The sequence below is a fragment of the Phodopus roborovskii genome, unplaced genomic scaffold (assembly GCF_943737965.1).
Source record: "Phodopus roborovskii unplaced genomic scaffold, PHOROB, whole genome shotgun sequence".
Lineage (NCBI taxonomy): Eukaryota > Metazoa > Chordata > Mammalia > Rodentia > Cricetidae > Phodopus > Phodopus roborovskii.
Window position 1 is genome coordinate 3,881,082 of NW_026125545.1, and position 72,089 is coordinate 3,953,170.

At 41.2% G+C, this 72,089-nt stretch overlaps 1 protein-coding gene across 1 annotated transcript; it reads right to left on the bottom strand.

Annotated features, from left to right (window-relative positions):
• Positions 1–6,944: 6,944 nt before the first annotated feature.
• Ccdc198 (coiled-coil domain containing 198) lies at positions 6,945–41,579 on the bottom strand. The gene is made up of 6 exons (XM_051177113.1): positions 41,168–41,579; positions 38,398–38,480; positions 30,892–30,978; positions 29,472–29,573; positions 27,343–27,502; positions 6,945–7,217 (listed from the first exon to the last, which is right to left on the bottom strand). The coding sequence occupies exons 1-6, from the start codon at positions 41,382–41,384 to the stop codon at positions 6,985–6,987; spliced, it is 882 nt and encodes a 293-aa protein (XP_051033070.1). The 5' UTR covers positions 41,385–41,579; the 3' UTR covers positions 6,945–6,984.
• Between the last annotated feature and the right edge of the window lie 30,510 nt (positions 41,580–72,089).

Here is a 72,089-nt window from a genome sequence, read left to right on the forward strand (position 1 = left end):
TTTTTATGGCAATACTAAGCTGTTTTCATTGCTATAGCTCTGTAGTAGAGCTTGAAGTCAAGGATGGTGATGCTCCCAGATGATGCTTTATTGTACAGTATAGTTTTAGTTATCCTGGATTTTTTGTTTTTCCATATGAAGTTGAGTATTGTTCTTTCATGGTCTGTGAAGAACTGTGTTGGGATTTTGATGGGAATTGCATTGAATCTGTAGATTACTTTTGGTAGGATTGTCATTTTTACTATGTTGATCCTACCTATCCAAGAGCTTGGGGGATCTTTCCATTTTCTGGTATCTTCTTTTATTTCTTTCTTTAAAGACTTAAAGTTCTTGTCAAACAGGTGTTTTGTTTGTTTGGTTAGAGTTACCCCAAGATATTTTATGTTATTCATGGCTATTGTGAAGGGCAATATTTCTCTGATTTCCTTCTCAGCCTGTTTGTCATTTGTATATAGGAGGGCTACTGATTTTTTTTTAGTTAATTTTGTACCCTGCCACTTTGCTGAAGGTGTTTACCAGCTGTAGGAGTTCTCTGATAGAATTTTTGGGGTCACTTATGTATACTATCATATCATCAGCAAATAGTGACAGTTTTACTTCTTCTTTTCCAATTTGTATCCCTTTGATCTCCTTTTATTCTTATTGATATAGCTAAAACTTGATTGATATAGTATGGTGTTAAATAGATATGGAGAGAGTGGAATCCTTGTCTTGTTATGGTTTCAGAGGGATCACTTTGAATTTCTCTCCATTTAGTTTGATGTTGGCTGTTGGTTTACTGTATATTACTTTTTATTATGTTTAGGTATGTTTCTTGTATCCCTAGTCTCTTCATCATGAAGGGGCATTGAATTTTGTCAAAGGCTTTTTCAGCACCTAGTGAGATGATCATGTTTTTTTCTTTGTTTTTTCTTTCAGTGTGTTTATATGGTGGATTACAGGAATACATGGACAGATTTTCATATGTTGAACCATCCTTGCATCTCTGGGATGAATCCTACTTGGTATGGTGGATGATTTTTCTGATGTGTTTTTGAATTTGGTTTGCCAGTATTTTATTGAGTATTTTTGCATCTATGTTCATGAGGGAAATCAGTATGTAATTCTCTTAGTTGTGTCTTTGTGTGGTTTGGGTATCAGTGTAAATGTAGCCTCATAAAAAGAGTTGGGCGGGGGCTGGAGAGATGGCTCAGAGGTTAAGAGCTTTGAATGTTCTTCCAGAGGCCCTGGGTTCAATTCCCAGCAACCACATGGTGGCTCACAACCATCTATAATCAGATCTGGTGCCCTATTCTGGCCTGCAGGGGATACATGTAGGCAGAATGTTGTATACACAATAAATACATAAATCTTAAAAAAAGAGTTTGGCAATATTCCTTGTGTTTCTATTGTGTGGAATAATTTGAAGAGTATTGGTATTAGCTCTTCTTTGAATTTCTGGTAGAATTCTGCACTGAAACCATCTGTGTCTAAGCTTTTTTTTGGTTGGGAGACTATTGATGATTGTTTCTATTTCCTTAGGGGTTATAGGTGTATTTAGGTTGCTTATCTGTTCTTGATTTAATTTTGGTATATGGTACTTATTTAGAAAATTGTCCATCTCCTTAAAGTTTTCCAATTTTTGAAGTATGACCTGATGATTCTTTGGATTTCCTCAGTGTCTGTTGTTTTCTCTCCCTTTTCATTTCTGATTGTGTTAATTTGGATATTCTCTCTCTGTCTTTTGGTTAGTTTGAATAAAGCTTTGTCTATTTTGTTGAATTTCTCAAAGAACCAACTCTTTGTCTCATTGACTCTTTGCATTGCTTTGTTTCTATTTTATAGATTTTAGCCCTCAATTTGACTGTTTCTTACCATCTACTCCTTGTGGGTGAGTTTGCTTCTTTTTGTTCTAGTGCTTTCAGTTGTTCTGTGAATTCACTAGTGTGGGATTTTTTTTTTTAATTTCTTTATTTCTTCCCTGACCCAGTGGTGGTTTAGTTGATCATTGTTCAATTTCCATGTGTTTGTGGGCTTTCTGAAATTAATGTTGCTGTTGAATTCTAACTTTAAGCTGTGCTGATCTGTTAGGGTACAGGGGTTTATTCCAATTTTTTTTCTGGTATCTGTTGAGGTTTGCTTTGTTACTGAGTATATGGTCTATTTTTGTGAAAGTTCCATGAGGCACTGAAAAAAAAAGAAAGTGTATTCTTTTGTGTTTGGGTGGAATGCTCTATAGATGTCTGTTAAGTCCATTTGAGTCATCATATTTGTTAGTTCCCTTCTTTCTCTGTTAAGCTCTGTCTGGCAGACCTGTCCAGTGGTGAGAGTGGGGTGTTGAAGTCTCCCACCATTAGTGTGTGGCGCTTGATTCATGATTTAAGCTTTAGTAATGCTATTTTACAAATGCTGGAGCTCCTGTGTTCGGGACATGATTTTCAGAATTGAGATTTCCTCTTGATGGATTTTTTTTTCCTGTGATGAATATGAAATGCCCTTCTTTATCTTTTTTGATTGATGTAGTTTGAAGTCTATTTTGTTAGATATTAGGATATCCATGCTAGCTTGTTTCTTAGGTTCATTTGATTGGAAAATTTTTTCCCAAACCCTTTACTTTGAGATAGTGTCTGTCTGTGGTTGAGGTGTGTTTCTTGCATGCAGCAGAAGGATGAATTCTGTTTTTATTAGCCTGTCTTTTTATAGGTGAATCGAGACCATTTATATTAATGGATATTAATTACCAGTGATTGCTAGTTCATGTTATTTTTGTTTTCAATGTTGGTGATGAAATTGTGTGTTCAATATACTTCTTTGGGATTTGCTACTTTAAGCTTATCTATTGCCTATGTTCTTGAGGATGTTGCTGACTTCTGTGGGTTGGCATTTTCCTTTTAGTACTTTCTGTAGGACTGGGTTTGTGGATAGGTATTGTTTAAATTTGGTTTTATCATGGAATATCTTGTTGAAAGGGAAGATGTTGCATGGAGTATATGCATTCTGACTTTGGCTAGTGCTATGATAATCTGGTACCCAGAGACCTGGATGTAGTAGACAGATGGTCTGTCTGTGACCTGCTCCCTCTCTTCTGTTTTCTGTTTCTTAGCTTTAAACACTGTGTTTGCAATAGACAATGTCCATTCACTTACAAGACTGCTTCATAGGTGATGAAAGAGTCATCTTTAGTAATCCTGGCCTGGCCTGTAGCTGAGTCACCATTAACACAAGTTGAGAAGACACACAATTGTGAGAAGCACATTCCCAAAACTATGCAAAAGAGACATCTCTTTTTCATGCAAAATTCAGAACAAGAATGAATATCTAAATATTCCATGTATGTATATATAGAGTACAATTGGTTATCAACAAGGCCTTTTTCTTTCCAAATCTGGATTTTTTTTCAGTTGTAGGAAACTGACAACTTTACTTCCAACTGGATGTTTCTGTTTTCAGCAGCGGTAATAGAAGCTATGTCTATAAAGGATGTAGGTTGGCCAGAACAAATTTAGGATGTGTTATAGGACTGATGCTCTCATGATATCAGTAACAAATGAGCATTTCTTCCACTGTTTGTAGAGCTCCAGGCCTCCTGTGTATGGCTTCAAAAAATCAGCCAGAGAAGTTGTTGCTTTAGCTAGATGTTAAATATTTATAGTTATAACTGTGATTTTATTTTCAATTCTAGTCATTCTATATTTTAAACATTGAATTCATCTGTATAACATCTAGAGGCCCAGTGAGATCAGCTGCTGATAGAGGAGGTCCTTGCCACTGAGCCTAACTACCTGGGCTCAGTCCTCAGAACACATCGGAGGAGAGAGCTAAACACTAAACATTGTCTAGGGACCTCAACATGTGTGCCATGGCCTACACACCACTCCCCACAAATGAATAAATAAATTAACATGATGATTGAACATATTTGAGAATTAAAATACTTATTAATAAGAAATAACTCATTACAACCCAGTACGTGAATACCGCCTCCAAAACAAAAAAAGGAGGGTCCCTGAGTCTTGATGGCTGTTTGCTTTTTGATCATGCAACAGGTGTTTCTAACCTGGGACCAGCACCCAGCACTGCTGTTCCCAATCATGGCTGTTATGTCTCACTTGAGACCAGGAGTTGGGTGGATAGTGCTTCCAGGCTTCCAGGCCTAATGATGACAGGAGAGTTTTTCTCCAGTCTGTAGGTGCTTTGAGACTTTACTGTGCTCACAGTCTGGCTATCTGGCCATTCTAACCTCCTTTAAAGGGGCAGGGACCCTTAAAGCACCTTTGCTTTCCAATGTGCTCCTATACTTTTAAAACAACACAAAATACCAAAACAAAATCAGGGAATAGAAAAAAGTATGGGAAACTGGTCATCATTTGAGTTCTTAGAAGTAAATTTGATAAAGAAGGGAAGGGCCCCTGGCTTCCAGCAAGAAGATTGCTTTAGGTAAACAATGGTCAACCCTGAAGGGAGGTTTGGGCTGGATGACTCTGGCACTTCACTGAGTCCCTCTTTGCTTCAGTGTCCTCGTTGTTAGAGGACACCTGTGAGGAACAATCACGTCTCACAGTTGAAGAGTCCCTGGCACACAAGTACAGTCATGCATACTAGCACATGTTACAGCCATTATTATCCTTTTAAGATCATCTATAGAAACTGGCTAAGGAGGAATTACAGGGCAAGCAAATCAGCTCTCACATGGAAGGCATGTGATCAATTCTCCTTGCAGCGAATACATTCTGCTGTGGTTTCAGGAAGAACTTTGAGCTCTGGGTCTTCATTAGCATATGGTGTATCTTCTGGAACTCACAGTGGTGTCTGTGGAGGTCATCCACTTAGATGCACACATTACAAGAACTTCTGAGAAGTCTTTTTACTATATAATGAACCTTGTGGATATAAGTCTTAAGATATAAAGTAAGTGTGAGCAACTGCAGAGCTGGGGAGATATGAGTGCCTCCAATTGACAAGGTGACCCAACACATAAATTGGGTAATTCACCAACATCTGAGAATGAACTCTGTGCCAGATGTAAGTCGGAGAGTTCAGGCACTAATAACACAAGGAGAGGGTCCGTGCTCTAGAGGAAGTCATGGCCCAGTGAGTTTGTAGAAGGAAGTTTTATCTACTTTTGTGTGACAGAGTAGAGACTGGACAACACATGCTGGTTGGTGCCACCTTTTTTTTTTTTAATTTTTTTTTTGTTTTCATTGTATATATGTATGGATGTTTTGCCCAAAAGTATGTCCATGTACCTACATGCATGCAGTGCCTTCAGAGGTCAGAAGAGGGCATGAGATGCCCAAAAACTGGAGTTGCAGATAGTTGTGAACTGCCCTGTGGGTGTTGGGAACCCAACCTGGGTCCTTTGCACGAGCAACAAGAGATCTTGGCTGCTGAGCCCTCTCTCCAGCCCCTGGTACCACTATCCTGAACACTGGGGGTTTCCCTTCCTATTTTAAGGTTTCTGAGCACACAATAAACATGTGAAGACATCAGAGGTATTTCAAATTTACACATCCTCTGATGGGTTTTAGGAGAAGGCCATTGGTGATACAACCTAGTATTAATAATTGGTACCCATTGGCTTCTTGTCAAAAGTATAGAACAGGAAGCACAGAAAGTACAGGATAGAATTACTGGAAGGACAGACACATAACCCTCTGTTCTGGGAGGATGTGAGCTCATCTTGATAGGCTTTTGGTCTTCTTAGTGATGGTTTGAAGACTGATGCCACATTTAGGTGGTGCTTTGCTCTAGTTTTTTCTTTTTGGAAATTTCCTACTGAAGGCTTTAAAAAGCCTTGTTTAAACGTTTTACTAAGTTGTTGGAAAGTTGAAATGCTTAAAACCATTTGTAGATCATGTGAAGTGGTCTTAATTTTGGAATTTATTTCAACAATTACATTTCACTCCTGATTTTATCTACCTCTTTCTTGAGCCCTTGCTATATGGGCAGCTTATTTAAAACATAGCCAAATTTTTCTTAGTGTCTCTTGCAGCATCACAGTGATGTTTCTTTAAAAACTCACTTTTTAATATACAATGTACTCTCATCTACTTTTATAGCACTTAATTTGCCTTTATTGATGATCAGTTGATTGAGACAGGCTTTTGTCATGTAGCACAGGCTGGTCTTGAATTCATGATTCTCCTTCAGCATCTTCATTGTTGGGATTATAGGCAGGTTGCCACCATGCTTCTTTAACTATCCCCCCCCCCCCATGATCTGGGTTTCTCTGGGTAGCCCGGGTTGTCCTGGAACTCCCTCTGTAGACCAGGCTGGCCTTGAACCCAGAGATTCACTTACCCCTGCCTCCTGAGTGCTGGGATTAAAGGCATGCACCATCACGCCTGACTACAACCATGCTTCTAATGGCAAAACCAGTTCCAAGCTTTGAATTGCATGGTGTTGAAAGTCTCCAGAATGGACACTCTTTGGTGCCTGTCCCCTTTTGTAGACTCTTTTTATTTGCTAGCATTTGACCTACGTCTTGCATTAACTGATAGGATATGGTGGAAGTGGCGTAGGATGGGTTCAATGACTGGATGCTTGCCAATTTGTCCTCCAGCTTCCTTCAGTTAGAATATTCGATTATTAGAAGCATTGAACTGGTTTAAAGGAAAGATTACTTCCTTGTTGCACAGACTGTGTAAAGAGATTCAGAATGTGTGGAAAGTGATCAAATTTCAGTTGTCTTATGTTCTAGCTCAGGCTCTATCTGATATCAAATTACATAAGTTATATGAAGAGACCAACAGAACAACCTCATTGAGCCCAGCCCAGCTACCCACAGAAAAGTAAGACAATCAAAAGGCCTTTGTTTTCAGCCCCTTAGTTTTAAGGCATAGACTTGTAGAATGCATGACAAACCTATTAACCACAAGACTCCAGATGACTTTCTTTGAACCAAGTAAGTTACTTCCCTTAGAGTGGTTCGTATGCAAATAGGATTGATTTTGATGAAAACAAATCATTCAGTGTCCTCACTGTCTGGGGTAGTGTGTAGATTTCTCATTCTCTGTCATAAAACGCATCATAAAGTGGGATCCTCTCTGTCCTGGTCCTCACCAGTGCTCGTGGTCTCTTCTGATCTCTAAGCTCGTCTGAGTCAGAGCTGGAGCTGTCCCAGAAAAGCTGTCCTTGGCCTTCTTGTTCACGGAGCCATGCTTCCATTTTACCAGTTTTCCGGACACAATAGTCATTCCCTGCGTGATATTCCAAGAATTCTTCATCCTGTGGATTTCCTGCAAATGAGCAAAAGTTCTTTTACTGTTTCCTTAAGATTGACTATTTAAAATGCTCTTATCATCATAGAATAACCCAGGTAAGGTTAATACTGGAAGAAAAATGAAATATTAGTCTTTTCTGTAAACACTATAAAAATGTTGTTTGCCACATGGAATGAAAATCTTTTTGTCTCCCCTAACTCTATTATGCACACACCTGGTAAAACTGTTGTTTATACAAAGATCCTTTTCTATTCTTGGATTTAAGTGACTTAAATGCCCTATCCTTTCTTAACTCCCCTTCATTCTCTTTGTATAATTCTTTCAAAATTAGCCAATTTCCAAAGATTGTGAAGTTGGATCCCAGCCAATGGTAAAAGACACAGTCACTACCTGTGTTAGACTAAAAACCATGAGCTCTTCTGTGCTTGGTGGCCCAGTTTGGATTATGGCACACCCTTTTTGCAAAAAGAATTGCCTTGCTCCTTTTGCTTTGTTCTGGCTTTTCTTTGTGCAACATTGAGATTATTCATTGTTTTTAACAACAACAACAACAACAACACACACACACACATTGACTATTATCTCTGTAAAAATTAATTTTTGGCTGTTATTTAATTTTTCTTTAATCATCTAAAAGTAACAAGTCTATTAAGACAAACCTAGATCCCCAACTCATCCACAACATTTTGCCACAATATTGCTTTCATCAGAATCATCTAAAAGTTAGGGGAAAGGGTTTAGCTCAGTTGATAGAGTGCTTGATTAGCATACACCACATAGACTGCACAAAAAATGGTCTGGTGGCAAATGCCTGTGATCCTAGAGGTCAAGAGGTAGAGACCTATGTCACTAATAGGGTGTCATGAACACAGTTGGGGGTACATAGCAGTGAATCTTGAGGACATCTGAGGTATGTTTTCGTGAGATGTTTGATGGTCTATGGTTTACATACTTGAAAACAATAAAAATAAAAACAAAATCATGACCTTTAGAAACCCAAATGGATTTGGGGTGAGTGGAGTTGATAGAGGCCAGTGTATATAAAGCTCCAGGATTAAGATTTTTTTTTTTTTAAAAAAACGTTTTTTAGGCAGAAGGCAATATATACTGGTCTGTGTGGAGGGAATGAGTGATTTAAATGGTACAGCAATCAGCATGAAGAATGGTTGACATGTGGTATATTTTATAGTACAGGGTTTAGAAAAATCTATCACTACTGTGTATAACTATAACATCACAGTGGTACAAAGACAAAACTATATAGTTTCAGCAACTAGTGATTTAGTAATTAAATAGTATAGGTGGATATTTAAGGTTATAAGTATGACGTTGACATTGAAATGACAAATTTCTGAAATATATGGTGGTTTTATTATAAGACATTGTGATTGGTAATGATAGCTGTTATCATGACTGGTTCTAAAAGCACTAGGAGACAAGCCTATAAGCAAGCCCAGTAGGGACTGTCCTCTAATTAAGATAGGAAGACCTACCTATCTGAGTGTGGTACCAGTAAGGATTCAGGCATTATTCTGGCCTGTCCCTGTCACTTGGCAGACTGCACTCAGGCAGTACGCTGGTCAGCCCAGGGTTCCATGAGTACTAGTCTGCACACAGGTGCAAAGGACTCCTTAAAAAAAAAAAGACCTCCACCCACTTATTCTCTCTTTCACTCTTTCTTTCCAGAATTCTCCTGGGGCAGACAGGACTTTTCTGTCCTCTGTCTCTGTGTCTCTTTACCTCTTTTCTCTTTCCTTCCCCCTTCCCTTTCTAAAAAAATTTCTCATTAAGTTTTTCTGCCTGGCATGTTTGTTCCATTGTCTCTGTCAACCTTGCCTGCTGTGGAATCTGTCAAGGTTCCCCTCTTGTATTATCTTGACATTTGGTGCCTGATTCAGATTCCCCATGAGCAAGCATTATTCCTAACAGTACCATCCCACAGACTGGGGTCTTGGACCAAATACAAGAGTTAAAAAGTGAGCTGACTATAAGCATTTATTGCCCTCTACTTCTCCTGACAGTGCACTTTCCCTGCTGGATGTCACTGAAACCATGAGTCAGAACAAACCCTCCTCCCTGAAGTTGCTTCTCTCAGGTGCGTTGTTGCTTCAGCAAGACAAGTAACTGATAGACATCAGTTCCAATTTTTCCTTCAGTTTTGTCCACATTCCTGTATATTTGTTTGACCTCACTGTGTGTGTGTGTGTGTGTGTGTGTGTGTGTGTGTGTGTGCGCGCGCGTGCACTGCACATGGAAGCCAGAGGTTTAGGACAAGTGTCACTTCAATTGCTCTCCACCCTATTTGGTGAAGACAGGGCCTCTTACTGACCCAGGGATCACTGAGTTGGCTAGCTTGGTTGTCTAGCAAGCCTCAAGGGTTCCCTCCCATCTTTGCCTCTCTAAAAATGGGATTACAGGTGCATACTGTCATGACTAAAGATCCAAACTCAGGTCCTCAAGCTCATGGGGCAAACACTTTCCCAATGCATCAGTCTCTCTGGTTCTTATATGTGCTTTTTTAAAAAAATACAAATGACATTAAATTTATATGAATCCTATATTGACTGGTACCATTTACTCTACAAATCTAGAAAGACAGGGTCACAGTAGTGAAGCAATAAATGTACTTATATTTTCTCTTTAAAAATAAAATGGTACAGAAAAATCTGGTTGAAAGGCCATGTTTGTCAGACCCTGCTCTAGGAATAGAAATATGTGCCTTCTTTCAGGAGTGAGAGCACTGTTGGGCTCACTGAAGAACTTTGATCTCAATTTCTGTGCCTCTCCTCCAACTGTATACAAATCATGCCTCTGGAAAGGGTAGGGGATACATGAACTTAGTAAAACTCATAGACTTGTACACAAGCAGTTTGCTGCCAGCCTGGTCCCAGAGCTTGTCAGTCCCAAAGTAACACATAGAGACTCTATTAGTTATAAAGCTATTGGCCAATGGTTAGAGCTTCTTATTGGCTAGCCCTGTCTTAAATATTAGCCCATAATTACTAGTATATGTATTTCTACATGGTCTTATCTTACCGAGACCTCCAGACTCACACATCCTTTCCTCCCGAGATCACATCGAGACCCCGTCCTATGTTTCCCAGAATCCTCCATCTCTCTTAGTCCCACATATCTTGCTTCCCTATTGGCCAACAGTGCTTTATTCATTAACCAATAAGAGAAACATTTTCAGAATGGCATCTCCCATCATCTCCTCTTTTTTGTCTGAATAAAAAGAAGGGTTTTAACTTTAACATAGTAAAATATATAACAAAACAGTTATCAAGTAATAGAATATTTAGTCTAATATTTAGCTAGATTTAAAGGAAATATTTTATCTATCTTTGTGAGTCTAAAGTCATATATAACTTATCTTTTATCATAACTAAGGACAACTATAACCATGACTATCTGTCTTCAACTCCATAAAAAAAACCACAGAAGAGATAATATATAAACTCTAGAATTGACAAAGACAATTTGCTCCCTGATCTATCACCCAAAGTTCTTCTGTAATGTTCTATCTTCAGCCCATAGACCATAGTGTGTCTGGCAGACTCCTCAGCAAAGCAGGAAAATTTAAATTGTTTGGCAGTTTGTCAGTCAGTTTTCTCTTTGTTCTGCAAAATGTCTGGCAGACTCTTCCATGAAGCAGGAACCTAGCAGCACTATCCATCTTGTTTCATCAGTCACTTTCCTATGGGGCCTAGATGTTTATATAATTTCTCTTTTTTTTTCTTTAGAAGGAGACTGACTGTAATCATTAACCATTTATAACCAACCCCATTTACATGAAAACAAATATTTATAAACAATATTTGGGAATTTGGGCATCATTCTTTCCAAACTGCTTTCTGTTGTTAGGGGGTGCTATCTTGGGGATCCTAAGAAGACCCAGAAACCCTGGCTGTAGTGATCTGCAAGGCTGTCTTGTCCCAGCTGTTTTGAATGTTGAATCACCTGGAACATTGCTTTAGGGGATTTTACTTCATTAAACCATATTAGTCTGGAAGGAATCCATAGCTTATTATTTTATGTGGAAACATAAATAAAATCACTTTTCCAAAGTAACATATCCTTATATTTAAATTTTGAAGTCAAGGCATTTTAAAAATATATAAATTGGATTAATCTAGCAGCATTTCTTTTAGCAGTTGTTGCTGTTTCCTCAGTAGTCAAATAATTCAAAGACAACACAATAGCATACAGTATCCAGAATATCTGTGTATTTTTCATCTTTACATGATTGTTTTTTATTACTTTTATTTTTTTTCTTTTTTGAGACAGGATTTCTCTGTATAACTTTGGCTGCCCTTGAACTCACTCTGTACACTAGGCTGGCCTTGAAATCACAGAGATCAATTTGCCTAGCCTCCAGCTATCCTATTTCTTTCTTTCTTTCTTTCTTCCTTTCTTCCTTCCTTCCTTCCTTTCTTTCTTTCTTATTTTTTTTAAACACTTTATCATGTTTCTTTTTCTCTTCCAAGCCTATGTATATTTTAAACATTTTGTAAAAGCCTTTTATGTTTTACTTCACCTGAATCTGTCTTTACTGTGTATCTCAATCTTTTCCTTTTTTTTTTTTGCCACTGGCTTTTCAATATGGCAGGGTACCTTTACTACCAGCACTGAGAGCTGTGCTCACCGCCTTGGTCTACACTGCCATCAAGCAGCATGCTGCTGGCTTGGAGATGTGGTTACTGCCATTGCCAGCTGCTCCTCCACACCATTCAATTGTTAGCAGGACCTCTTAAAAGTACCCTGCAGTTTTTTCTGCTTATGCTGAGTCAGGAAGACTCCCTTAAAGGAGCTGCTGAGTCTCTGTTTGTCTCTAGCAAAACAGAGCCCACCTGAGAAAAATGCTGCTACCAAGAAGCCTTGCTTGTCTCTGTTCTTTTGTTTCTAAAATCTCTTTTTAAGCTTTTGTCAAATTTTTAAAAAAAATTTTCTTATTTTACATATCAATCCCAGTCCCCCCTCCCTCTTTTCCTCCCTTCTTCCCTCCCTCCCTCCTACCTTTTTCCCTCCCTTCCCCCCCACCACACTCCCTTCCCATCCCCACTACTCCACATGTAGGGTGATGCCATCCAGTCGGAGTCATCGAAATCTGTCAAGTCATTTGGAGTAGGGACTAGGCCCTCCCTCTTGCCTCTAGGCAAATGGAGTATCCCTTCATGGGAAATGTGCTCCCAAAGTCCTTTTGTGCACCAGGGATACATCCTGGTTTCACTGTCAGAGGTCCCTTAGACAGCTCAGGCCTTGTGAGACCCATGTTCAGGCAGTCTGAGTAGATCCAATCCTGGATTTCCAGCTATCAGTCTGGGGGCCCAATAGTTCCTTCTTGTTCAGGTCAGCTGTCTCTGTGGGTTTCTGTAGCCTGGTCTTGTCCTCTCTCTCTGCATCTGGATTCCAGTTCGGCTCAGTGTTTAGTTGTGGGTGTCTGCTTCCTTTCCCATCAGCTACTAGATGAGGACTCTATGATAGTGGATAAGTTAGTCATCAATCTCATTATCAGGAAAGGGCATTTATGGTAGCCATTCCACTGTTTCTCAAATTGTTAGTTGGAGTCAGTCTTGTAGGTCTCTGGACATTTCTCTAGAGTCATTTTTCTCTTCAAACCTATAATGGCTGCCTCTTTTATACTCTCTCTCTCTCTCTCTCTCTCTCTTTCTCTCTCTCTCATCTATTCCAACCCTGACTCAATCTTCCTAGTCCTACGTGCTTTCCTCTACTCCCCTTTTCTTTCTCCTAGCTCCCTCTCCACTCACTGTCCCGCCCCCCCCCCTGCTCCCCACTCCTAATATGCTCAGGAAATCTTGTCCCTTTCCCTTTCTGTGAGGGGCCTTGATGAATATTAGATTCCTCCTTGTATTCTAGTTTCCCTGGCGGTGTGAATTATAGGCTGGTGATCCTTTGCTCATTGTTTGAAATACATATATGAGTGAGTACATACCATGTTCCTCTTTTTGTGGCTGGGTTACCTTATTCAGGATAGTTGCTTCAAGTTCCATCCATTTGCCTGCGAATTTCAAGATTCCATTGTTTTTTTTTCCCGCAGAGTAGTATTCCATTGTGTAAATGTGCCACATCTTCTTTATCCATTTTTCAGTTGAGGGGCATCTAGGTTACTTCCAGGTTCTTGCTATTACAAATAATGCTGCTACAAACATAGTTAACAGATGATTTGGGTGTATGGATTTGGATCATTTGGGTATATGCCTAAGAGTGGATTGCCTGGTCTTGTGGTAAACAGATTCCCATTTTCCTGAGGAACCGCCATACTGATCTCCAAAATGGCTGTACAAGTTTGCATTCCCACCAGCAATGGAGGAGTGTTCCTCTTTCTCCACATCCTCTCAAGCATAAGTTGTCATTGGTATTTCTAATTTTAGCCATTCTGGCAGGAGTAAGATGGTATCTCAGAGTTGTTTTGCTTTGCATTTCCTGATAGCTAAGGATGTTGTGCACTTTCTTAGGTATCTTTCAGCCTTTTTGATTTCCTCCATTGAGAATTCTCTCTTCAGTTCTGTACCCCATTTTAAAATAGGGTTATTTGGTGTTTTGGTGACTAGTTTCTTGTGTTCTTTGTATATTTTGGAGATCAGCCCTATGTCAGATGTGGTTTTGGTGAAGATCTTTTCCCACTCTGTGGGCTGCTGTTTTGTCTTGTCAACTGTGTCCTTTGCTTTACAGAAGCTTCTCAGTTTGAGGAGGTCCCATTTATTTATTGTTGATCTCAGTGTCTGTGGTACTGGGGTTATGTTCAGGAAGCAGTCTCCTATGCCAATTTGTTCAAGGGTACCTCCCACTTTCTCTTCTAAGAGGTTCATTGTGGCTGGATTTATGTTGAGTTATTTTATCCATTTGGACTTGAGTTTTGTGCATGGCGATAGACATGGGTCTATCTGCAGTCTTCTACACACCATCATCCAATTGTATCAGCACAATTTTTTAAAGATGCTTTCCTCCTCCCATTGTATACCTTTAGCTGTTTTGTCAAAAATCAGGTGTTCGTAGGTGTGTGGGTTAATATCACGATTTTTGATTAGATTCCATTGGTCTACCTGTCTATTTTTGTGCCAATACCAAGCTGTTTTCAGGACTATATCTCTATAGTAGAGCTTAAAATCAGGGGTGGTGATGCCTCCTGAAGTTCCTTTATTGTACAGGGTTGTTCTGTCTATCATGGGTCTTTTGCTTTTCCATATATAGTTGATTATTATCCTGTCAAGGTCAGTGAAGAATTGTGCTGGGATTTTAATGGGGATTGCATTGAATCTGTAGATTGCTTTGGGCAAGATTGCCATTTTTACTATGTTTATCCTACCTATCCAAGAGCATGGGGGAATCTTTCCATTTTCTGGTATCTTCTTTAATTTCTTTTTTTAAAAACACAAAGTTCTTGCTATATAGGTCTTTCACTTGTTTGGTAACCGTTACCTCAAGATAATTTTTTTTTGGTGGCTATTGTAAAGGGAGATGTTTCTCTGATTTCTTTCTCAGCCCCTTTGTCCTCTGAATAAAGTAGGGCTACTGATTATTTTTTGAGTTTATCTTGTATCCTGCTATTTTGTTGAAGTTGTTTATTAGCTGTAGGAGTTCCCTGGTAGAGTTTTTTTGGGTCGCTTATGTAAACTACCATATCATCTGCAAATAGTGACAGTATATGACTTCCTCCTTTCCAATTTGTATCCCCTTGATCTCCTTTTGTTGTCTTATAGCTCTACCTAGAACTTCAAGTACAATATTGAACAGATATGGAGAGAGAGAGCAGCCTTGTCTTGTTCCCAATTTTAGAGGAATCGCCTTAAGCTCCTCTCCATTCAGTTTGATGTTGGCTGTTGGTTTACTGTATATTGTTTTTATTATGTTTAGGTATGTTCCTGTTATCCCTGATCTCTCCAAGACCTTTATCATGAAAGGGTGTTGAATTTTGTTGAAGGCTTTTTCAGCATCTAGTGAGATGACCATGTGGTTTTTCTTTTTCATTTTGTTTATATGATAGATCACATTGATAGATTTTTGTATGTTGAACCATCCCTGCAACCCAGGGATGAAGCCTACTTGGTCATAGTACATGGTTTCTCTGATGTGTTCTTGGATTCGATTTGCCAGCATTTTATTGATTATTTTTGCATCAGTGTTCATGAGGGATATTGGTCTGTAGTTCTCTTTCTTAGTTGTGTCTTTGTGTGGCTTGAGTACCAAGGTAATTGTGGCTTCATAAAAAGAGTTTGGTAATGAACCTTCTGTTTCTATTGTGTGGAACAATTTGAGGAGTATTGCTATTAGCTCTTCCTTGAATTTCTGGTAGAATTCTGCAGTGAAGCCATCTGTCCCTGGGCTTTTTTTAGATGGGAGGCTTTTGATGACTACTTCTATTTCATTAGGGGTTATAGGTGTATTTAAGTTGGTTATCTGTTCTTGATTTAATTTTGGTAAGTAATAGTTATCCAGAAATTTTTTCATTTCCTTTGAATTTTCAAATTTTGTGGAGTATAGGTTTTCAAAGTATGACCTGAAAATTGTCTGTTTTTCCTCTGTGTCTGTTGTTATGTCCCCCTTTTCATTTCTGATTTTGTTAATTTGTATGGTCTCTCTCTCTCTGCTTTTTCGTTAGTTTGGATAAAGGTTTGTCTATCTTGTTGATTTTCTTGAAAAGACAACTCTTTGTTGCATTGATTTTTTTTTTGTATTGTTTTCCTGGTTTCTAGTTTATTGATTTCAGCCCTCAAATTGACTATTTCCTGGTGTCTCCTCCTCCCGGGTGAGTTTGTTTCTTTTTGTTCTAAGGCTTTCAGTTGTGGTTTTAATTCTCTAAAGTGACTATTCTTTGTTTTCTTCATATAGGCACTTAGTGCAATGAAATTCCCTCATAGCACTGCTTTCAAGGTGTCCCATAAATTAGGGTATGGTGTGCCTTCATTAGTTCAATTCTAAGAAGTCCTTAGTTTCTTTATTTCTTCTTTGACCTAGGTATGGTGCAGTTGCGCATTGTACAGTTTTCATGTGTTTGTAGTGTTTCTGAAATTTTTGTTATTGAATTCCAACTTTAAAACATGGTGGTGTGATAAGATACAGGGAACAATTCCAATTTTTTTGTATCTGTTAAGGTTTGTTATGTTGCCTAGTATGTGGTCGATTTTTACAGAAAGTTCCATGTGGAGCTGAGAAGAATGTATATTCTTTTGTGTTTGAATGGAATGTTCTATAGATGTCTGTTAAACCCAATTGACACATAACTTCTGTTAGTTCTTTTGTTTCTTTTTTAAGTTTCTGTCTGGTGGTCCTGTCTAGTGGTGAGAGTGGGGTGTTGAAGTCTCACACTATGAGTGTGTGAGGTTCTATGTGAGCTTTGAGTTTTAGTAGCGTTTCTTTTGCGAATGTGGGTGCCTTTGTATTTGGGGCATAGATGTTCAGAATTGAGACTTTGTGCTGACAGATTTCTCCTGTGATGAATAGGAAATGACCTTCTTCATCTCCTTTGATTGATTTTTGTTTGAAGTCTAACTTGTTAGATATTAGGATAGCTACACCTGATTGCTTTTTGGGTCCATTTGATTGGAAGATCTTTTCCCAACCCTTTACCCTGAGGTAATGTCTGTCTTTGAAGTTTAGATGTGTTTCTTGTATGCAGCAGAAGGATGGACTCTTTCTTTGTATTCATTCTGTTAGCCTGTGTCTTTTTTTATAGGTGAGTTAAGACCATTAATGTTGAGGCCAAGCAAGGACCATTGATTGTTAATGCTTGTTTGTTTTAGATTTGTTGTTGTTGGTGGTATTTTGAATATATTTACCCTGCTTTACCCTTGGGTTCTGGTGAAGTGGGCTTATCTATTGCCTATGTCTTTGTGAGTGTAGTTAATTTCCTTAGGTTGGAATTTTCCTTCCAGTACTTTCTGTAGGGTTGGTTTTGTAGATACATATTGTGAAAATCTGGCTTTGTAATTATCTATCTTATTTTCTCCATCTGGGATGGCATCCATGGACTCTTAATACTTGTAGAATATCTAACCAGTACCTTCTGTCCTTGATAGTTTCCATGGAAAAATCAGGTGTAATTTTGATAGGTCTGCCTTTATATGCTACCTGTCCTTTTTCCTTCCTGATCATAATATTTTTTTCTTTACTCTGTATGTTAGGTGTTTTGATTATTATGTTTTGTGGTGTCTTTTTCCTTTGGTCAAGTCTGATGGGAGATGTCATTCTGTAAATATGTTTCTCGTATGTTTCTCATATTGGTTAGTGAATAAAGCACTGTTGGCCAATAGGAAAGCAAGATAGGAGGGACTAGGAGACAAGGTGGATTGCAGAAGTTGTAGGGAGGAGTCAAGATGTAGTGTCTGGAGAGAATAGAGTTTTGGGCCCGGTACGATGAGACCATGTGGAATTACTTAGATTAATAGAAATGGGTTAATATTTAAGGCAGAGATAGCCAATAAGAAACACTAGTAATTGGCCAATAGCATTATATCAAATACCGCGGATCTGTGTATATTTGGGGCTGGTGCAACTCTGGGACAAGACCGGCAGGAAAAACAACTCTTAACAAAATGGTGTTAGCAACATGGCTAATAAGAACTTTCCCTTAAAACTTAACAAAAGCTTAAAAAAGGGGTTTTAGAAACAAAAGAACAGAGCTAACCAAGGTTCTTGGTAGCAGCATTTTTGTTGGTTGTACTCTGTTTTGCTAGAGAGAAGCAGAAATTTGCGCGACTCCTTTAAGGGAGATTTCCTGACTCAGCATAAGTGGCAAAAACCCGCAAGGCTTTTTAAAGAGCTCTGCTAACAACTTAATTGTGTGAATGAGAGCTGGCAATGGCAATGACCACATCTCCAAGCCGGCAACATGCTGCTGGATAGCAGCGTAGACCAAGGCAGTGAGCACAGCTCTCAGTACTGGTGGTAAAAGTACCCATTGCCATCTTCGATAGACCATGGCTAACACAGCTATAGTTTTCATTTGACCAAAGTTATTCACCAGATAAAAGACTCATGGCCAGAAAACAATAAAGACTTACAGTAAAGACAGATTCAGATGAAGAAAAACCTCTAAAGGTTTACAGTGTGCTTTAAAATATACATAGGTTTGGGAGACAAAAAGAAACAGTATTAAATGGTTTAAAAAAGAATAATAAAAAGACAGAGAGTAGCTGCGCATTGGTGGCACTCGCCTTTAATTCCAGCACTCGGAAGACAGAGGCAAGCAGATCTCTGTGATTTCAAAGTAAACCTGGTATACAGAGTTAATTCCAGGACAGATAAAAGTTACACAGAGAAACTCTGTCTCAAAAGCTGAAAAAATAAAAATAAAAGAGATAGAGTAATAAAAAAGCCACATAAAGATGGGAAGCACAAAAAGAGTGTGGATACTATATGCTGTTCTGTTATCTTTGTATTGTTTGATTGCTGAGGAAATAGCAACAACTGTTAAAATAAATGCTGCTGGATTAATCCAATTTATATATTTTACAAATGCTTTGACTTCAAAATTTAAGTGCAAGGACAGGTTACTGGGGAAAAGGATTTCTATTTTTGTTTCCACAGAACATAAAAAGCTGTGGATTCCCTCCAGACTAACATGGTTTGGTCAAGCTAGACCCACTGAAACAGCATCCCAGGTGATCCAACATTCAAAATAGCTTGGATAAAGCAGCCTTGCAGACCACTATAGACAGTATTTCTGCATCTTCTTAGGATCCCCATGACAGCGCCCCCTACCAGCATGAGGCAGTTTGGAAAGAATGATGCCCAAATTCCCAAAAATTGTCTATAAATGTTTGTTTTCATTTTATTAGGCTTGGTTATGAATGGTAAATGACCACAACCAATCTTTTTTTCAAAAGGTAAAAAGGGGATTATGGTATAGATATGAACACTTTGTTTTGGAATGGATTTTAAGGTCAATTTTGTGATATGTATATTTCTCCTCTTGTTTAGGTATTGTGTTTATATAGCTCACTAAAAATGTATAATTAAGTACAGATTATAGATAGTTACCTATAATAGTCAAAACAGTGTTAAGTTAGTTAGGTTTTCAAGATGTATTTGAGATGGATAGGCATTCTTCAAACCTTTCAAAGGCCTATAGAATATGGCATTTAAAATGGTTTAGGGTTTTTCTTAACAATGAGGCACAACTGCTCCTGGCAACACCACCTGCATCAGAAAGGAAGATGGACATTGAAGAAATGCATTATGGAGTTTGCTTTCAATACGGCAAGACTAGCTATTTGGGCAAATACTACTCTTGTCTGGACTGTTTGACTTTATGCTGTATAAACTGGACATGCAGGACCCACAGGAAAGTGACTGCTGATGCATGATGGACATTGCTCAGGGTTCCTGCTTCATGGGAGAGTCTGCCAGACAGTCTGCAGGACACAAAGAAAAGTGACTGACAAACTGCCAATACAGGTGGACAATTTAAAGTTTCCTGCTTTGCTGAGGAGTCTGCCAGAGACACTATGGCCTATGGGCTGAAGATGGAACATTACAGAAGAACTTCAGGTGACTGACCAGGTGATTTGTGTCTGCCATTTCTAGAGTTTATATATATTACCCTTCTGTGGTCTTTGATGGAGTTGGAGACAGATAGTTATGGTTATAGTTTTCCTTAGTTAGGATTAAAGATAAGTTACATATAAGACTTTAGACTCACAAAGATAGGATAGATGATAGAATATTTTCTTTAAATTTTGCTAAATGTTAATGAACTAAATATTGTTTTTTTATTTTTTTAATAACCAAGTCCATTTAAATGAAAATAAACATTTATAGACAATATTTGGTAATTTGTACGTCTGAACTAAATATTGTTAACTGTGGTTCTTATTTGATAACTGTTTTGTTACATATTATTCTCTGTTAAGGTTAAAACCCTTATTTCATTTAGACAGAAAAGAGGAAATGATGGGAGATGTCATTCTGTAAATGTTTTTTGTATCAGTTAATGAATAAAGCACTGTTGGCCAATAGGAAAGCAAGATAAGCAGGACTAGGAGACAAGGAGAGAGGAAGTAGTAGGGAGGAGATTCAAGATGGAGGACCTACAGGGTAGTACGCCAGGCTCTCTCTCTCCAATAAGATAAGACCACATGGAAATACTTAGATTAATAGAAATGGGATAATATTTTAGACAGAGCTAGCCAATAAGACACTAGTAACTGGCCAGCAGCTTTGTAACTAATACAGTGTCTCTGTGTGTTATTTGGGGATGTCACAGCAGTGGGGCCAGAGCAGTGGAAACACCTGCCGGTAACACCAGTCTATTTGGTGTTCAGTATGCTTCTTGTACTTTCATGGGCATGTCTTTCAGACTGGGAAAGTTTTCTTCAATGATTGTGTTGAATATGTTCTCTGCACCTTTGAGCTGGGCTTCCTCACCTTCCTCTATGCCTATTATTCTTAAATTTGCCCTTTTCGCAGTGTCCCAGATTTCCTGGATGTTTTGTGTTAAGGATTTGTTGCATTTAAGATTTTCTTTGGTCAATGAATCTATTTCCTCTAGTTTATCTTCAGTGCCTGAGATTCTCTCTTCAATCTCTTGTATTCTGTTGGTTATGCTTGTGTTTGTAGTTCCTGATCATTTGCCTAGAGTTTCTCTTTCCAGCATTGTCTTAGTTTGTGTTTTCTTCAAGCTTGAACTGTTTGAGTTGTTTTCTTCAACTGTTTGTTTTTTCTTGGGTTTCCTTAATTTCTTTAAGAGATTTGTTCATTTCTTGCATTTTTTTTGTGTTGTCTTTTCCTCTATTTCTTCCAATTTTTTGTTTGTTTTTTCTTCCATTTCTATAAGATATTTTCTCATATCGTCTTTGAGGGCCCCTATTATTTTTATGAAGATATTTTTTTTAAGTCTTTCTCTTCTGCTTCATCTGCTTTGGGGTGTTCAGGTCTAGTTCGTGTAGATTCCCTAGATTCTGGTGGTGTCATGCTTGTCTTTCTATTGTTAGGTGTTTTCTTGTATTGCTGTCTTCCCATTGCTTTTTCCAGTGGGTGCAGGTGGGTCTCTCTCTCTCCATGCTACTTGCCCAGTGGGCTTAGGTGGGTCAGGAGTTTGATGTCTGTAGCTCTGGGTGTTCAAGATATCTAGGAGTCTCTCCTCAGGCAGGGGCCCAGCGATGGGGGGCCGAAGATCAGGAAGGCTGGGATTCAGGGTAGTCCTCCAGCAGAGGCTGGGTGATAGCATCAAAGATCAGGCGGCATCGACTCAGGGTGGTCCTGCGTGGATAGGCCGGTCTAGTGTTCTGAGTGCAGATCCAGGAAGTTCCTTCTGGCAGAGGTCCAGAAATGGGGGTCAAAGATTAGGCAGGCGGGGGCTCGGGGTGGTCCCTTGTGGATATGCAGGTCTAGTATGTCAGAGCAGCTCCAGGAAGTTCCAGGAGGTGGCAGGATTGTTGGACCTGCCCTCTGGTCCAGTGATTAACCAGAGCAGTGGGGCAGTGGGCTAGGTAGGGCACAGGGTGGGGGGAGGACAGGCTTTGGGTGGGTGGGGTTGTGGATCAGAGCACCAGGCGCGCTCTGGATGGGGACTGGACACATGGGGAGTGAGATTGGCGGCCAACCCAGGGAGTTCCCAGGGAAAGGTGTGTCCAGGATTTGACTTGAACTGGTCCCAGACTCACCTCCAGCAGAGGCCCGGTGTCCAGCAGAGGCCCGGAAATGGGGGGGATTAGAGATCAGGCAGGTGGGGCCTCAGGGTGGTCCCTTGGGGACAAGCGGGTCCAGTGTGCTCTGAGCAGATCCAGGAATCTCCCCGGAGGCCACTTTTGTGAAGTTTTAAGTGGAAGTTCTTAGTACCCATGTTGCAGGCACCATTTTGTTACTAGCAATTTCCTACCAGCCTTGTCCCACAGCTGCATTAGCCCTAAATAACACACTGAGACACTATTAATTATGAAACTGTTGGCCGGTTACTAGCATTTCTTATTGAATAGCTCTGTCTAAATTATTAACCCATAATGACTAATATATGTATTTCTACATGGTCTCATCTTATGGAGAACACCAGACTCATAAGTCCTCTACTCCTGAAATCACATCAAGACCCCATCCTACATTTCCCAGAATCCTCGACCTCTCCTAGTTCACCTATCTTGCCTCCCTATTGGCTAACAGTGCTTTATTCATTAACCAACAAGAGAAACATATTTACAGAATGACATCTCCTATCAGTACACCAAAAAGAGTGATGCTTGCTGTATGTACGTAGTACTTAACCACATATTTTATATGATTATATGTGTGATTTATCATGTGAATATGTAAATAAAAAATTTAAAGATGGTTTTGTTTTAAAGAGGAAGCAGAATATAGAGCTTGAATTCTGTCTCACAAGAGGCTAAAATTCTCATCCTGTCTTCTGGAGGGAAGTAAGAAATGGTGGACATACCATTAAATCAGTGAAGGCTGTAACAGAGGTGCCTGAATTGCCAGAACAAGACTACCAGGGTGCGCAGGTCTGTCTCTGAGCTTGGCTGCATCCCACTTACAGGAGAAAGCAAAGTGAAATGTTTTTAGAAGACAGGAAAAACTATCAAAGAGGTTCTCTGTGATGAGCAAGAAGGAGCCTAAGCTAGGACCTACGGCAAGAGCAGTCAGGTGCGAAGCCTCTAGAGTGAGGCATCCTGGGAACACTGTCTGTGACCTTGTGGGTGAACCCGTCCTTTCAGGATCTGGCCCCCTTAAATGTGAGCCAGAGGTGAATAATCCTGAGCTCTTGTGATTCATACAGGAAGAACTCAATACTATGATTAAAATCGCATTCTAAACCTGAGAGCTGCACATTATTATCCATGGGAGTTTCTTCCTATGGAGCCGCACCACAAGAATGGTTGCAACAGGAGAACTGCAAAATTTAGGTGACCCTCTGTCTCTCCATCATCAAAGATATGTATGGCGAGACTTCACTGTAGTGAGATATTCACTTTGTCCTAACCTGTGGCACTGACCACGCCCATTAGGGGTGGGGACAGGGGCTGACCTTACTTGGGGGAACTAGGTCTGAGGAAGGTGCCCCAGGAAGTTCTTTTGCTTACTGCATGGGGACAGAAGAGCATCTGGAAGCATCCTTGGTGTTTATCTGCTGGTGTTTATCTGTCTCTGTTGTAAGTTATTTTTCCCTGAATAAACATCTATTCGACCTATTTGTTTCTCCTGATCCTTATTAAACCACAATACTTCACTTCTTGTGACAATTTTCATTATCAACTAGATAGGATTTGGAATCACCTAGGAGACACACCTATGGGTGCATCTGCAAGTGTGTTTCCAGAGGGAAGAGGAGGGAAGACATACCCTAAATGTGGGGGTACCATCCCATAGGCTGGGGTTCAAGACTGGGTGGAAAGGACAGAGAAGAAAGCAAGCTATTGGGTCAGTATCCATCTTTACCTGCTTCCTGGCTGCATATACAATGTGACCAGCTTCTCACTCCTGCCACCATACCTTTCCTTCCAGAATGGACTATATCTTGGAATTGTGACCAAAACAAACTCTTCTGTTGTAGAATATTATTTTAAGATGTGTTACATTTGTTTACCCTGTGAAACATTTGTTTTAATGATGCAAAGATGTGTTGCATTCTTTTATGTTGCAATTGTTTCACTCTGAAATTGTGATTCTTTGCCTGTCTAAAAGAGCTGTTGGTGTAATAAAGAGCAGAACAGCTAACAGTGAGGCAGGAGAAAGGACAGGCGGGGCTGTCAGGCAGAGAGAATGAATAGAAGGAGAAATCCAGGAGAAGAAGAAGGAGCAAGATAGAAAAAGGAGAGGAGGACATCAGGGGCCAGCCACCTAGCTACTCAGAAAGGTATACAGAAACAGGAAAAGATAAAGACCAGAGCAAATGATAGATGGCATAATTTAAGATAAGAAAAGCTGGCTAGAAACAAACCAAGCCAAGGCCAGGTATTTGTAAGTAAGAATAAGCCTCCATGTCAGGATTTGGGACCTGGGTGTCAGCACCCCGCAAGAGTCAAAGAGCAACAATACACTAATAACAACACTGAGTTGATTATCCCACTAGCTCTCCCAAATCCTCACCATCAGGGTGAGCTCCCCAGCACTGCTCCAGCTAGTCCACACAATACAGCAGCCAGTGGAGGGTGGGGCCAGATTTCCCTCTCTCATACCCTCACTGCTGGCTCGTCTTCACCCATACCACCTCATGGCAGATGAGAGGTGGGACCAGCTCACCTGCTCTCACACCCTGGTGGGGGTGCAGCTCACCCACCAAAAGGATCAGCTCTATTGTGCTGTGTCTAGTGAGGCAGGAGCAGCTGCTCCACTCTCATGACCCCAGGGCCAGCTCTCCTGCCTGCTGCAGGTGGTGAGGCATGAGGGGTGAGGGGTGGGGGGAGGAGCATCTCTTCCTCACTTGCGATCTCATTTTAATGGTGAACAATTAGAATTTTTATCTCATTCTAGCAAGTTAGATTTTCTAGATGCATTTTGGCAGGCATATTCACATACAGACCAAGTCATTGCAAAGAAAAAGATTAAGTCCAGCAAAGGTCAGCTCATCTTCAGAGTCACGTGGAAAACTAAAATGTAGGGTTCACCTACCACCTCTATCTAGGATGAGGATGGGAGCTGGGAAAGTCCTCACTCCTCAGGAGATTCTGCTGCTGACCCAGGCTCTGTTTGTTGAGACTGCTCTCCCTCCTTGTATGGCCAGTAGGTGGCTCCAGCTGGGGTCCCTCTTTCTGCTCCCACCCTACAAAGGTCTGGGGTAGGAGAATGTGAAGGCCAGCAGCTGTGAGCTGCTTCAGTTTCGGTCTTGTCAAAAATGGGTGAGGGCTCACAGCTCTAGGCCTGCATACTTTCCACTCTTGTCCTAGACAAAGCTATGAACCCTTAACATCTGGTAGCAGGCAGGTCATGTGACCTTGAATTCCAGCTGTGTTACATTAGGGGTGAGTGTTAACTCCCACCTTCTAGGTGTGTGAGAATTAAATGAGAAAATGTGCATCAAGGACAGATCACAGCATCCCTGGTTTGTCTGTTCCTGAGATAGAGTCTCACTGTGGAGTCCAGGTTGGCCTGGCACTCAATTATGCACTCCAGGGAACACATGGTGATCAAGAGCTAGGATTCAATCTTTAGGAGAGAGATGGGGGGGGGGATGAGAAAGGGAGGGAGGGAGAAGGAGGGAGGGAGGAAGAGAGAGAGAGATAGAGAGAGATAGAGAGACATAGAGAGAGAGAGAGAGAGAGAGAGAGAGAGAGAGAGAGAGAGAGAGAGAGAGAGCACAATCAGCAAACCGCTGCTGGAACAGAGTGAAGCTTCTCTGAAAAGCCTCAGGGAAGCAATAGAAAACCCATCTTCAGTCCCTCCTGGGCCCCTCCAAAGCTTTTGCCAGTGTAATTGTGTTAGGCTTGTTTTCAGGTGATGATGTAGAGTGCTTAACTTTAGCTGAGCCCTTTTTTCTTAGTTGTTTTGTCAATATATTTTCCAGTTGCAGACGTTGTTTATTTGACAACAAAGTCTATCTCTGTTTGACACTGGGGCATAGGTTAAATGGGTGCCCCAAGCTGATTTTCAGCTATTCTGCCTTTTGTTTAGTTAATTTATTAAGACCCTTGTTCTTTGGAGTGCGGACAGCATCTCCTTCAGCAGGTGATTTTGCTTCTTCGAGCTCATTTGCCATTACTGCATCTCCATATAGTCAGCCCTACTGATGTGGGGCTGTGCTCCCAGCACAGCAACCTCTGTGTGTGAGCAATACAGGACACATGCAGCTTTCCCCTGGGGGAGCTCACACTGGGAAAACTTAATGGACACTCCAGTTGGTGGACAGCATAGCAGGTTATGGATGAGGATGTCTGTTTGAAAGCCCAGAACAATCCCAGGCTAGAGTGTAGAGCTGGCTGTGAGAGCAGCAGGAGATGAAATCAGAAAAATAGGCAGTGACTAGATCCTGAAAGGTCTGAGGCCTGCTGTTTAAGAGTTGAGTTTTTGTCCTCAGGTTGATAGAAATCTGACTGCATTTCTTAAATAAGATTTTTACTTAAGAGTATGCGTTTGTGTGCTTATATGGTGTGTGTGTGTGTGTGTGTGTGTGTGTGTGTGTGTGTGTATGTGTGTGCGTGCAGGTTTTAGAGGAGGCTAGAAGGCATACCAGATTCCCTGGAGCTGGAGTTACAGGCAGTTTTGGGCCACCCTACATGGGTGCTGGGAAGCAAACTTGGTTCTCTGGGAGAATGGCGAACACTTTGGACCACTGAGCCAGCTCTCCTGTCCTGGAAGATTTTCTAAGCAGGAGAGTGATAGGGCCAGATTGCTTTCTATGAGGTTACTCTATGTTAGCACAGTGCTTCTAGAACTTTATTTAGCATATGGGGTTGGGGATGTAGCTCTGGCCCAAATGACATGGGACACAAGGTCCTCCCCATAAAGATGATGGAGGAGGCAGGAACCATGTGGAGAGGGTATCATGCTAGATTCAGTGTAGGCATTATTGGGTATCCAAGAAAGCTGAACTATAATACAAAGGGTGCTTTGAGGGAAAAGGAGCTGACGTGTATGTGCCCTGCCAGCACAGGCAACTTCATGCGTCTGACATAAGATGATGCTGTGAGCCTGTCTTATGATTTCAGGAGTGTCTGTAAAGCACTTAAAATCTACAAGAAGAAAGAAGCTTTTATGCAGAGCTTAAGGTGTTTTGTTTCTTTCTCTGAGATGCAAAACACAATGCAGCATGCCATTCATTCTGAGACTTCACTTGTTCCCTGAGTGACAGCCATTTGCTGTCTCCTCACTCTCCTTCCCCTGCCCATCGTGGACATTTATGTGATGAAGTTTCAAATGTGTGTATAGTTCAGTGCTCAAGAAGCTGAGGCAGAAAAATCTTGAGTTCAAGTTTGAGTCTGTCTCAAAACCAAACTAAGGAGCTGGGGATGTAGCTGTGTTGGTGGAATGCTCGCCTGCCGTGTATAAAGCCCTGGGCTCCATATCTAGCATGGCATAAACAAACCAGGCATAGTGGTACAATACAGCACTCGGGAGAAGGAGGCAGGAGGGTCAGAGGTTCAAGATCATCTTTGACTACATAAAAGCCTGTCTTAAAACAACAACTAAACTTCCAAACTAAAGCAAAACAATATGTGAAATGTTTTACTAAAGAAAGGACAGTACTCACCTTGGTCTCTGTTCATGGTTTCATCAGGCAGTATGGTGACAATTTCATAGCCATTGCTCCGTGGCATGCTTTGGGTGATTTTATTACCATTATGGTCCTTCAGCTTTTGCATATCAAGTCTTGCTTTACTGTGAAGGATCTTCATCAACTCCATTTGGGCCTGAAACGATAAACTAGAAGTGGCTAATGATCTCCTAAACTGTCTTCCCCCAGAACAGATTCAGTAACACCAAAAGTGTGGACAGTTCACAGACCTGGACACCTTTGAACACTCTGGAATGGCTTTGTTCCCATCCCATTCTGTGGCAACTTTTTTCTCAGGCTTGTTAGGAGAAAGATGGTCATGTTCACTGGTTCGTAGAGAGGTGGATCAATGAAATGAGGATTCCTGTCAGCCTTTGTCTGTAGGTGAGTTTTTGGAATTGCAGAGGATAGAACTACAGGCTGGCTCTTTAGAGAGTGGAGTTTAGAGTTGCAGACCTTTGTTGAGAAAGTGTTCCAGTGTGTGCTTCAGAATTCATAGGTTGGAAAACTCCCCCCTCCCCAATTCTTATGCTACTTTGTAGGTGGGCCTTTAAGAGATGTTTAGGTGGTGAGGGCTTCACCCAAAGGACAGAGTAAAACTGGAAGAGGCCAGTTCACCCTGGGAAGTTACAAAGCTTGCCTTGGCTTGCTCTTGCTCCTGACCCCTCACTCTCATAAACATCGTCACTTACCATGTTCTCTGTTTTGTTGTGCCACCTTTTATCAACTACTAGTATCTCAGTCTCAGACTTCCTTTCCTCCAGAACAATGAGCAATATAATCATCTGTGTGGTTTTAAAGAAAATGGCCTCCAAGGGGAGTAGCACTATTAGGAGGTGTGGCTTTGTTGGAGTGGGTGGTCTTGTTAGAGGAAGTACATCACTGTGGAGTTGTGCTTTGAGGTCTCATACATGCTGAAGATACTGCCTGTTGCCTTCAAGTAAAGATGTAGGACACTGGGCTACTTCTCAAGCACCATGTCTGCCTGCATGCTGCCATGTCCCACCATGATGATAATGGACTGACCTTTGAACTGTAAGCAGCACCCAATTAAATGTTTTCCTGTACAAGAATTTCTGTGATCATGGTGTCTCTTCACAGCAATAGAAACCCTAAGTAGACCATCATTTTTATTAATCCCCATGTCTCTGGAATTCTCTTATAGAAGCAGAAATGAATCAAGACAAAGTCCTTGCGTGTCCCTTCTTTTTGAAACAGGGTTTCACTCCATAGCATGGCTGTCCTGAAACTTTCTGTGTAACCCAGACTGTCCTAGACCTTGTAGTAGTCCTTCCCTATAGCCTCTCAATCATGGGGGAGAGGCATGCCCAGCACAAGGTGCTTCTCCCTAGGAAATTCTATGGCATGGATTATAGGGAGAGGCCTGTGGATCAGAATAAAGGCTGGCTTCCTTCCCTCTCTTACTATACTAGGAAATTAATATTATTTGCCTTATTTTCTGGCTATAGTCAGAAGGTCAAAGAGCAGCTTTTTAAAAGAGACATAAGCTAGTCTTTTGTACACCTTTAATCCCAACATTCAAGAGGCAGGGGGCATCTTAGCCCACACAGTGAGTTCCAGACCAGCCAGGGCTATGTAATAAGACCTTTTCTTAAAAAACAAAACAAAGAAACAAATAAAAAGGAACACGGGACCAGTGAGATGACTCAATGATTAAGGGAGCTTGCTGCCAAGCCTGACAATCTGAGTTGGATAACCAGAACCCATAAGATGGAAGAAAAAAGCCTACTACCAAAAATTAGCCTCTGACCTCCAGACATGTACCACGGCACATGTGTGTGCTCTCTGTTCCTACAAAATAAAGAAATAAATGAAAAAGAAGAAGGAGGAGGAGAAGGAGGAGAAGGAGAAGAAGAAACATATGCTTGAAGCATAGATCTAATCTTGCAGAGAAGTGAAAAACAAAACAGAGCAAAACAAAAAACACAAGCCTCATCAAGGCTGGGAGCAAAAGGTCATCTTCCTGTTTTTCCGGGCTCAGGCAGTAGCAGCTTCAGCTCCGCTGCTGAGAACAGACTGGACTTGGCAGGACAGTGATGATGCTCTCCTTCCAAATTTGGTAATCATAACCCTCCTCTCTTTACCTCCTGTCTTTTATGGTTCATCTCCAGCATTTGCATCTTATGTAAATACTGTCTCTTCCCAGAAGTGTACACTGAGAGCTGCATTGTCTTCTCAAGTTCCTGCTATGAAAGACGACATGTTTATTAGTATGGGATAATTGTTACTGACTCCTGCAATTCACTGCTTTCAACCCTTCTTGGAACAGATCTTAATCCATCGTAATCCGTAACCGGTCTCCTGTCATGATAAAGGTACTGTGCTGTTGTGTCCCCGACAAGTCCTTTGTGTAGCTGTCAGAGAACAAAGTGGCAATCTGCTGTGTGTCTAATAGTGTTTTAAAGGTTCTTGCAGGGGTTTGCAAGCCTTGAATGCAAGGGTTTTGACAATTTCATTTTGATAATCTCACACTGACGACATACCATTTCCCCTGCCAACAGATGCTTCTAGTATCCCTCTAGGTAAGTGTCTTGGTTTGATGAGGCCTTTTTTTCTCTCCCTGTGTCTTCTACTGTTGACTGGCTGGCTGTGAAATGAGAGGAGATTCCCCCTGGGGGGGCTCAGTGGGACCTATTTCTCTACAGCATATGTTCATTTTCAAATGCAAACCCGAGAAAGCATGGCAGTTGAGGGAGAATTTGAAGTGACTACTTGTAAATCTGGTGGTCTCCTCTTAGTTTGTAATGAAATTCAGTGGCACAGTAAAGGTGGCTATGGAGGGCAAGCAGAGGTGATATAATTTTATTTGTCACTTGCTGTTGTCCAGAGGTTAAGGAGAGAGCTGATGATAGATAGCCCTTTCTGCTGCCCCCTTAACAATGTGTCGGATGGTGTAGAAATTTAGGGAGAGGCTGTCTCCACTGTCAGCACCTTAAGCATGCATTTGAGGACTTGTAGCGTTCAGATGTCCCTTACGCAGCCACACAGCAGTGTCTGGCTGGCTCCAGTGAGGACAGGCTATGAACGTGACCACTACTGACAGTGTTCATTTTTACTCAGCAGGACAAAGCTAACAGAAGACCTTCCCTGGGATTATATTTTGATGGAGGCTGTGGCACAGAATCCAGAACAGCTTCTAGATAAGCTCTTCCCTGGAGACAGAGTGGAGGGAGTTGAAAACTCAGGAGTGAAGGGAAGAGCCATTGGCTTTCCCCCACTGCAGATTTTAAAACTTCTAGAATCATCTGTTTCCATGTAAAATTCTCTTTCATGTGCATAGCTCTGTTTGTTCCACAAAGCAAACAGAGCCTGGCCTCATCCAAGAGTGAAGTGCACTTGCCAGTTGGAGGCAGGCTTGGACAAGCACTGAAGCTTCAAACACCCTACCTGCCAAGGACTGAACTGTCTGCTTTGGCTTTGAACTCCTGTGTGAAGGGGAAACATGAAAAGAGCGATTCCCCCAGGCTCCCCCACTTCCCCCAGTCAGCCACTGCCACAGCTCACCTTTGCTTTGTGTTTTGTTCTGGCTTCTTGCTGGCTCAGGAGTCGCTCAGAGGTAATTACTTGTGGCAGATCAATGGGTTCAAGCTTCTAGAAGTCCAATATTTAGAGTATTCAGCATCCCTCATGCCATGAGGCGACGAAACACACAAGCAGAGACATTAAACTACGTGAGAACTCTGTGCAAGCAGAACTTCTTCCTGGGCCGTGTGCAGAGAAGGTGACTCCCACAGTAGTGCAGCTGTTATCTGTGAGAAAGGCTTTTTGACCTCTGGGGTTCTTTATTGTTCTATCTTACCATTTCCAGTGAGTTATCAATAAAAATCTTGGTCAGAGAATTGATGCACTGAGGGACCATGTTCAAAGTTACCAAATAGCTGGGGTCTTAGACTAGAGGAGATGAAAGAGACACCAGAGACATACCTGATCTTCCCTTGACCACCCAGCTGAGCAGTCTCAGTGCTTAGGAAGTAACACATCTCTGGAGAAGCTCCCTCAGTAATCATGGGTGACAAGACACACTTAAAAGGAAATTGCTAACAGATGATAGGGTTATCTCTTTCTAGCTAGGGCTAGGCCTTATGGGAGACATTTTTTTTTTTTTATTTGAGCTTGAAAGGTTCACTAAAACTGAGTGGAAATATACCCATGGCTTAGTCTAACTTGTCTCTCTCTCAGTTGTATGTGTGGCTACTTCCATCCATATGTGTACATGCAGAGACTAAGGGTTGATGCCAGGTGTGCCAGTAGCCTTCAACCAAATATATATATATATATATATATATATATATATATATATATATATATATATATTTATGACAGGATCTCTCACTGAACTTGTAATTAATGGTTTCTATTTTCTACTATATGGCTGGCCAGTGAGCCCCTGGGAACCATCTGTATTTGCATATAACTCTTCCCATCCCAATCCTTACTGACTGTCATAACGGAATGCTTCCAGACCTGGAGTTTTAGCTTTTTTTGTGGGTGTTGTGTATCCAAAGTCTGGTGCTCATCCCCACACAGCAAGCACTTCCTGGCCTACGCCTAGCCTTCCTTCACCTCAGAAGACGTTGGGTTCTACAAGTTGAGCATAGGAGGTATAGTTGGTCCCCTCAAATTGACATGCAGTGTTGTGTATGTGTGTGTGTGTGTGTGTGTGTGTGTGTGTGTGTGTGTGTGTGTGTGTATGTGTGTGTGTGTTTAGGTCTGCAGAGAGACAGCTGAGTTCTTCACATCTAGGCAGACTATGTTTGAGGTAAGAACTGGCTCTCTATCCTAGTCTCACCAAAGAAGCTTTCTCAGACTCCTCAGTAGTAATCAATGGTGACTATGAGATCATTCCCATGAGGTCTGGCCTTACAACTAAATCCAGCAGAGAAGCAATGGGAGGTGACTAAGTACTAGGATAAGCTTGTTTGTTCCTTTTGCTCTCAGTTTTTCAGGGCGTGAAGATGCTGGCTTAGAAGGTAGCAGTTGCTTGTGCCAAGATGCTGGAGGGAGAGCCCAAGAAGAGGGAGCCCTCCTGACATGTTGGGAAGAAGAATCTATTACAGCTGGGAATGCAGTTTGGGTGAAGGAAAAAATGGAAGCTCTGTGTCTCTTCTGCATGGTGGGTCTCCAGTATTTGTGTATGTATGAATCTTTATGGCCATGTAGCCATTATTCCACACTATGTCCATGAGTAAGTGTACACGTTATTCTCAGGTAAACCCTGTGTATAATTTGTGAAGGTCCTTGTTTCAGAAAGGCCAATGGCTTGTCCAAGTTTGCCCAACTGGAAAGTGGCATCTCTAGGATTCATCTCCGATGTATACCTTGTCCCAAGACAGGTTCTTCACTTTATTGTTTGTCCTGCAGATGCTTGATCCTAAGAATGCCCCTGCACTGTGAAACTAAAGTCTTGCAGCACTTGGCTGAATCTACGAGTCCCCAGGTTTGGGGTATGTCTTGGGAGTAGTTTTCAAAACTCCCCCAGGGACACTGATGATTCCTTTGAAATTTTTCTGTTTGGGGACTGCATTGGTTACATGTTGTGACAGATGAACAACAACGACAACAACAACAACAAAAATGCATAGGGTCTAGACTGTAGAGGATTTTTTTGTGTGCAGCATGAGCACTGAGTCTGAAGAAGCCAAGATACTTGAGTCATTTAAAAAATAATCTTTGGAGCAGCTTTTTTATTTGATAGTATGAATGTCTAAGTCACAAGGGGCTCCTTTCCTTTACTCTCAGCCTTCGTGTTTCTGATAAAGGTTAAATGATAGACACTGTTAAGAACTTTCGGAAAAAAGAACACAACCACGCAGTCTCTTTACAAAGCCACTAGATGGCAGCAAGCGACACTGCAGGCAGCTTTCCACCAGCATAGCATTTAGCCTGAGAAGCTGTGCAGAAAAATGGTTGGGAAAATTGGCTTCATTTAAATATGCCAGTCAAGTGACATTACTTCAGACTCCCGGGTTCACATGCACATCCCTTGTCCTACAGGGGAAGGAAGATTCCTCGCTTCATCCCTTGCAAAGGAAACACGCTGGAAGGCATTGCTTAGAGAACTGGCAGGGTGGAACCTTTTCATTTTTAATATTCAGAAATATCTTATTTGTCTTAAGATTTCTGAATTACTTGGCTGTTCAACACATGATCAATATCATCAGTTGGACTATGTGCTAGGGCTTTGGGAATGGAGAATAAACCATCCATGCACCACACGTCTCTACACTTGCTGACAAACACTAACCTAAGAGGGGCTATTTTTGTGTATTGGTAAGAAAAGGAAGGTGGGTCAGAGCAACCCAAAGAAAATGTAGCATTTGTGGGGCACAGAGACTTACGGATGTGTCTTTTAAAACTCTGGGAAGTGGAGAATGTGTTCTATGACACCTTTAAGTAGGTGATCGTCAAGACAACTTATGGCCCAGAAAGAATTTCTGATCAAGTCCTTGCTATGCAGTTATATTTCAATGACATTCTTTGTCTGCAAAGGACAAAAACATAAAGCCAACGTGGCATGATTTGGCTTCGGTACAAGGCAAACATTTCCCTAGATCAGAAAACAAAAGAGAAACACAAATATTTGTGGGCAGCTGATCTGTAACACTTAGGGCAGGTGAATCTTGTGAGTTATTTATATTGAACAAAGGGGATTAGGAAATGCGCCATAGGAGATCCAGGCTCACAACTTGAAATTGGGGACAAGTTATCCACCATGGTGCTTATGAGAGAACTGGAGGGCTGGGTGGAACTGAGTAATAAAGCATGTTCTTTTAGCATGTATGAGGCTTTGGGTTCAATTCCCAGCACTGAAAACATGAAAACATGGGGAGATAGCTCAGTGGATAAAATGCTTACCGCACAAGTGGGAGACCTAATACTTGGGAGTTGGAAATTGGATTCTCAGGACAAACTGTCCGAACATGAATTGGTGAACTCCTGATTCAAAGAAAAACTCCTTTTCAAAAAATAAAGTGGAGGGTGATTAAAGAAGAAACCCAACATCAATCTGTAGCCAACACACATGCACACGCACGCATGCACGCACGCACGCACGCACGCACGCACGCGAGCGCTTCACACTGTAGGCTGGAAGATTCATTTCATAAGACAGAAAAAGGTTGAATGTGAAGAAGATAAGACTTCATAGCATTAAATTCAAAAGCTTTGTGTTAACTGGATAATTTCCAAGAAACAGTCAGCAAGAATTAAGATACCCAGAACTATGAAGAAATTAATCTAGTAGGAAAAATTATCACTTCCCTTAAAAAGTCCAAGAGTCTAAAAATAGTACTGAGGGTATGTTTTACTAAACATTAGGAGTATAGAGAATTCCTGTGTTACAGTAAATGTTTTTGAAAAAAGGGATGAGAAATTTCTTCATTTTACAAGACTAATTCAATTTTGCTGGCAAAGCTGGTGTACAAGTGCATTAGAAAAGTGTAGATCCATCTCACTCATTAAAGTAGATGCACAAAGCCTTAGGAAATCCAGCTCAGCAATGTATGTGCTTAGAGACTTATGACCAGGTCAGGGTTATGCCAGAAAAGCAAGCTTGGTTCAGCATTATAAAATCTATACCATTTCAACTAGGGAAAGAACACCCATGGGGATGTTTATTTTTTTGTGGGTGGACATATCTCTGTGTGTGGGTGTATGTGATTGTTTTAATAGATGAGGACAAAAATCAATAAAATGTAGCACTCAGCAGCAAGAAAGTCTTAGCATGAAGGAAATGCCTAAAATTGAATGCCACAGTGACAGGTATCATCCAATGGTCACTTCTTTGCCTGTACCCATGTAGCAGCTTCCTTGCCTCTGACTTCCTATTGGGTGTAGCCAATAAGAAGGGGACGATGATGAGGTCAGATATTTGGGTTTCTGACTCTTCACAAAGTGATATGGGGTGACTGTGTTCCTCAACAGAGGGTCACTCTTATTCACAATACAGCTTTATCTATCTGGTCTTTTCCTTTCAGCCTTGGTCTGGAGCTGGTTATCCATCAGCCACCTATAACAGTGACTGCAGTAGCTTTGGCTGTTTCTCTTAACAAAAATTCTATGCATGGATAGTTACAAAGAAAACTTTTCTGTATTGCTATGGTTTCAGTGTACTGCCTGTTTCCTTTGGGGACTTTGCCAGCACTTACAAAACCCTATTGCATATATTATATATACTGAGTACCCCTTACTTGAGATTCTTGGGACCAGCAGTGTTTCAAATTTTGGGTTTTATTTTGTATTTCCAAATATTCCTACATATATAACGAGATGTCTTGGGAATGGTACCCAAGTTCAACACAGTTTGTTTGAAATGTGTGCTAGGTGCACTAACGGAAGGTGATTTTACACAGTGTTTCTGCTGTTTGGGCAGCAAACCAGCACATGAGATCAGGTGTAGAATTTTTGTCTTTCTGGGGTAATGTCACTGTTCAGATAAAAGTAGATTTCGGAGTGCTTTGGATTTCACATGTTAAAATTAGGGCTTCTCAATAGCTTTAATGGGAAATATTGTGCAAGGGGAAGAGGATAGAGGGGGCTTAAGGGAATCAGGACTGCTGGTAAGGGCTTGCAGTGGTTAATAGGTTCACGGTGAATCTTATAGAGATGCTAAAATTTGCACAGATCTCTGGAACTCAGAATTATTCAGCTAGATTACCTGGGCCAATATTCTGTGTGTGTGTGGTAGTGATGGGGGATAGGGGTTAGCTGGAGGGCATTCCTATTAGGTTGTATGGTTGGAGGAGAAGGTGGGTAGGCTGGAGGGGGCGCTGCTGATCAACTCTTCTACATAGAGGGAGTGGCTGAAGGGGTGGGCTATTGATTAAGAGCTCTAGGTAGAGAGGCTCAGTTCTTGCCTCCAGGAAGAGGTGCTCTCTGCTTGAGGACTAGAGATGTTCAGGAAGTGAAGAGCGCCAAATACGCAATTCAAATTATTTAGGATGCAATTAGGTTTGGTTTAATAATTAAAAATAATTTTAGAATTTTCTTTGGCAGAGATCAGGCTATTAATTAGCATGTCATGGGAACCCAGCATTTATTATTCTCTCAAAAACCCATTTGTGGTAGAAAATGTGCTGAGCCTCATTTGTGAGGATAATTATAGATGGTATCTTTGCGAGTGTCTGCCAAGTTCCCAGTGACTTCCCTTTTCTCTGGGAGCTGACTACAGAACCTACAGGGTGACTCCTCTGCCCACATCTCTACAGCACAAGCGTGTCTTCCGCTCACTAGAGCTAGAGTCATTAGCAAAGCTGAGCCAATAGGCTCTTTCCTCCACAGGAATTTGGAATCCCAGCCATCCAGAGTCAGGCCACTCTCTGTCCATTTGATTGGATACATAAGATTCAAGTTTAGGATGGCCCTGAGGAACAGAGAAAGCTGATTTTGGGGGGGGGAAATGAAAGCGGGTGTACAGAGGAGACTCAGGTCATCTACAGAGTTCTGCCTTCTAGAACTTTGCTCATTCTAGTGTATGCCAGTTCTTAGGTTCAACAAAGCATCCCCATGTATCCTTGTAATTTAGCACACTGTTATCTGTACACTTGTTGTGCTTCCCCTGCATCAGGGATGAACCTTCTTCCATGCATTCACTCCTAGACTTTGTGCAGTACATGTCAGTGGCTGAAGACTTAAGATTGGGCAAGGCTGAGTCTTTGCAATCAGATAATGTGTCTTGATTATTCTTAAGGTGCTTTGCTGGTGTATGAGGGTATAGTGCCAGATTCTGAAATATCCAGGTCGTCTTTTTGAACTCAGGTAAATAAAACCCAACCTTAATTTACTTAAGATTAACAAAATTAAAATTATTCTGAGGACTAGAGAGAACAATATGAATATATTTCTCTAGTTATAGGGATTTCTTCTGTTTGAGCTAGCCAGAGGCAGGGCTTCACAGGGACATATATTAAATACTCCTTTGAAGGAACACATTTAGTTTAAGAATGAAGCCAACTTTAGGGCTGTTTGGCAAAAAGATATTACTCACAATTTTATATTAGACATTGACTTAGTACATTTACCCTTCACTTTTCTTGAGCTAAATACTATTTTTGCATTTTCTAATATTTTTTGGGAGAAATAAATGCTGTGTTGGAACTATAGGTAATAATAATTTTAAGTAGTGCTTTTGAGCTTCCAAAGAAGACAAGTAAGTAAGACCAGGTGGAAACAGAAACAGTCTTCAAGAAAGAGGTCCATTAGTCACAGAACTACTCTGGGCATCTAGGTGAATTGTAGAGCAGGTAGGGTGTGGCTGGTTCCTTTTCTCTCTCACAGAGAGCCAGCCCTATGCCTTCTGTTATCTGATTCTCATTTCTAAGAATCCATTCTGATCTCGTTCTCTTTCTAGAATGAGGTGTCTTATTAGAATTTATATTATGCATAAAAATTCTTGCTCTGATGTCCCTAATCTCCCCTGTTGCCTCTCTTTTAGACAGGGTCTCATGATGTAGGCCTGGTTGTCCTTGAACTCACAGAGATCTGCTTTTATCTGTCTCCTGGGTGCTAGGATTAAAGACATGTGCCACTATATCTAGGCCCTGTCTCCCCAACTTCAACCACTACTTGTAGCATCTAGGATGATTAAAGAACCGGGTGAAGGGGAGGTAGAGATAACTTCCACTGAGGGTTGGAAGTATCAGAGCCCTGGCTAACAACTTCAGTGTGTCTTTTGGCAAGTTTCTTCACTCTCTGAACCATGTATAGAAAACAAAGAAGACAGTTTCTTTCTTATATTGGGCTAAAGGGCTACACTCAACTAAGTGCTGGATTTGGGTCCTTTAAATCTATAGCTGAGTCCTTGTTAGCATACTTTTTTTTTTGAGCTTTGAGCCTCAAAAGTGACATCACTGCTAAAGGAAATTCTAACACTGTGGTCTTTGGAACTGTCAACATTCTTTCTAACAGCATTTTCATTAACAAGGTATTTAAGGTTCTTTCGTGACTGTAGATGGAAATAGATATTAGCATTAAAACAAAAACATTTCTTAAGAAGACTTAAATTAATCTTACTTGAATTCTTCGGGGTGGATGCCTTTTGATAATGCTTGATTCTTCATGTTTCAGTGGAATGTCAAGATGTATGGGCCTGGACACTTGAAGGATGAGGGGGGGCAATAATAAATCATTAAAATCAATTTATTGTCAATTTAGGCATCCAGGTTTATCACTGTTTAGTAGTAATCTATGCAATTTTGCATCTTCAATTATACATGCTTAACTCACTGGTTGAATGTTAAGATAAGACACATGTAGCAAGCTTTCTTGTTGGACTGTCTTTGGACTGCCAGTCTGCAAATAATGACCCAGAGACTTATTATTAATTATGAAAGCTTGGCCTTTAGCTTAGGCTTGTCTCAACTAGCTCTTATTACTTAAACAAACCCATATTTTTAAAATCTATGTTCTGCCACATGGTATTACCTCTATTTCATTGGCAACTCCATTTTCTTTCCAGAGTTCTCTTTCTACCTGGAAGTCCTGCCTATATCTCCTGCCTATCTATTGGCCGTTCAGCTTTTCATTACACCAATCACAGCAATATGTTTTTCACACAGTGTACAAATATGCCACAACAGACAACAAGGCAGGATTCTTACATGAATGCAAGTGAACATTTTAGTCTGCTTTCTTCTTTCCTCACCCCCTCCCACCCCCGAGCCACCTCTGTCCTGAAGGCGGATTAAAAAAAAGGCAGTTGCAAAATTAACTATGTGTTGACCATAGGTATTACTCAAACAGAATTTAACCTGGAAAATAGAAACTTACTGATTAGTCTTATGAGTACCCAATAGCCCCTCTACTGGAGAACAAACCCAGGATCTCATATTACTAGCCTAACCCTGTACCTTTGAGCTCTGTCTCCAGCCCACTAGTTTAATACCATGAACCCCCCCAATAAAGGAAATCAGAAAAAATACTCTAAGAAAGGAAAATACATTATCTTTTCAGAGTAAATAGAAAGCTAACAGGGGACAGTCCACAAGTTGCCATTAGGATACAACATGCCACTGTTCCTTATACAAGCCAAGGCTACAGAGTTGCTGTGCTGAGAATTAGATGATGACTCACTATACAGGATATATTTGGCTTGATTAACTGGGCCACTCAAGAGTGCTGCCATGGCCAAACTGCATGGAGTCCTCGGCTTTCTCTTTGATCAGAAAACATTCTTACACATAGGGGAGCCTATACTCATGCTTTGCACTTGAAATAAAATAAAGCAAAAACAAACAAGTAATTGTGGGTCCCTACCCTGAAAACTTCTGAATAGACTCTGTAGAGCTTGGCTGTCCCCAGCTTTGAAGAGATCTATGACTTTCTTTCCAATTATGCCATATATTGAACATGACAGAAACATTACCTCCACCACACTGGTTTTTAAAATCTAAATTGTTTAAAGCATTTCCCCCTAGACACCAGTACTCTTCACCGTTATATGATGTGAGTGATATTATCCTGTTTTTACTTGGACCACCCCATATGGCAAAAGCTGTCCTAGATACTCACTTCTACTCCTGACCACAGGTAAGCAAAACTGGTAAGTAACTTACATAAGGCTGTGTGATGTATTTAGTGGGGCTGGGGTTAGACCATGGGCCCTTAAAGCCAGGACTCAGAATCATTTTAGTACAGTCAATATTTATAGAGAATGTTCTTTATCCCTTGTTATTTATAACGAATGTGATTTTTGTCTTTTAAATATAATCTTTCAGGTGGGACTCCAAAGTACTTGAATCAGCTTTTGTTACCCAGTCACCAAAACCTTAGAACTCAGAAGAGGATAAAACTCTGTGCCTTTAATCCTAGCACTTGTGAGGCAAAGGCAGGCAGGACTCTGTGAGTTCAAAGCCAGTCTAGGCTACATAGAGAGTTTGAGGCCAGCCCACGGTTATATAGTGAGACACTAACAACAAATAGAAATCCAAAGCAACAAACAAACAAACAAATGAGGAATCAGTGTCATTAAATAATGAAAAACATTTAAGAAAGCCTTATAAGTCAACAGTACTGAATATTTTAGCTGTAGAGAAAGTAACCATGAAAACCACCCTGGGAAGATCTTGCAGTTCAGACAGAGTTCTATGTTTTGTAACTCAGGTAGAATGTGAAGGAGAGAAAATGTGATTTTTTTTTTCATCTTAAGTTAGCACATCTGTTTATCACCATGGTCATCAAAAATATTTTGCATGTCATAAAAAATACCCAAGAACAACTTGTAGCCACTTCAGGCTCATAGCCTTCCCACCCTAGTGGGAAACATTCCCTTAATTCTGTGACAATCATGAAGAACATGGGGCTGGGGCAGGTGACTCATCTACTCTCCCTCATGTAGTTAATTGATTCTGTTTGGGTTGGCTTCAAAATTCACATTGGAAAGGTTTACTCCTAAAGTGCTACTTTCTTTCAAAACCACAAAGCTGGATGCATCCAATCTCTTTGGAGACAATGAGTTACATTAAGAGCCCAACTGGAGCACTGTTGCCACCACCTATCACATCTGTGTCATTTCAGTGACCTGATAGAAATAGACATTGTATTGAAATCACTACAGACTAACCTGAGACCAGACTGTTTCCCTTCCTTTATCCAGAATCAACACAAGTGTTCGAATGTGCTTACTGGAAGACATTTAGCTGTCAAACATTCAGTTCTCACTGAAAAACATTCTCCTGCATCTCATTAATCTAGACTTTCAGAGATCACTGAGACTGTTAGGTAAATGTACCCACACCTCTCCTGAATCCCAGACATGCAAATCTCATGTTTGGCTGTGTTGTACCTGCAGGATGTCTTCCATACCAGGTTTCTCGAAGAGGTGGTAGCAGTCCTTCCAGAGCTTGATTTTGGTCCTGCAGTCTAGAGAATGGGTATGAGCTCTTTTCTTCCAGGTTCCGATTTAATGCATAGAACACAGGGCCTGCCGCGGGAATCTCTGCTTCTTGTAAAGGTGTGACTTTGATTACCCGGGGGTGAGGCTTGGAGCGGCCCAGGCCCATTTTCCTTGAAGATATTCAGAAGAAAATCATAATGAGGGGGGCTTGGGGGCCTTTATGGGGCTTGATTTAGTTCAGTATTTTCAGTTGTTTATCTTAGCTTACCAAAACAGGTGTTTCCTTCATGACATATTTCCAGTTCTGTCCCCCGACACTAACTTCTCTGGCCACTTCCTGGGAGGCTGGTTTCCATGGAGACCTCCCTTCAACTTCTACTTTGCCATTCCAGAACTAAAGAATGCAGTTAAACATTGACTTGGTTATTCTACTCTCTGAAAAACTCAGTGGCAAGGATGGAAGCTTCTATTGATAATTAAACAAATACCCAACCTCAGACTACTAACAGAGATGCAGAGCAGGGCTGTAGAAAAGTTCAAGAGCTGCCCTTTCATAGCAAACACTTTGGGAAGAATAGTGAGAAGAGCTAAGACATTGGGAATATGAGGATAGATGCTGATGAATTAGGGCTTTGTTAATCTATAGTTTTAATTAAAGACTATGTCTTCCAGTTAAGAAAAGAAATCATTTGATTTTTCTGTCAATCACTTGACTCCCTTTGAAGGACATGGGTACATTGCAGAAGAATGGAGAGACAATAGGATTCCTTCCCCACCTCCCTGCCAGGAATGAAGGAACAGATGTCTTAAATGAGTGGTCCAAATAAAAACTATCTTCGAACAGAGTCCATTTATTATTTTTTTTTAAGTAGAAAAGAAAACAGGGAAATACACCAAGTGTTGAACAGTGAATTTTGAGTGATGGGATTATGGCTAATTTTTATTTCAGTTCTTCACTCAGAGTGAGACTCACTTGCACATTGGAGCTGTTCATAACCACAAATTACAGGTGCTTTTAGCACTTTTTTCTCTTTGGGTTTTCAAGACAGGGTTTCTCTGTGTAGCCCTGGCTGTCTGGGAACTCACTCTGAACACTAGGCTGCCCTTGAATTCAGAGGTCCCCAGTCTCTGTCTCCTGATTGCTAGGATTAAAGGCATGTACCAGCATTTCCTTGCCTGGCACTTTTGGCATTTCTAATTCCACAGAAAAATTAAAAATGTTCGCCATGTTATGAAATCCATTGATTAAGGGCTAACATGGTGATTGGAAAGTTTTGATAGTCAATAAGAAGGATTTAGTTCTAGTTTTTTTTTGCCTTATTATTATTATTATTTAATTTTGAGAGGCTGTATCTGTGGAGAATATGAGCTTTGAGGAAGCTGGCCAGCTGTCGAAATGATTAAAGAGACAAAGGTGCTACATCCCACCTTTGCAACTGTTACAAATCATTTAGTGTCCTGACTTAGAAAGCAGGGTTACTAATAAGACTTTGTGAAGAAGAGATCAATTGGTTCCACCTGGTTCCATCAGCCTCTGTGCTCTTCCTCCAAGGCCAGTGTTGCTACTTGTCCACATATGTAGAATAGTTCTTGCTCACAGGCTAGACTCCATTAACACAGTCACTTTCCTGTCTATGGATAGAAAAAACACCAATGAGGATAAATGAGGGCAAATCCATTGATTTTATTGTCTAGAAAAATGATAGTATTTAAAAATTATTATTTAAGGCCAATCATGGTGGTGTCATGCCTTTAATTGCAGCACCCAGAAGGCAGAGGCAGGCATTCTCTGTAAAATTGAGGCTGTCTGGTCTATGTAGTAAACTCTAGGGCAGCTGGGGCTACAAAGTGTAACCCTATCTCAAAAAAGGCTATTTTAAAAACTTCATATGTATGATCTTATTAGATTAACAGCAGAAAATAATAATAGTATAAAATAAATATTGTCATTGAATTTCAGCTACAGAATTAAATATAAGATGTAATTTCTTAACCAAAAGAGTTGGGCTCTCATCTTCCAAAGCCTGACTGTCGCTAAACTATTTAGGACACTTTATAATGCTCTCTCCCCAGTTCCAGGATGGTTGTGAACATACATTATTATGAGTAAATATGATAAGATATATAATTACAGTAGAATTTACAAATAGGAAGTGATATTATAAATTTATAAATTTTTAAATTAAAGTTTTTTTTCTTGAGACTTTCATACATGAGTAATGTATTTAGATCATTTCCCCTTCCTTTCCCTCTACAAATCCTCCATGTACAAATCCATAACCTCTTCTTTAGTTATTGTTTTATACATCTATAAAACTATTTTATTTTTATCTATCTGTCTGTCTATCTATCCCATTGTGTGGTGATATATTCCTTATAATTTAATAAAGATTGCAAAGTATCAGAATGCAAAGTCAACCACACTCGTAATAGAAGCTAGGTGGTGGTGGTACACATCTTTAATCCCAGGATGCAGGAGATAGAAGTAGATAGATCTCTGTTAGTTCAAGGTCACACTGAGCTACATGAAATTGATTCAGTCTCCAAAAGAAACAGTTCACACAAAGGTGATCTCAGCACTTGGGATCACACATGTTTAATCCCACCTCTAGAGAGGTATATAAGATAGAAGTGGGAAATTCAGTAGTCAGTCTGAGAATTAGTCTCCACCTACATTGAGGAGAGCATAGCAGTCTTGAGATACAATCTGAGGTTCAGTGGATCAGGCCTTTGGTCTGAGGTAGAGGTAAGAGCTAGTGGCTGCCTGCTTTGCTTCTCTGATCTTCAGCTTGAAGCTTGAACCCCAATATCTGTCTCCCCATCTTTTATTGTTCGTGTTACACCATTGAGTCCATTTAATGTTGCTTGTATATACATGTGTGTAGATCTGTCCACTTGGGACTAGAAACACCAGGGACCCCATTCTTGAAGAAAACTGATTCACCCTCTCTAAGCAGCTGCCAGTTGTTAGGTGCAGGGCTCTGTGAAACATCCCTCACCCATTTTGGCATGCCATGTGGCGCTGTCCTTGTGCAAGTCTTGTCTAGGCCACATTGATGAGATTCATCCCCATCATGTTTAGTAGACACTATCAGCAACAGGTTTCCTGGTCCTCTGGATCCTACAATCTTTCACCCTCTCTTCTTCAATTTTCCCAGAGCCTTATGTGTAGGGGTTGCATTATAGACATATCAATGAGGGATGGGAAAAATGAGACTCAGAAAGGATGAATTTCTTCTAAAGCAACATCCAGAGAAAATGTTTACTGTTTTATTTGCTGCTATTTTCTTTTCTTGTGTGTGTGTGTGTGTGTGTGTGTGTGTGTGTGTTTATGATTGTATGTGCTGTGTGTGTTCATGTGGAGGCCAGAGGTCAGCCTTGAGTGTTGTTACTCAGGACATCTTCTACCTTGTTCTTTTTTGAGACAGGGTGTCTCTTTCACTGACCTATTTGGTTAGGGCTGACTGGCCAGCAAGCCCCAGGGATCTGCCTGCTTCTGCATCTCTGGCTCCGATATTACAAGTGTATATTGTCATTTGTGATTTTGTATATGGGTTGTGAGGATAAACTCAGGTCCTCAAGATGGTACAGTATGTACTTAACTGGCTGAGCTATCTGCACAGCCCTATTGTTTCATTTTTTGAGACAGGGTCTTGTTGTTAACCCAGAGAAATAGTTTATTATGTAGCCCATGCTGGTGTCAAGGACTTTCTTCTTCTCAAGTGCCAGGATTACAGATATGACCACTACACCTGACCAGAGTAACAATTATTAAGATGAAGGGCACAGAGAGAAGGGAGGGTGTGAAGGTCGTAGGGGAGACTAGAAGAAGCAGGAAGCAAGAGCCAAATGTACTATTGCTGAAGATGTACAGTCAAAACCCCTAGCCTGGCACAGCTTCCTAGGTACCGTGCCCTGGAGGTTCCCAAGAAAAGTACAGGGATTCAGAGCCTGGGTCCTGCCAGCCCTAACAACGTGGACTGGACCACTTATCTCCAATAAGCCAAAAGTGAAAAGCAGAAAAAGTTTTATCCAACGTGGCCACATTAAGAAGAGGAGCAAGGGAGTCTGATGACACTTCACCCCTTACCCTCCATGTCAATCTTACGTAGAAGGAAGGTAAGAGGTAACCAAACTGTGCCTTTAAAAGTATGTTCATTCCTGCCAGGAGGTTCAGAGTGTTGGGGCACTCTCCTGTAAAAACAGTGAACCTAGCTCAGGGTCAAAGCTATGACGTTAATGTTAGTTGTTTTTGTCAGAGAGAAATCTTAGCTTTGTTCTCAATTCACTTCAACTAGCCTTGGGGCAAGAGTGTTGAGGAATCTTGTTTAGTCATTTTAAGCTCCAGAGAGAGTCAGTACACACTTATTAGAAGATCTGTGGGTTTTTCTACTGTCTAAGAAGAGAAGTTTTACATTCAAATGTCAGAAACAAGATCCAAGATCCAGGGCTTTATGTGTAAGCTTGGTATCAGAGAAAGAGAGAGAGAGAGACAGAGAGAGACAGAGACAGAGAGAGATTCCTTAAGGAATTCCAACAATGTTTCTTGGGTGAAAATATGTAGCTCTGACCACAGGGTTGTGACTTGACCCCCTCGGCTTCATTTTGATGGACTTCCCCAAGTATCCCACTCTCTCAGCCCAACCTTTTGCCAAGAGAAGGGATATGCCCAGGATAAAGAAGGCTAGATTCATTTGCAGGTACTTTACAAATTACTATATGAATCAAACAGGAAACTGTTACCACAATAGCATGTAGGAAACCAGACAACCACTTACTGACGCTGTTTATTAATGAGAAGTAAATCCAAAATTTAAATCTAATATTGAGCAAATAAGGTTCTTTTTTTAAATGAGTCATAGCTAACTGCACTTGAATATTGAATGTAGTTGCCCCTTGGTATCTACTGGAGACTGGCTGGATGACCACAACTTGGGAACTCATAAATCCCTTATATAAAATTGCAAAATGGGCTGCTAAGATGACTCTAAGGATAAAGGGTACTTGTCAAGCCCTAAGATCCGAGTTCGATTCTGGGGAACCCCATGCTGGGAGGAGGACACCAAATCCTGAAAGTTGTCCTCTGTGGAGGAGTAGATGAGGGTCTAGGAGTGATTAGAAGTGGTGGGGCGGGAGAGGAAAGGAGGGAAGAAGGGAGGGGGAACTGTGATTGGGATGTACCATAAATAAAAACTTTTAATTAATCATAATAACAATAAAAAGAAAATTGTCCTTTGATCTTCCCATGCATGCATGCATGTCACACACTGTCTACACACACACACACACACACACACACACACACGTACATGATTAAATAAATGTAATAAAAACTGCAAAGTATTTACATCTAACCTGCAAATATCCCCCATATACTTAGATCATCTGCATACTTTAAATTACTTATAATGCCAAATACAATATCATGGTATATGAAGAGGAATTTTACTGTATTGTTTATGGGATGGCATGAAATACATCTGCACATGTTCATACTTTTGTTTAAACCACTCCTCCATTGATCTGGGGTTGGATCTGTAATGCAGAAGCTGATACAGAGAGTCAAGGATATGAAGCACATGATTCACACTCAGGTAATAGTCTGAGGATGGAGCGGTTGCCATCTCAAACCAGGCTAGTTAAACTGCCCTTTGCTCCTCTGGCATGTGATTTTCACAGAAGTCCTCAGAATTTAAGACAGTCTGCACATAAACACTCCTTGGGTTTGTATTTAATTTCATACACAGATTAATTATTGTACATTCAGTCAATAGAGTGTAAATCCCAAATGCTGGTAGGATTCCTAATTTATGCTCTAATAAACTTACAGCCTCTCCTGCAATTGATCTGTGATGGATAAGCAATCACAGGAGGCTGTACAGCAATGTGAATTATGCATTTGGTTGCCAGCTAAGCAGGGCTGATGTATGGTCCAAGCCTTAATGTTCCTGCTAGTGATGACTTCTCCATGTATTTATTTATATACTGGGTTCAAGGTGACAATGTAGCCAAGACCCACTTGGTTTGGAAAGTGCTCAACCAAAATAGCATGCTGAGACTTCTTGTAGAAGCTGCTAAATGAGTTCAGCTGAGTAAAATCGGCAACTTTGGCCTTTAAATTCTTCACTGAGTTCAATATTAAAATCAGGTTATCAAATGATGTGCAGCCAGTGAATAAATTCCTCAAACAGGATTGCTATAGGATTTACTCTGATGAAATAATTTTTGCATGTTTTTCTTCATTGAGAGTATTAACCTTTACTTATATGATACTTTTAAATATGTCTTTAGAAAGCCTCTTCCCTCCTTTCATTTTATTTCTTTCCCATTTTCCTCTCTTTCAATTTAAGTATGTTCCTAGCAGTGGGGATGTGAGTTTTTAGCTTCCAGGATAGACAATGGTGGAGTGGATGCAAGTGTGATGTATCAGATGTCTGGAGGTTCAGAGTGGGTTACATGGTCCAGAGAAAGGCCTCAGTTGTCATCATTGACTGTCACTCTGTTCAATTCTGGGAACAGGAATTCCATAAATTTCTACCTGTCTACCATGGATTAAACAAAGAAAGGAGGTCACCCAGCTCTATGAAAGCCTTTATTTTAAGTTTAAAACAAAACAAAACAAAACAAGGCTGCAGTAAAGTTTAGAAGACTTGCCTTAGAAGGATTCCCCTTCCTTTCTTTCCTTTTCTCTGCTTTGTTTTCATTAAATGTAATGCCTGGTAGTACCTATATGTAACCCTCCCAGGTCTGGTTCTCTGAATGGCAGTGGCGTTCTTTGTTCAGCCTCCTGCTGACCCGGGGCACTTGGCACTGCAGGAAGAACAGGGGTTTCCAATCTCTGTGGCAGAGCCGCTGCTAGCACAGTATTCTGACCGCTCTGATGCTATTTATTATTTTAGTTCTATGGAGTCCATCTGGCTATGTGCAGTGGGTAACCAAGGTCTCTAGAGTACCCCAGCTTCCTCACATGCCCTTCTTGGTGGAGAATGAGGTGAGAGGACTGCTATGGAGACAGGCAGCTGTGCTAGGCCCGTCTTGGGATGGTAAATACATCGTGGCTTTTCTGCTGAGCTGATTTGAAAGCTAGTCTGGAAAGAAGGGACCAACCACCTTAGCACTCAGGTGAGCCATCACTCAGGGAGAGCTTGCACAGCTTCTCACTGCCCTCTCAGTGTTGAGTCCAAACCCACTTAAGTGGTACAGGTTCCCTTAAACAAATACTTGAGTACAAGTGGTTTATTTGGGAGGCCATTCTAGAGAGCAGGTGGCAGGTGGAGGAGGAGACTTCGGAGAAGAGGAAAAGGAACAGAGAAGACATCCTGTAGCAGAGCACACTGTGAGATGAGGTTAACACCAAGTCCTGGAAAGCAGCATGGTGTGATGCTGCAGAGGCACTCACCACAGGGGTGAGGGAGCTCCTAGTCAGTCACTGGCAGGGGACTGATGAGTGCATGTTACTTCCCTAGACTTCTACAGGGCCACACACATGAGGTCAGAGTGAGCTCTAGCAAGTGGTCAAGATGCTGAGGAAGAGAGACAGATGTGAGTGCTGCTGGCTGTGCTGAATGGGAGCCTAGGAGACTAAACTGGCCCATCAACTTCTGTCAAATGTGGTTTTGCAGGTTCCCACTCTGGCCTCATCTCAGCATGAGGCTGAATGTGAGGGGAGCTACTTTTGGGTGTGGGGAGATAACACTCCCCATGGGTTATGTAGAGGGATGGATAAGGATTTCCACAGGCCAAGTGTAGTAAGCCCATGGATCTACCAAAGCCTGCTGGTTATGAACATGTAATCTGCACAGGTTCCATGTTAAAGAGTTCTTGGCATTCTCTTTCTTTCTTTCTTTCTTTCTTTCTTTCTTTCTTTCTTTCTTCCTTCCTTCCTTCCTTCCTTCCTTTTTTTCTTTTTTCTTTTTCTTTTTGGAGGAGGAAAGGGTTTATTTGGCTCACAGATTACAGTTCATCATAGAAGGAAGCCAAGACAGGGACTCAAGGCAAGAAACTGAAGGCAGGAGTTAAAGCAGCTACCACAGAGAAAGGTTTCTTCCTGGCTTGCTGCTCTAGCTTGCTCAGCTAGGCCCACCTGATGAAGGACAGCACCACTCTATCAGGCTGGGCCCTGATGTATCAATTAGAAACTAAGGTAATGCCTCACCGACATGCTCACAGGCCAGTTTAATGGAGTCAGTTCTTCAGACGAGAGTCCCTCTTCCCAGGCTCCTCTGGGTTGCATTGGGTTAGCAGCTGAAATAAATTGTGAACAAAGATATAAATTATTTATTCTTTGGTGTTACTTATTTTCCTTCTCTGTAGTGGGTTTTAAACATAGAGCCTTAAGTATACTACCACTGAGCTGCAACCCCAGTCCAGCATTAGCTTTTACAGATCTCTATAGACTCAGGAAGAACCTGACATTATCCATTGCCCACGAACACCTGGCAAAGAGCTCCTTCATTCTGTAAGCTCTCTCTTCACTCTGATGGTTGCTTCCTTCGATGTGAGAAGCTTTTCAGTTGAGGGCAGTCCTAGGGCTGTCTGTCAGTCTGAGGAGCAGCAGTGTAGGACTCAGGCCTGGCAGTGAGAGGAAGGTAATGATGCAGAGACTGCCCAAGGTTAGAGATAGGAGCTGCACCTGTCTTGGCGTTTTCTTTAGCTCATCTGCACATTGTCTCTGTGAGATAAGAGTGTCATTGTCCTCATATAGGTAAAGATGTAGGTGTAGAGAAGTTAGGAAACTAAGGTTACTTGCTTAGGACCCCGGGCCTTGTGCCTGCTTCGACAGCCTCACTGATTGCTAAAATGTTAAATCTTTTACTCTTGAGGAATTTTGACCTTCTTCCTGCCTCTCGTCTATTGAAGAGAGTTTGGAATCCATTGTCTCACGAATGTCTCATATTTGGGGTCTGGCTTGTGCCATTACCTACCTCTCCAGTTCTGTAAGACTGGGAGTGTAGCCAAAGGCTTCTTGACACATGTTTGCGCAATGAACATCATTTCCTGCTGTTGCTGCCCTTACATGGTTCTGATGCATGGTTTGCTGGTTGGTCAGCAGGCTGATCTTACCATTATGTAGTCTGTGAGGTGGTATTTGCACAGTGTGCTCTTAACCATACATGACCAAGTCTGTCGGGACTGGTCAGGACACTGAGTCTGAGCAAAGACTTCTGTTCCTTACAAAGAAACCAGATATGTCCCATCGGAAGCCATGGGAAGACTTCATGACCTCAGGTTCATGTGGAGGTAACAGCAAGACTCTTGCAGACTACAGAGTTTGGGTGGCTAGGAGACCAAGACACTGGCACAGAACTTCTCACCACGGATACTACCTTCCTTCACATAGTACCAACTAAAGAATGTACCCTCTCTGCCTGAGCTTGCCCAAGTTCTTTCCAGATGGAGCTAGCCCAGCCCCTGCCTTGTGTCTTAAGTCAGCCCCCTTTGGTCCAGAGAACCTGCCAGCTTCCACTCCCAGGCATGTCAGACGGGTGTGATCAGATCTGGTTGAAAATCCAGGGATAGATTCCACAGTACCAAGATGGTGACATTCCTTCCATCCAGATCTGGCTGGCTTGGTGAACTGTGACACTCAGGTGTGTCCCCAGATCTGGGACTGTGCAGGGACAGCTCAGGGCTGCAGGCTGTAGCTGCTTACCCAAGGGCCCTAAGGAAGGATGCTCTGCTTGGGCCCATCATCTCCCCTGCACCACTGCTGCATTTCCTTGTCATCTGAGTCCCTCTAGTCTGACATATAAGATGCAGGCAATGACAATGGCTGCCTAGATATGAAGTACCGGATTTGTAGCGTGCTGGGACAGCTACTTGCTCTCCTTTTTGACCCCCAGATATTGCTGGGTGAATGGAGAACACATGGAAGTCTATTCAAAAAGGAAAAGCAATTGTCCAGACTTCTGCTCCAATTTTTAGTCTGATTCGGTTCCTAAGTTCTGCACAAGAGGAGGAGTTTCACAGAAATATTGGGAGATGAACTGAGTTTTCAGTGTGAACAGTTGTCTTTGGCATATCACGTGTTGCTTGTTGGGTGATACATCCCTCAGCAGGAAGGCCATGCAGACCCGAATGGAGGGGGGCACCTGTTGAAAGCATGTGCAGGCCTAGGATAGATGGCTGGTAGACAGGGCTGGAGCACAGACAGCCCTGAGGAGAGAAAGGGCAAGCCTTCCTTTGGGAGAACTTTGGATCTGGCCCTTTCAGATGCCTTAAACGACTTTCAGTCTCACTGGAGGAGGCTGTCCCACTTCAAAGTATGTACATATTTGTAAACCCACCTTTCACCTTTAAAAATACCCATGACTGAAGTGATCCTCATCTGCTTTTGGTTATTGAAAATGATGACAACAACTGGTAACACCCAACATATAACGCTCCAGCGGTGTACTGGGTGTTCTATTTTTAGACACACAAGGTGCTAGCTTTTCACTTCTCTGCATGTGGGGTTAGCCTGGTCAGAGTTTCAGAGGCCTCAGTCCTTGGCAGCTGGAACCATTGCCAGGGGACTCACAGCAAGGGACAGGCATATTAAGGGGGACAGCTTTCACTTAGTGGAGAGATAAGGAGAAAGAGAGAGGGGGTACATTCTAACATTGTCTCAAAGGACATACCTCCAATGGCCGAACTATTGGGTTATGCCTCACCTTATAAAGTTTTCATTGCCTCCCAGCAGTGCCACTATCCACTGGCCAAAGCTTCAACATATGGCCTTTGGGGGACATTTAAGATCCAACATTAACAAATGATTTTGTTTAATTTTTACCATAGCGATGTGGTGGCAATCCTGTCATTATCCTCATTTTAACAATTGTAACATTTTAAATGAAATGTTTAAATGAAAACTGAGCAGGATTAAGTCACCCACTCTGAGTCACACAGTGTGTGCTTTCTGGGGTTGAATAGGAAAGGTGAGGGATCTAACAGCTCAGCTCCGTTTATATCTTATATAGACAACCTTAAATTCCCAAAGGTTAGTAATAATGAGCTCTCTTATTTTTATGTGGTCTCCTTTTCTTCCTCTCTCCATCCCTCCCTCCTTCCCTCCTTTTATCCCCCTACACTTAATCCAGAACCCAACTTCTAAAGTGCCCTCTTTTTTTTTTTTTTTTTTTTTTTTTTTTAAGAATTGGACACCTTATTCTCTCATCTGCCTCAGGCTCTTGGGAAAGAACTCTTGGTTTCTAATTAGTGCTAAATCTGTAGAGTAACAGAGAGAAAAAAATCTTTAAGTTCTCCTTAAGCCCTTAATGAGTTTTATTGCAGCACAAATGAAGAGCGGTGGCCATTTGGATTTGCAGCTATTGGTCTGCCATTTTCTCCATCATCACACACATTGTACAGTCTCACGTGAAGCCGTTGAATCATTCCTTTTGAAAACAATCTCCCTGGAAGCAGAACTTGGGTTATAAGAAGCCCAAATCCATGCCAACGAAATGTTCCAGGAAGAATATGGCATCTGCCTCCTCAGAAAATAGGTGGATGACTTCCCCTCCCGTAGTTTTCCTGTGTTCCCTCCTAGATGCTCACTACACATTTTATTCCCCCATTGTTTCATCTACTGAGCCTGCAGAATAGAACACATATTTTGAAACAGTGACCGCCTTGCTCAGAAGGTGAAAGGCTTTGTCAGTACATTCCACAGCCGTTACGTGACTTTTGGATATTCCTGTGTGGGACAGAGCAGCCTCCTGGGAAGTCAGCTTAGTCTAGCATTCTTGTGTCATGTTTCTGAACACTCAGGGTGAACTGCGGTCACAAAGACACATGCATCAACAGTACTGCAGCTAGGAAACTGGGCGAAATACTCTCTCACAACTAGAGTGACAACTAGCCCCAGACCCCTCATTCTTTCATGTAAAACAACATTTGATTTAGCCCAATTCTAATAGAATGAAAGAGCTCAGAACACGAGTTGGGATGGGCTTGATCTTTAGGCACCAAGGTCCTGCCCTCTGAAAAGTTTCTGAGTCAGTTCAGCTCTGATTTCCTTTGCCAAAGCAGTAGCTTTTTTTTTTTCTTTTCTTTTTTAACAGAGAAGTTACTAGCAGGTAACTAGTGCAGCATTGTGGGAAGGAACAAATGAACCCGGGCATCAGGAAGCCTGTGTTCTTGAGCTACTTCTTTCTCTGCTAGCACTAAATGCTACTCATTTTCTCACCTCTTACCCACAAGGCATTATATCATGCAAGGCATGTAACCCATGACCTGAGTTAGAGGCAGTAAGTGATGGAGAGCTTGGATTCAGGAGCAAAGCCAATCCAAGTCCCATTGCTTCTGCTGTGCAATTCTGCACTTCTGTGGTGGTGGTGGTGGTGGGGTCATACTGAAGACCAGTAACAACAGCACATCTCTTAGGGTTAATTATGAAGATTAAGTCAGTGTTTAAAGTTCACAGAGGAGAGATGACCACGGTGGCTGCGTACGAGTTCATTTATAATAGTCATAATATTAGGAACAAAGCCTTACAGATTTGTTGAGCTGTTACACCTGTTGTTAGGACAAGGCAGCAGTGATTCACAGCAGTTTCTAAGCCGCTCAAGATGAAATCTGGGTTTAATCAAGCTCTTACCTGTGGCTCCCCCTCCGGCTTTACTTTACACAGCTGTAAAAGAAGAAAAGGTAGCCTGTGAGATGTTTCAAGCTCTAACCATCTATACACCCACTGCTTTCTGTCTTGTTCTCTGCCTGACACCATCCGTTTTAAGTAAACTCAGATCTCGATTCATGTACAGTTTTCATTTCACCTGTGATGACTTTTCTCATCGCTCTGACCCAGCACATGGCATGAAAGCAACTCTCAGGAGGAAGTGCCTGTTTTGGTTCATGGTTTGAGGGGCCCTCATGACAGGGGACTCATGGCAGTGAGCATTGAAAGTGGTTGCCAGGATGGGCCCACAATTAGGAAGCAGAATGATACCCCGTTCAGTCCGCCTTTTTTTATCCCATTCAGGAGCCAGCCCATGGCGTGGGGCTCCCCACATTAATGGAGGTGGGTCTTCTGCCTCCCTCCATTAAATTTCTCTTTGGAAATGCGAGAGCCATGAAGACATGGCCCAAAGGTGTGTCTCCTAGATGATTCCAAGTCCTGTGAATTTGACATTGAAGATCCATACCTCCTATCCTTAAAAGGCCAGTTGTTGGTTAGAGAGAGCACACTCGCTCATCTCTTTCTCACCATCTCCCTCCCTCCATAATGCTTTTCTCACTGTTAGTGCTCAGCTAGTAGTTCTCTCATAAGGGTCAATGATGTCTTCCTTCTGCTTGCCCATTTTTGTTTCTCCCTGACATGGCATCTGCAGAATTCAACATGTCAAAGGGTAAGGATCTCTTGTCATCTGCCGGGTTTCCCTTCTCTAGAACCCTTATGTTTGGCAGACCTCCCCCTCAAACACAATCAGTTCCATGTGGCTGGTAATGGAGTGGCCTTCCTCTCACCCTTCCGTTCAATATTGTTCCTGGGGTTCTTTCCATGGCAGTCATTGCAAACTATCTCATTCTCTTTTATGAACTTGCATTGTTTCAGTATGTGCACATACTTGATTATTTCCTTCTAGAGGACATTAAGGTTGATTTTTCTTTCCTTTTTTTTTAAAACCCAAAGTTATATGCATGAACATCTTGCATATATATCTTTTATACACAGTGTGAATATTTTCTAGGCCATATACTGAGACTGACTTTATGAGCCATAGAGCATTCTGTTTAATACTTTACATTATCTTTATGTGAGCTGTCACCTTTTAGCTCAGATTTAGATGTGAGACATGAGCAGGAAGCTGTTGGGAGATCCTGCTGCAACAATGACTCTTCATAAGCCAACTTTTCCCAGTATCTATCCGTTGAAATCCCCCACTGATTTTTTGCTTCTCATCCCTTCCAGTACACTGATGACTACAGAGACTCATCAGTTTTTAAATTTTTAATTTCATGTGTATGGATGCTTTGTCTGAATGTATACCTGTGCAACACATGTGTGTGGTGCCTGAGATAATCAGATCCCCTAGGACTAGAGTTACGAACCATTGCAGGTCACCTTGTGGGTTCTGGGAATTGAACTTGGGTCTGCTGAAGAGCAACTAGTACTCTTAATGGCTAAGCCAGCTCTCCAGCTGCAGTGCAGTGGTTCTTGACCCCTGCTCCAACCTGGAATTGCTGGATTTGGCTTCCACTCATCCTTTCCCCCCCAGTATTCTGGTGTTGCAGATCTGATTATAGCCCACATCCCACAACTTCTAAGGCAACCCTTTATGGGCCTCTTGTCTTGGACACGGTCATTTGCTAGCCCAGTGGCTGCCCAAGCCTCCATATTGTTACTCTACATTTGAACACAGTATTAATCATTTCCCACGTTTAAGTACATCTGTTGTTTTTCCTTTGATATTATTCAATCCTAGCTCTTCATTCTGCTATGCTTTCTAAGCACTCAAACCTGCAATATTTATCTTCTCTAACTTAGCTTAATAGGCTCTAATAGAGTTTATTCCCACATCTACACACCCAGCCCTCACCTTCTCTGTGCTCCATTAATGCATTTCTAATTGTCCCTGTAACATCTCCATTTGGTTGTTACCCATCATTTCAGTTTCAATATGTCTAAATCCAACAGAACCATCTGTTAGTGATCCCATCCCATCTGTTCATTTCCCCATTTCCTTATTTCTGTAAATGACACCACATTTTCCTAATAACCCAACTAGAGATCTTGGCACTGTGTCTGATGTCTTTAATTATTTGCCATTTATAAACAATCTATCACTAAATCTGGATAATTTTTCTTCTTTACAAATATCATTGCATCCCTGGTATGAATTACATTTAGAAAATATTAATGATGAGAATTTTTGTCAGTTTTTATTTTTTTTGCCTAAAATAAGATTATGGCAGAAAAATGATAGGGAACCCCTGGTGGGAGATGCCATTCTGTAAATATGTTTCTCATACTGGTTAATAAATAAAGCACTGTTGGCCAGTAGGAAAGCAAGATAGGCAGGACTAGGACACAAGGAGGATTCGAGGAAGTAGTAGGGAGGAGTCAACATGGAGAGACTGGAGAGAACAGAACCACTGGCCCCCTCTCTCTGGTAAGATAAGACCACGTGGAAGTACTTAGGTTAATAGAAATGGGTTAATAATTAAGACAGAGCTAGCCAATAAAAAACTAGTAACTGGCCAACAGAGTCTCTATGTGTTAGTTGGGGTTGGCATGGCGGTGGGATCAGACTGGCAGGGGGAAAACCTTACTTGTAACAACCCCCCCCAACAAACACTGAGGGTGACTTCTGGTTGAAAAGTGAATTGCATGCATGTGTTTGTCACACTTCCTTTCTGAAATACTACAATGAAGGCTGAATATGTAAGTATATTTTATAAAGGCAAAACAGGGCAGTAAGAGATGACAGTAAAGAAAACACTAAAGAGAAAGATAATTTGAATCTTCTTGAAGTTGTCCTTCTTTAATTATGTCTAATCCAGAAAGAGATTAATGGTTTATTCTCTGTCACATGGTTGCAGGTGGGTCCCACCAAGTTCAGAGAAGCATCTGTATTTAGAGTCCTGAAGCCTTACTTCATTTCGCAGCCAAGCACCCAAAGCTCAAACTTCTCTGAGGCAGGAGACAAGGAGCCCTGTCTGAGTATTCTGGCCATCTTAAGAAAAAAGGTCTGAGACATTGATTTAGTCATTCCTGAGTGATATTACCCCACCTCATCATCTCCCAGGAAGACCATAGCCAACAAGACACATTCTACAAAAACAGACGAGCACCTCACTTCAAACAAGTTTATTACCTCACAGTTCTAGACATTGAACATGGAGTTGAGGTATTGGCAGGGTCATGCTTCCTTTGTGTTCATTCATCTTAAGAACAGGTAAGTAAGGAGCATGAGAATTTTTCAAAAAGCATTGACGATTGGAGACAGAAACAATTAAGACTCAAAGTTCATCCAGAGAGAAGGAAAAGGGGCGGTGGCAGGGAGCACTTTAACATTGTACTACTCTGAGAGAAAGAGAAAAGAATGCTTTCTATATGTGAAACAAAAATACAGAAACTACAGAGTGAGAACAAACACAGAGAACAGAAACAAAATTCAGAGAGCAAATTATAGGTGTCATGTGAGAAATAATAATAAAAAAAAAACTCAACAGAAATTCAAAAGAATTTTTATGAAGTGAAAGGCAGCCCAATGATGTACCTCAAGGTTCTAGCAAAACTTCCAAATCAGTAAATGACAAGAAAATTAGTGAGATAGAGACTGAAAGAAGTCATAAAATTAATAATAGAATTCGTTCTTTGAAAAACTAGATTAACAAACTCCTAGTCAATCAGGAAAAACAAAAGACCCAAAGTAATAAGAATAGAAATGAAAAATGGAAGGTCATCTATGGAAATACAGAGAATAATTAGGGGATAATTTGAAAATGTACAGTCCAAAACTGAGGAAGAATGTCTTTGCTAATGTCATCCTCTTTGGAACCAACAACAGCAGCTCCATTTCTGGCATGAGGTTCTTCTGAGGCCAAGAGCTTGCCTTTCCTCTGAGTCCAGACTCGCAGGTGGACTATGAGTCATATACGTGGCAGAAACTGGATCCTGGTAGCAAGGAGACCCAGACACTGGTTTGAGAGTACTTTTCCTGGGAGGGGGCCTTCTAGCATGTGGGCAAAGCCATCAATCAAGGCAAGATCTTTGAGTGAACATGTCTTGCCATCGCCTAGCTTCCTGCATCTACCCTTCAAGGGATATGGGGGTGGTTAAAGGAAACTGAACATTGAAAAAAAAAAAAAAGAGACTTTGGGAAATCCAGAAAGAATGGATGAACTCATAAAACACATGACTTACAAACATCAAATCAAGAAGATATAAACAACTAAAATAGATCTGCACTTAAAATTGAAGCAATAATAAAATCTTCCAACAAAATAAGGCACAGAACTGGATATATTCATTACCACGTTCTACCAAACTTTTAAAGAAGAGCTATGCCTGTGTTCCCTACCTACCCCATAGACTACACCAGTGCTCCTCTGCTGTGGGATCTTGTACGCTGTAAATATGTGTTGTTCTCATTGGTTGATAAATAAAGCTGCTTTGGCCTGTGCCAAATGCAAAACCCTGAACATGCTAGAGGATATAGTCATAGATAAGATGTTTCTGAAAAGGACTCCATTGTAAAGAAGGGAGTCAGGTGCCATGTCCTTCTCCCACTTTTTGGAATTTTCTATTAGTATCTCCCACTAGCCAAGATTCATCTGAAAGCCAGATAGCATGGAATCCAAGCTACTGCAGTCTCTGAGAATCAGGCTTTCAAGTCTTACCCTTAGTTCATAAGGAGCCATTCATTGGGCATGAGGCACCCAAACTGGCTGAAGGAAGGATTCCAGCTTCCAGTTCAATGGAATGGTTGACTGTGTGTTTGCTGGTGCATTGCAGAAATGTTAAATTCAAAGTTGCTATAACAATTTGAGAGTAAGAACACCTTATGCGGGGGATGTAGAGATGTCAGCAGCTCAGCAGTTATGAGTACTTGCTGTTCTGGCAGAGGACCCAGATTTTGGTTTCTAGCAGCTAGAGCTCCCAACTGCTTGTAACTTTTGTTCCAGAAGATCTGATGCCCTCTTCTGGACTCCATGGGTAATTGTATACATGTGGTGCACATACCCAGGGCACATACCCATACCAAAAAAAATCCTTATGTGGATTACTAAGTTTGTTAGTGAGAGTAGCCATTTCCAATTGCACTTTTTGATTCCTAACAAGTATATTAGAGCTATGAGGATATGGGAGTCTGCGTAGCTCTTGTATAAAGGCATTGGTTCAGAAATGTAGGAAGGCCTTGTCTACCGGATTTTTAACTGTGTCCCTGTGGATGTAGGAGATATAAAATGGTTCTTTCTGTACATCCATGTAAACCTGTAAAGCCCTCAACTCATAGTTTTATTTTTATTTTTTGTTTTAATTGTGTGTGTGTGTGTGTGTGTGTGTGTGTGTGTGTGTGTGTGACTGCAGGCACATCATGCATGCTATAACATGAGTGTAGAGATTAGGGAATAATCTTGGGTGTCTTTGCCTTCTATCTTGCTTGATATAGGGTCTGTTATTATTTGCCACTGCCACCATGTCTCTACCTCCCATCTTGGCAAGCATGAGTGCTAGGATTATAAATGTCTACTGTAGCCAACTATCTATGCCTGGCTCATCGACTTTCTTTCAAATAAGGTTTATGCAGAAAAGAAGACTCCCAGTGAGACTTACTATAGGTGTTAAGCCTTCTATAGTGATGTAGGGAAACATAAGTGGGCTTCTGGGAAAAATGTAGGGATCAGAGGAATCATGAACAGGCAATATGACCAGCCAAGCACTTTCAGCTGCCCTCATATTCAGAGCGTTTGTGGAGAGACATGGAAGAGGTAGTGGCCTCTGCTTAGCTAGCTCCTCTGCTGGCCCTTAGTCAAGCTCTTCGTAGTAGCTCTGAGATCTCTGTGGGTTGGGGAGTGGGCATCATATGGGAAGAAGAAAAACAAACAAAGGACCTTTACAGAGTAAAGATAATGATTTTATTTCTGCCTTTTGAATTTCACACACATCCTTTTGTTCAACTCTAAACTAAAACCATGTAGGGCAATTCACAAACCAACCAAGTTGACAGAACACAATTCACCTGTTGTGTGACTTTACCTGGGAAACATGAACATATTGTCTGTTTAACCCAGTTAAGGCACTGGCGAAAGACCAAAGAAATCTGAGATTTTGTTGCTAAAGTTGCCCAGTGTTATAAGACTGGGAGGTTCTGATATTATTTGCTTTTCTTCAGTGTCTTGATTGTTCTGACATTGGATTTTCAATTTTAGCATTGCTAATACTTTAGAAAATTCTTTGTTGTGGAAGATTATCTGGTGCGTTGTTAGATGCTAAGCAGTGTCTCCCTTTCAACTCTACATGGCACTCACACCTTCTCTCTAGTTACAAACACTAAAGTGCATCTCTGGGCATTGCCAAGTGTTTATTGGGGGTTGAAGCTTCTCTCTTCCCCCTCACTGAGAACCAGTGATCTTTAAGTTGAATAGAAATATAAGAACACAAAGAATATGGAAATATACTCGACTATGCCAGAATAAATCACTTGGAGCTGCTGTACTTAGCAAAAGTAAAGTCTGATAGGGAAAGAGAGTCATGTGGTTAACAGCTTTAGCAGATTTCCTTTGTATGTCTTGCATTACAGTTTCTGGCTGTATCTGATTTTGATGGCAACTAAACCAAATAGTCCTCCATGAACACGGACTTACCTTGCACTGGTGCTTACTTTCTTTAGCACACCATTCTGTCCCAGAGCCCCTGTCCTTCTCGGAGTGTCTGCAGGGTCATGACATTAAGTGTATTTCATAAGTGTTTTGTGTGCAGGTGTCAGGTGAGAGGAAGATGTTAACACTATTAGGGGTGGGTGGGCAGCTAAGAAGTTGAGCAGCCAGAGATGGGATTCTTTGTCTTCCCATTTCTTAGACAGACAGTCCTGGGAAACATTCAGAGTGCTTCTCTGAAGGGCCCTATGCCCTTGTACCAAATGCCTATGTCAATGACCTCAATGTTGCATCCTCATATTCGTTTTTTTTCCCTTTGTTTCATATTCCTCAGTCTCTCAAGTTCCATTAATCCAAGTGTTCAACTCTGTTCCAGGGAAGCTAAAGCCTTTGTAGTTTTTATAGCAAGTTAGATACTAACCTAGTTAGGGCTACTATTGCTGTGATGAAGCATCATGACTAAAAATAACTTGAGGACGAAAGAGTTTATTTGTCTTATACTTCTACAGCATTGTTCATCACTTAAGGAAGTTAGGGCAGGAACTCAAACAAGGCAGGGATATGGAGGTAAGAGGCCATGGAGGAGTGCTGCTTACTGGCTTGCTCCCCAGCCTCCTTTCTTATAGAACTCATGACTATTTAGCCCACCATGGATAGGACATCTACCATTAGTTATGAGCTAAGAAAATGCTTTCCAGGCTTTTCCAAATTTGATATTATGTAGCCCTTTTTTCAATTAAGTTTCCCTCCTGTTAGGTGACTATATCCACTGTCAAGCTGACATAAAACTAGCCATCACAGATCCATCATCTAAATACATTTGCATTCAAAATCCAGCCACCAGAAGAAATTTTATATTGTTACTTTTCAGTTGATTCCATAGTAATTAAGTCCCTTAAATTCCATGGATAAGATAAGAGAGTGCTGTGTTCCTTTCCCCTTCTAGCTTGCTATATGCTTCAGGTCTGTATCCAATATGTATTTTTTAGATATGGTCCAGAGTGGAGGACATATTCTTTGAAAGGAACCAGCAAAAAATCTATGCCTTTTATGGCGCTTACACTCCAGTAAGAGAACACTATATCCTATGCAACTCAGTTATAATAAGTTAGTTAGATGATGGAGGGAAGGGTCATTGTATGTGGCACTCATAGTATTAGAGACCAAATTCAAACTAGCTTCCTGATCAAATTGTCTTGCTCAACCTTGCATGACAGGCCTTGTTTTCCATGGCTCCCCAGTCCAATTTCATGTTCCTCTCAGATGAGTTTTTCCTCCTTGTTTTGCAGGACTTCAAAGCTGCTGAACCTTGAGCACACCCAACTGTATCAGCTTTGGTGCCTCCTGGTTTCTGATGCACCAGGTACTTCCCTGAGGCATCCCTCTTTGCTCATGGGGTATTGTCCAGCTAGGTTTTCAGCCTGGCATTCTATTCTCTCCGTGCTCCATCTTGAATCTCCTCCTTGCTTCTTCCTCTCTCCTGCTTGTCTCCTAGTCCCGTCTATCTTGCTTTCCTATTGGCCAACAGTGCTTTATTCATTAACCAATACAAGACACATATCTATAAGATGACATCTCGCATTATCTCCTTCTATCACCATGTATGCACCATGGTACATCCACTGCTTCTTCGATTAGAAAATTTACATATTTTTTCATGGGCTGACTTTCAGGCAGGGCAAGTGAAGTGAAGCAACACGATCTTGCTTTAACAAAAACTGTGCCAGGTTACTGGGCCCTGGGGAATGTGCACAGTTAGGAAATGTAAATAGGAATGGCTGCAAGAAAATAGGATGAGGCAGGGATGGGGCAGTGCTTTGCAAGTCAACCGCATCTATTTTTTCCCTAGAAGAAATCAGGTGCTCTCAGCACCCATCCCAATGAGGTTTTGATAGTAATTCAATCTTGGGAACAAAGAATGGTTTTTAAAAAAATATCAAGTGGGCTGGAGAGATGTTTCAATTGTTAATGGCTAGGCTCACAACCAAAAAACAAAAGCAAAGCAAAACAAAACAAAACAAAAAAAACCCCAAAACCAAAAACCAAAACCCAACAACAACAACAAAAAACCCCATCAAGTATCCTTCTCTCCCCAACAGGAGCAATTGGGGTTTCCTAGGACAGGATAAGGCTCATCCATAGTATTGGATGTAGGTCTTGGAATCCACTTCTCTTTTCTTGGGCTTGTAGAGGTGACAGGTACCCTATGTTCACTTAGAAGATCTGGAGTCAGCACATGGCCTGAAGCTTTGGCAATTGCTTCCTTGCAGCCTTGACTCTAGGTCATATTTACTTCTATTATATAAAATGATTGGGTGTCCACAAGACTTGTGAGCACACCATATTGGAGCTGCATGTGGAGTCCACTTAGGCCTCACCAACTGCCCATGTCCCAGCTTGTGGTTGTAACACTTGCTCTGGGAGTCTAGTGGGAGGTTCCTAGGCAAAGAAACCTAGCTGAAGCTGTCTTCTGAATATTCTCTAGTCTGACTATCACAGTGTAGGCAAATTTCAATGCCAATATCAACTCAGAGAATTCTTCTGGGAGTCTCAGAAAGCAGTGGAAAGTCATAAATATGGGCCCTGTTCCTATTAGTAGCTCTGGAGTACTTTTAGCAGCGATAAGGAACTTTTGTAATTGAGCCTTGGGAGATCTTTCCACTTAAGGAAAAGGCCTTAAGAAGTCATAAAGGGAATACACAGAGAGCTCAGGACTTCCACCTAGGTGGTCTGCCCTTAAAGACCATACTATCTTATATCACACTTGGCCTGAACTTGTCAATGATTCCATTTGGGTGTTATCGTTTTGCCTGGGACTTTGTATTCTGTTGATCATGAGACTTAAATTCAGATTCCCACTTTGGCTACTACATGACAGCATGGCCTTGACAGGTTTCTTAGCCTTGCTGGCTTGCATTCTGTTAAGTAAGAGGCTTGCACAAGCTTTCTCAGGTGAGCTTCTCATCTCTGGTGTGAGAAATCCTGCAGATAGCACTGAGGACAGCCTTACTGGAAAACGAGCTCCAATTCCAAGAGTCCCACCAGTGTTGGCTGAGTTATAGTTAAATACCTGTCTAAAAGCCATGCGGTCCTGGCCTGACATAAGTGTGCCTACTGTCTAGATCAATGTGAACTAAAGCAGAGGCTTAAAGCAATAAGTCATGGTGGCACATGCCTGTAATTCTGGCATTAGGAGGCAAAGGCAGGCAGATTTCTGTGAGGTCAAGACAAGCCTAGTCTACACAGTGAGTTCTGGGTCAGCCAGTGCTATGTGGTAAGACCCTGTCTGGAAAACAACAAAACAAAACAATGAGGATTTCCTAATCTGTGACAACTCTGAGAGTTGGCTGGGCTCATCTGGTAGACTTGCTCCACATGGGCCACATGTGGTACACTCAGCTGTACCTCAGTTGAGGCTAGGATTTCCAAGGTGGCATAGAGTCTGGCTGCTGGATGAGATCTCAACTCACTTTCAGACTGGCTCGTTACAAGAATGGCTGACTTCTCTGCTGAACAGCTCAGGGATTTGAGGAGGTGGAAAGGCTGAGGCTACAGAGTCTGTCAGTGCCGAGACCAAGAAGTCAGACGACATGCTCGCTGTATCTGTGCACTGAAGTGAACAAGGACCACTGGAATTCATAACGGAGAGGGTACCAGGAGCTGGTCAGATAAAACTAGTTGAATCCTAAAAAACTCTATTTCACAGCAAAGTTGCCCCTCTTTCCTATACTGGTGGTTATTTTCCAGGCCTCTGAGGGCATCTTTGAATCACTGATCTGATCCTACAGCCCAAATACAGGTAAGAGAAACACAACTCGAAAGGGACACACAATTGACTTTTTTTTTTTGAACAAAACAGAACAGAAATCACCTGAGCTTACTTTAGTATTTATTATCTGTTCGTTCTTTCAGCACCCCAGTGAAAAAGTTTATAGACAGGAAACTCACTATTTTATACAGTAAGAAAGGCCTACTCAGGGTGTCCTGGTTCTCCTGCAGTGTACTTTTAGGAGAGCACAGGGAATTGGTGTGGAGCATATGGAAAAATACACTTGCTGTTCCTTGTGTTGGAGCAGTGACATCTTAAGAATCCATGGGGTCAGCCAGACTCCATAGGCTCAGGCCCTCAGGACAAAGCAGGCTTCACTTTGTGTCCTTGAAAAAACCTTAAGAAAATAAAAGTGTTTACAAAATTATCCCTGGGAAGCACTTCATTTATTATCTTAAAGCAAATAATAAAAGCAAAAGGGAGACTCAAGTGAGCAATATTACTTTGTGCAAACATTGCAGAAAATGCCTTTCATCTTGCATTGCAGACTCCGACAGAGCTCAGTGTCTGGACAAAGAGGAGTAACAGTGGGCGTGCAATCTGTGGAGGCACAAATGGAATTTGAGGGGCACAGTGAGTGAGATGCCTTTGCTTCCTGTGTGGATTAGAGGTTGGGGTTTTTATGCCAGCCAGTCTCTTTCTAAGGCTAGTCCTATCATCTGAGAATCATTTAACTTCCTCCTAATTATCTTTTGTGCTCTCCTAGAATCAAAATTCTATACCTCTTTCTTAAAATACTGCATTGGAAAAATAGGAAAAGTGCATCAATATTCTTCAAAATTTCTCATTTCTTTATTTCTAAATTTTCCTACTGAAAAATGAAAAAGCAACAAATGGTTCTTGTGAGGCATCCTTGAGAAGGGAGGATTGAGTTGAAGAAATATGTTTGTGATAGCTAGTCAGTATGGATCCCTCTGGTTCCTTTATTTTTTACATGTCAAAGTCTTGGAGTAAATGAGTGTTTTGTGAAAGATAGAGCCTGGGTTTATAGGCTAAATCAACTGTCCAAAATTTAAAATAAATTATTGTTCTTGTCGATGATAATGTCTGCAGTGGGGAGGCATACATGTAGCACAGGACTGTAAGGAGTATGGTTTTTCCTCCCACTGCCGGTCTTGTCCCGCTGCTGCGCCAGCCCCAAATAACACACAGAGATTCTGTATTTGATATTATGCTGTTGGCCCAGTACTAGTTTCTTATCGGCTAGCTCTGTCTTAAGTATTAACCCATTTCTGCTGATCTATGTATTTCTCTTACCGGGGAGCTGGCCGGCATACTGCTTTCTCCAGACTCTCCATCTTGGCTCCTCCTTCCTCCTTCCAATTTCCTCCTTATCTCCTAGCCCCTCCTATCTTCCTTTCCTATTGGCCAACAGTGCTTTATTCATTAACCAGTATGAGAAACATATATACATTATGACATCTCCCATCACAGGACACAAATGGAGATCAGAGGACAACTTTGTGAGTTGGTTCTCTCATTCCACGACTGGGTTCTAGGAACTGAACTCTGGTTATCAAGCCTGCACAACAAATGCCTTTACCAATTGGGCCAACTATTGCAAACAGTTTTCATTTGACAAGACAAGGCTAACTAATAGGTGAAACAACAACAAAAACAACAACAACCCAGGAAATGTTCTTGGATTAGGGATCCAGTCACCAACTGAATGTCTACTGTAGATGCTAGGGATATGATGCCTGGTATTTCGGACTCAGTAAAACTTAGTGCATGAATGCCTGAATCAGCAAACGATCTAGGTTATTTATACTCTTTTTTACCTACACAGGATTGAATCCATTGTTTCTTTCATTCTTTCTATTTTTCTGGTCTGAAGAGTGTGTGTGCTTTTCATACTAATTCGTGATTTCCCTTAGCTTTGCTCTCCTCGACATGCAGGAGAGTGCTAAGTCTTTGTAATTTGTATTCTCAGTCTTTCATTGCTTTTGGGAGAGGCAGATAAACTTGTTCTTTCATCAGAGACAGCAGCAGATCTTTAGTGATGCTAATGGGTCTGAAGTTCAGAGTCCCTTGTTTGCACATTCCAGCATTTTAGTTCATGATTAACAAGTGTGACATTATTATCACCCTCCTCCTATGTGAGGGTACAACACACATGGAATAACTGTGTGTCTTCCTGAGTTTGTACATGGAGACATGGACAATTGGTGTGAGAGTGGCAATAAAGAGTGACCGATTAAAGTACAAAAATACAGAGTATATAAGCTTTGAAATGCTAGCTAAGATTTCTGACAGACAGGAGGGTAGAGGAAGAGAATGAAAGGAAGAAAAGAGGGGAGGTGAAGAGAAGATGAGCACTGTGAATAATTGTCACAAATTACCCAGTCAAGAGCATTTTTTTTCCTGTGTTTTTTGAACTTTATTAAGCAGCCACCACAACTGCATAAGCCTATTGTATATGTGTAAGCAAATTCTTAATTTACCTGTCTTAGTGACTTTTCTACTGTTGTGTTGATGCATCGTGACTAAGGTAACTTATTGAAGAGAGTTTTCTTGGGCATATGGTTCCATAGGATTCTAGTGCATATGGTGGAGTGAAGGCATGAAGCCTGGAGCTGGAAGCTGAGAGCACACAACTTGAAGAGCCAGCAAGAAGCACAGGGAACAAGATGGTAACAACACAAGTTTTCCCCAGTGAGAGACCTTACTTTCTCTGGAAAGACCACACCTCCGAAACCTATCGAAAACATACCTGGGGACCAAAGGAATCAAATGCTTGTTGGCTTGGGTGACATTTATCACTCATGCTGCCACAACTGTTCGCTGGTTCTACTTCCCTGATAGGTGCCTATACAAACTATCCCCTTATTTATTTATTTATTTATTTATTTATCTATTTATTTATTTATTTATTCTTATTTTAAATATCAATCCCAGGTCCCTCTTCCTCCACCCCTCCCTCGCACTCTCCCTCCCTCCCATGTCCCCCTACCACCCTCCCATCCATTCCTCCCCCACCCTCAGGGAGAGTGATGCCTTCCAGGAGGGGTAAACAAAATCTGTCAAGTCATTTGGAGTAGGGACTAGGCCCTCCCTCCTGCTTCTAGGTTAAGGGAGAATCCCTCCATGGGGAATGTGCTCCCAAAGTCCTTTTGTGCACCAGGGATGCATCCTGGTTCCACTGTCAGAAGTCCCTTAGACTACCCAGGCCTTCCAACTGAGACCCATGTTCAGGGGGTCTGAGTCGGTCCAATGCTGGTTTCCCAGCTAACAGTCTGGAGGCCCATTAGCTCCTCTTTGTTCAGGTCACCTATCTGTGGGTTTCTGTAGCCTGGTCTTGTCCTCCCTCCCATATCTGGATTCCAGTTCAGCTCAGTGTTTAGCTGTGAGTTTCTGCTTCTGTTTCCATCAGTTGCTAGATGAGGGCTCCATGATGGTGGATAAGTTAGTCATCAAACTCATTATCAGGGAAGGGCATTTATGTTAGGCTTTCCACTGTTGCTCAAATTGTTAGTTGGGGTCAGACTTGTAGGTCTCTGGACATTTCTCTAGAGTCAATTGCCTCTTCAAATCTATAATGGCTCCCTCTTTTATACTCTCTCTCTCTTTCGCTCTCTCTCTCATCTATTCCTCCCCACACTCAATCTTCCTAGTCCCATGTGCTTCCCTCTTCTCCCTTCTCTTTCTCCTAGCTCCCTCTCCACTTACTGCCCCCCCTTCAATATGCTCAGGAGATCTTGTTCCTTTCCCCTTCTGTGAGGGACCCTGTATGAATCTCTTAGAATCCTCCTTGTATCCTAGTTTCTCTGGCCTTGCGAATTATAGGCTGGTGATCTTTTGCTCTATGTCTAAAATCCATATATGAGTGAGTATATACCATGTTCCTCTTTTTGTGACTGGGTTACCTCATTTAGGATGGATGCTTCAAGTTCCATCCATTTATCTGCAAATTTCAGGATTCCATTGTTTTTTTCCCACAGAGTAGTATTCCATTGTATAGTTCTGCCACATCTTCTTTATCCATTCTTCAGCTGAGGGGCATCTAGGTTACTTCCATGTTCTTGATATTACAAATAATGCTGCTACAAACATAGTTGAACACATGTCTTTGTTGCATGGATGTGTATCATTTGGGAATATGCATAAGAGTGGGATTGCCGGGTCCTGTGGTAGACTGATTCCCATTTTCCTGAGGAACAGCCATATGTATCTCCAAAATGGCTGTACGAGTTTGCACTCCCACCATCAGTGGAGGAGTGTTCCCCTTTCTCCACATCCTCTCCAGCATAAGTTGTCATTGGTGTTTCTAATTTTAGCCATTCTGGCAGAAGTAATATGGTATCTCAGAGTTGTTTTGCTCTGCATTTCCCTGATAGCTAAGGATGTTGAGCACTTTCATAAATTTCTTTCAGCATTTCCTGTATTGAGAATTCTCTATTCAGTTCTGTACCCTATTATTAATAGAGTTATTTGGTGTTTTGTTGAGTAGTTTCTTGAGTTCTTTGTATATTTTGGGGATCATCCCTCTTTCAGATGTAGGGTTGGTGAAGATCTTTTCCCAGTCTGTGGGCTGCTGTTTTATCTTGTCAACTGTGTCCTTTGCCTTACAGAAGCTTCTCAGTTTGAGGACATCCCATTTATTAATTGTTGATCTTAGTGTCTGTGGTACTGGAGTTATGGTCAGGAAGCGGTCTCCTATACCAATTTGTTCAAGGGTACCTCCCACTTTCGCTTCTAATAGGTTCATTGTGGCTGGATTTTGATCCAGTTGGACTTGAGTTTTGTGCATGGTGATGGACAAGTGTCTATCTGCAGTCTTCTACAAACTGTCATCCAGTTGTACCAGCACCATTTTTTGAAGATGCTTTCCTCCTTCCATTGTATACTTTTAGCTGTTTTGTTAAAAATCAGATGTTAGTATCAGGATTTTTGATTCGATCCCATTGGTCTACCTTTCTACTTTTGTGCCAATACCAGGCTGTTTTCAGGACTATAGCTCTGTAGTATAACTTGAAGTCGGGGAAGGTGGTGCCTCCTGATGCTCCTTTATTGTATAGGGTTGTTTTTGCTATCCTGGGTCTTTTGTTTTTCCATATAAAGTTGATCATTATCCTTTCAAGGTCAGTGAAGAATTGTGTTGGGATTTTGATGGGAATTGCATTAAATCTATAGATTTCTTTTGGCAAGATTGCTACTTTTACTTTGTTTATTCTACCTACCCAAGGGCATGGGAGATCTTTCCATTTTCTGGTATCTTCTTTAATTTCTTTCTTTAAAGACACAAAGTTCTTGCTATATAGGTCTTTCACTTGTTTGGTAAGCGTTACCCCAAGATACTTTATATTGTTTGTGGTTATTTTAAAGGGTGATGTTTCCCTGATTTCTTTCTCAGCCCCATTGTCATCTGTATATATTAGGGCTACTGATTTTTCTGAGTTTATCTTGTATCCTGCTATTTTGCTGAAGGTATTTATCAGCTGTAGGAGTTCCCTGGTAGAGTTTTTTGGGTCACTTATGTAAACTATCAAATCATCTGCAAATAGTGACAGTTTGACTTCTTCCTTTCCAATTTGTATCCCCTTGATCTCCTTTTATGAACTTCAAGTACAATATTGAAGAGATATTGAGAGAGAGGTCAGCCTTGTCTTGTTCCTGATTTTAGAGGAATCGCCTTAAGCTTCTCTCCATTCAGTTTTATGTTGGCTGTTGGTTTAGTGTATATTGCTTTTATTATGTTTAGGTATGTTCCTGTTATCCCTGGTCTCTCCAAGTTGTTTATCATGAGTGTTGAATTTTGTCAATGGCTTTTTCAGCATCTAGTGAGATAATCATGTGGCTTTTATTTTTCATTTTATTTATATGGTTAATCACGTTGGTAGACTTTTGTATGTTGAACCATCCCTGCAACCCAGGGATGAAGCCTGCTTGGTCATAGTGCATGATTTCTCTGATGTGTTCTTAGAATCGATTTGCTAGTATTTTATTGAGTATTTTTGCATCAACGTTCATGAGGGATATTGGTCTGCAGTTCTTTTTCTTAGTTTTGTCTTTGTGTGGCTTGAGTACCAAGGTTATTGTGGCGTCGTAAAAAAGAGTTTGGTAATGAGCCTTCTGCTTCTATTGTGTGGATCAATTTGAGGAGTATTGGTATTAACTCTTCCTTGAATTTCTTGTAGAATCTGCACTGAAGTCATCTGTCCCCCCCCCCTTTTTTTTGTTTGGAAGGCTTTTGTCGACTGCTTCTATTTTATTAGGGGCTATGAGTCTATTTAAGTTGTTTATCTTTTCTTGATTTAATTTTGGTAAGTGATAGTTATGCACAAATTTGTTCATTTCCTTTGAATTTTCAAATTTTGTGGAGTACAGGTTTTCAAAGTATGACCTGAAAATTGTCTGGATTTCCTCAGTGTCCATTGTTATGTCCCCCTTTTCATTTCTAATTTTGTTAATTTGCATGTTCTCTCTCTGCTTTTTGGTTAATTTGGATAAAGGTTTGTCTATCTTGTTGATTTTCTCGAAAAAGCAACTCTTTGTTGCATTGATTTTTTGTATTGTTTTCCTGGTTTCTACTTTGTTGATTTCAGCCCTCAATTTGATTATTTCCTAGTGTCTACTCCTCCAGGGTGAGTTTGCTTCTTTTTGTTCTAAGGCTTTCAGTTGTGGTTTTAATTCTCTAAAGTGACTATCCTTTGTTTTCTTCATATGGGCATTTAGTGTAATGAACTTCCCTCGTAGCACTGCTTTCAAGGTGTCCCATAAGTTCGGGTATGGTGTGTCTTCATTCTCGTTCAATTCTAGAAAATCCTTAATTTCTTTCTGTATTTCTTTTTTGACCCAGGTATGGTGCAATTGCACATTGTTCAGTTTTCATGCATTTGTAGGGTGTCTGCAATTTGTGTTGTTATTGAATTCTAACTTTAAAGCATGGTGGTCTGATATGATACAGGGGAGTAGTCCAATTTTTTTGTTTTAAATCTGTTGAGGTTTGTTATGCTGCCTAGTGTATAGTAGATTTTAGCGAAGGTTCCATGTAGAGCTGAGAAAAAGGTATATTCTTTTGTGTTTGGATGTAATGTTCTATAGATGTCTGTTAAACTACACATAACTTCTGTTAATTCTTTTGTTTCTTTTTTAAGTTTCTGTCTGGTGGTCCTGTCTAGTGGTGAGAGTTGGGTGTTGAAGTCTCACACTATGAGTGTGTGAGGTTTTATGTGAGCTTTGAGTTTTAGTAGCCTTTCTTTTACAAATGTGGGTGGGATATAGATGTCAGAATTGAGACTTTGTGGTGATAGATTGCTCCTGTGATGAATAGGAAATGACCTTTTTCATCTCTTTTGATTGATTTTGGTTTGAAGTCTAACTTGTTAGATATAGGATAGCCACACATATTTGCTTCTTGGTTCCATTTGATTGGAAGATTTTTTTCCCAACCCTTTACCCTGAGGCAATGTCTGTTTTTGAAGCTCAGATGTGTTTCTTGTATGCAGCAGAAGGATGGATTCTGTCTTCATATCCATTCTGTTAGCCTGTGTCTTTTTATAGGTGAGTTAAGACTATTCATGTTGAGGGAAATTAAGGACCATTGATTGTTAATGCTTCTTTGCTTTAGATTTGCTGTTGGCAGTGGTATTGCGAATATATTTGCTCTGTTTTATCCTTTGGGGTCTGGTGAAATGGGATTATCTATTGCCTATGTCTTTGTGAGCATAGGTAACTTCCTTGGGTTGAAGTTTTCCTTCCAGAACTTTCTGTAGGGCTGGATTTGTAGATATGTATTGT

Bases quoted from the DNA above. Each gene is read 5' to 3' on its own strand.
- Ccdc198 (XM_051177113.1), bottom strand. From the start codon at position 41,384: ATGGGCCTGGGCCGCTCCAAGCCTCACCCCCGGGTAATCAAAGTCACA. The intron at 38,481-41,167 runs GTACAACACAGC...TCATCCTTCAAG, and splicing joins GTATGGAAGACATCCTGCAG to TGTCCAGGCCCATACATCTT. The intron at 7,218-27,342 runs GTGAGTACTGTC...GCTCATTTGCAG, and splicing joins AACCATGAACAGAGACCAAG to GAAATCCACAGGATGAAGAA.